We start from the raw sequence: 72,089 nt of genomic DNA on the forward strand, positions 1-72,089 counted from the left end.
GATCTCCCAACGTTTGTGGATGATTTTCTTTATTTGTGAGGTTTGTGCTGAATATTTTAAGACGAACACTTCACGTTGTTTAGTTTGTTTCTGTGAAGGTTGAAGAAGCTCCTTTCGTTTTTTAAGTGTCACTGTCTTTTGGGCTTGTAAAAGCACTTCATCTGTGTATCCCCGTTCGATGTATCTCATTTTTTTGTGCCTCTATTAGTTTAGTGCATTGTGTATCCTCCGAAGTTATCCTCTTAATCCTTATGAATTGGGACAACGGAAGATGTTTTTTCAGGGAATACGGATGTGCGCTGTAAAAATGCAGCGCATTGTTGACATCTGTAGGTTTCTTGTATACTCTTGTTTGAAGACCTGTGGGTGTTTTGGAAATTTCAATGTCTAAGAAATGTATTTCATTTGTTTGGATTTCTGAGGTAAACTGTATCCGGGGATTGTAGTGATTCAGATTTTGAATGCAATCTTCTAACACATGTATTGGTCCCTTCCAAATGACCAATAGGTCGTCTATATACCGTAGCAGTAGAATTGCATGCTTCCGCCATGTGGGATTTAAAAGAATATGTTGATATTCAAAGTGTGCCATAAAGGTATTGGCATACGCCGGTGCCCCGGGAAATCCCATTGATGTTCCTGTTTTTTGTAAGTAGTGGTGCTTTTTCCAACTGAAGTAACTGTGATAGAGTGAAAAGTGTAAGAGGAACACACTCATGTCCTGTTCTAACGTGGATTCCAAGACTCGCCATTCCACCGCTTCGAGACCCTCATTGTGAGCTATGGATGTGTATAAGGCTACCACATCTATTGTGCATAGTATGATTTCTTCTTCAATTTGGTATTTTACGGTCTCTAGTTTAAGTAAGCAGTCGGTTGTGTCCTTAACGTAGGTCTCCCATGATTGTACTAATGGTTGTAGATGAAAGTCCAAGAACTGTCCAATTGGCTCATGTAAAGATCCACATCCTGCCACAATGGGGCGAAAGGGTGGTTTGGTAGCATTCTTATGTATCTTAGGTAACATGTATATGTGAGGTGTTTTAGGCGTTTCAACCAGTAGGAAATTTCTGGTGTTCTCAGTAATCAAACTTTTCTCCATGGCTTTTGTTAATAGGGTACCTAAGAGATCTTTGAATTGTTTGGTGGGATCACTGTCCAATTGTACATATGTGTCTCCATCATGTACATGTGTGTTCACACTTTCTTCGTAGAAATCTGTGTCCAGGACAACTATAGCTCCCCCTTTGTCTGCTGGTTGAATGGTTATTTCCGTGTTTTGCTGTAATGCATTAAGGATCCTAAGTTCCTTTTTAGATAGGTTGCTATATTTCGGCCTGACGTATTTGATCTGTTGCAAATCTTTTTTCACCAGTAGTTCGAAACTGTCTAAAGTTTTGTGTGAGATTGGAGGCATGAATTTGCTCTTTGGTCGAAAACGGTCTGGAGGTCTCTCCTCTGGAGTATTGTGAGAAAAGAACCACCTCAATCTCAGCTTACGCATGAACTTAAATAGTGATATTTCGGTCTCCAGTGGGTTTGACGTGTAAGTGGGCACAAAGGACATGCCTTTATTGAGTACTCGTAGTTCTTCTGTACTCAAACTTTTTTGGGAAATATTTCTCACGAGGGAGTTTGCTTTTTCAGGTTCCTCTGTGGTCTGCCTGTTTCCACTGTTCTTTTTGTTTTGTCCCCTCCGGATACGGTATCTGGTTGTTGAATGTTCCTGTCTGGAGGTAGATTGGATGACTGTCCCTCGGCTAAAAAAGACGGTTTTACCCCTGAGGTTGAGGCTGTTTCTATGTTTGGTGTATCCTTCTGAGTGCTTTGTTTCGCCGGTGGTCTCCGTGTAGAAAGTTCTTGATCTTCTACTACACTCTCTTCTGAGGAAGTGTGGTCTGGTTTCCGAAAGAACCGTTTTTGTGCGTAAGTTTCAGCCCATGTATACACCTCGTCTAATTTGTAGTCGATAGTGTCTCGTCTGAATTTTCGAATCTTGCGTTCGTGAACTTCTCTAGCATAGTTGTCCAGTCTCCCATTAATTTCTTCCAAAACTTTAGACCAATTTTCTTGTTCCATCTTCTCTTGTATGTCATCCTTGAGTTGATTAATGTCTTGCGTTAGTTCTGTAAGTATAGCTGATAATTCTTCAATGATTAGTAAAATGAGGTCTAAGGAACATTTATTCAAAATGGCATACCATCTTGCCATGAATGTTTTATTGAATTTAAATAGCATCGGTTTTAAGGCAATTCTTAGTCCCCTAGGAATACGCTTGACTTTATGGTACTCGATAAGAGTGGTGGCGTGGAGGCGTTGGTTAATCTCTTTTTTCATGGTGTATTCCAATTATTTTAGTAACTGGGTTGTAGTTCCAGTGGTGGTACCAAAAGTTTGTGCTTCATGTATTAGAGAGTAGATTGTTTCAGCTTCATCTGTAGAATATGCTTTGGTGTCCGCCTGATTGGTTGTCAGGTCTGCTATGTCTTTGAATGACATGTTCAATTGGTGGGTGCTGGTTCAAGGGAGGGCTTCGGGTATGAATAATAAGAAGAAGGTTGAACCTGCACACCAGTAAAGCAAAAGTTCTTCCGTTCTCCATTGAATTTAAGGAGGTTCACAAACCGTGAAGTGTGCTGTCATGTGCAGGGGTATAGCCCTAACCCCTTAGTAAAAAATGTCAAAAGTGGAGGAGTGGAGTGACCCAAACCTACATGACGCACTACAAAAGACTGTATAAGTCTATATCCTTGATTTAATGTTCTTTTAAATAATTAAAGCATCAAAATAACTAAATTCTTTTACATGTGCCAACTTGTCAAAACATATTATGGTCAAAACATATAATGGTCAATGTGAGCACAGAACTCTGCTGTACAAAATCCTGAGAGTATAGAGAATCATAAACAAATTCGATCCATCAAAGTTTATGACTCTAAAAACAACATAAATGTTATTCTCTTTATTACAATGAAAGTTCCCAATGCATTTCGGGTTAACGAAACCCTTCTTCAGGGGAAACGCATTGTAGAGGAGAAATCAATTTTCAACATGGTCCACCATTCTGAGAGCTACAACGAAACAGAAAGTCTAATTGACTAGGTATAAGAAATTACAGCATTCTAAAATAGGATTTGCACTCGTGAAAACACTCGTGAAAGCAAGCTGTAAAAAAGTGCATTTGACTTTTAGAGAAAGGGAGGGAAACATAGGAGAAAGTAGGGAAAAGCTCTACTTGTGGGAAAGTCACCCAAATGTGCCAAGAATATACGCGTGTAGTTACGCGATTAAAACCAAATAACGGGTGTTATGAAGAAACGAAAGAGAAAGAAACTACGTGAAGCTAGTGTACTGAGCAATCCAGTGCACAAAATATACTGTCTCTGAGTGATATACTCACAGCGAGGTCTATTGTAGTTGAGTGTCACTAAAGAATACGTCGCTTTCATAAGAAGTAGATATCTGTGAAGTATAAATGTAAAATATAAATTATAGTCTCTCTTGAGTTTTATACCGTGTGTTGCCCTTTAACAAACACCCGGGTGTCTAAACTGAAGTCTTACCCAAAGGGCCGTCACGTTCCACACGTTCACAAAGTAGGCTGTAAAGAGTATAATATTAAATGCAATGAAACTCGAGAAGAAATTTAGAAGCTAAAAACCGGAATTGTGGTGCATAACAAAACGCCGCTTACCAGCTGATCTGGATGGGCTCCGGCCGAACACAGATTCCGTCGTCTCCAGAGAACGTGCGTGATGACGCATGTGTTCCCGAGACTTTTTTAAAGGGGCCTCCCTTTCAATTGGGTAACTCGAGTTGAAAAACTTTATGAAGCATTGACAAAATTACGAGAGATAAGAAAAATAGATGGAAATTAAATGAAGGGAAAATGAGTTAAAGAAAAGGTAAGGGATTAAAAGAATATAAAGGAGTGCAAATCCTTTACAACTGATGGGTGCATCTTCTGTGCTGAGTTTGTATAAGAACAAAACTCTTGATTAATGATGTATATGATAGAAGAGCTGTTTACAGAAAACATAACAATTCCACATGGTCATTGAGGCCGCCCGGGGTTAGGGTGCCAAGTTTTTTTATCCAAACAGTTTCTTTTCGTGCTAGGGTCGTGTTAAAATCAGTGCCTGGCATTGATTGTATTTTTTCTAACACTGTGAAGCGTAGTTGTGGTATTGTGTGTGAGGTGTTTACCCAGTGTGTTGCTAGGCATGATTTGAAATTTTTATTGCGTATAGTGCTTTTGTGTTCTACTATTCTCGTTTTTATTTTCCTAGAAGTTCTCCCCACGTACACTAATCCACAAGGGCATTGAATTGCGTAAATGAAGCCTTCGGTGTTACAATCCGAGGAGTGTCTTAAAGTGATCTTTTGTCCTGATTGTGGATGTGAGAATGAGTTGCCCACGATGACATTGCCACATTGGCCACAGTTGTGACACTTTTGCATACCTTTGTAGGTTTGTCTTCTGGATGAATCTTTCGGTTTCAATAATTCTCGAATGTTCTTAGATCGAGTGTGGGCGAATAAGGTAGGGCCTTTGTACAAGTCCTTGAAATCCGTTTCCTGTGAGATGATCTCCCAACGTTTGTGGATGATTTTCTTTATTTGTGAGGTTTGTGCTGAATATTTTAAGACGAACACTTCACGTTGTTTAGTTTGTTTCTGTGAAGGTTGAAGAAGCTCCTTTCGTTTTTTAAGTGTCACTGTCTTTTGGGCTTGTAAAAGCACTTCCTCTGTGTATCCCCGTTCGATGTATCTCATTTTTTGTGCCTCTATTAGTTTAGTGCATTGTGTATCCTCCGAAGTTATCCTCTTAATCCTTATGAATTGGGACACCGGAAGATGTTTTTTCAGGGAATACGGATGTGCGCTGTAAAAATGCAGCGCATTGTTGACATTCTTCTCGAGTTTCATTGCATTTAATATTATACTCTTTACAGCCTACTTTGTGAACGTGTGGAACGTGACGGCCCTTTGGGTAAGACTTCAGTTTAGACACCCGGGTGTTTGTTAAAGGGCAACACACGGTATAAAACTCAAGAGAGACTATAATTTATATTTTACATTTATACTTCACAGATATCTACTTCTTATGAAAGCGACGTATTCTTTAGTGACACTCACCTACAATAGACCTCGCTGTGAGTATATCACTCAGAGACAGTATATTTTGTGCACTGGATTGCTCAGTACACTAGCTTCACGTAGTTTCTTTCTCTTTCGTTTCTTCATAACACCCGTTATTTGGTTTTAATCGCGTAACTACACGCGTATATTCTTGGCACATTTGGGTGACTTTCCCACAAGTAGAGCTTTTCCCTACTTTCTCCTATGTTTCCCTCCCTTTCTCTAAAAGTCAAATGCACTTTTTTACAGCTTGCCTTCACGAGTGTTTTCACGAGTGCAGATCCTATTTTAGAATGCTGTAATTTCGTATACCTCGTCAATTAGACTTTCTGTTTCGTTGTAGCTCTCAGAATGGTGGACCATGTTGAAAATTGATTTCTCCTCTACAATGCGTTTCCCCTGAAGAAGGGTTTCGTTAACCCGAAATGCATTGGGAACTTTCATTGTAATAAAGAGAATAACATTTATGTTGTTTTTAGAGTCATAAACTTTGATGGATCGAATTTGTTTATGATTCTCTATACTCTCAGGATTTTGTACAGCAGAGTTTTGTGCTCACATTGACCATTATATGTTTTGACCATAATATGTTTTGACAAGTTGGCACATGTAAAAGAATTTAGTTATTTTGATGCTTTAATTATTTAAAAGAACATTAAATCAAGGATATAGACTTATACAGTCTTTTGTAGTGCATCATGTAGGTTTGGGTCACTCCACTCCTCCACTTTTGACATTTGTCAAGGAGTCACCAGATCAATATATAAAAAGCCGATCCCTACCTTAATAAAATAGTAATCACATGTTAAGACTTAACATTGAAACCAATAGAATCCAAAACCTTATTCACATAGGGCCCGATTCACAGAACTAACTTAAGACAAAATTCTAAACTTACTACCATTTTGGTATTCACAGAAGGCACTTACTCATTTTGGTATTCACAGAAGGCACTTACTCATTTCGGTATTCACAGATGTTAGGAGTCCTAACTTTAGGACTCCTAAATGCCTTCTGTGAATACCGAAAGTCTTAAAATTAGGATTGTTAGTTTAGTAGTAGTAAAGTTAGGACTCCTAACGTTAGGACTCCTAAATGCCTTCTGTGAATACCGAAAGTCTTAAAATTAGGGTTTATTTCAATTTAGTAGTAGTAAAGTTCGGACTCCTAACTTTAGGACTCCTAAATGCCTTCTGTGAATACCGAAAGTCTTAATATTAGGATTTTTCTCAGTTTTGTAGTAGTAAAGTTAGGAGTCCTAACTTTAGGACTCCTAAACTGAGAAAAATCCCAACTTTAAGACTTTCGGTATTCACAGAAGGCATTTAGGTACTGTGCCTGAAATTATCACTCTGTCCTAGGTGATGGGGTCCCCAAGACAGTTCATCATCAGTCCCTGGGGTGAGATCCCTGTGGGCAAAGTTGCAATGAGTTGGCCATTGACCACCTCTGGAAATAAAAAAAAAAACATTACACTAACTCCCAGACTACTCAAGAAGCAATTTAACAAAAAATGGGGTCCTGCCTTTTTTAAAGTTGTTTGCCACTTCTGTGGTACACTTGCAAGGGACCACTAAACAATAAAAAGAAAAAATGGACCAGGTGGAATCCCTCTTGGAATCCCACTGCAAGGTGTAATGTTCAGGATACCCCTACCCTGTCCCCTTCTGTCCTTTTTGAAAAAAAAATTCAGAACAGGGTATCAAGTCCCCTAGTCCTGTAATGGCTGCTGCATTATTTCTTGTTATCTTGCAGCTGGTCAATCAGTGTGCTGGAACCTCCTTTAATCATAAAGCTTGAATTTTGGAGTTTCAGTGTATCAGCAAATATATGTTAAAACTTTAAACCTTAAATTCGTAATTTTTGTGATTACCTATTTTGCAAATGCAGATAGGAAATCACAAATTGGGAATCCCTAATTGCGATGCATTATGCATTCGCAAGTTGCATTTTCACAAAAATTAATTGCAAATTACCATCAAGTTAAAGTTGATGGTAAGTTGCGCTTCCTTTGAAAAACGCACAAAAATGCATTTTTCAAAGTCAATGTGGTGCACACACATGCCCTTAGGGCATGTATGTTCACCACATGTGCATACTTACCTTTGTTGGGGGTGCATTAGGGTGGCCTTTTGGCACCCTTGCACCCTTGAGATTGTATGCGCATTTTGCGATTTGGTAATCGCAAATTGTGAATGCTCTCCCATTCATTCCTATGGGCCTCTGGGCCGATAGGAATGAATGGGAAGGCATTCCTTTAATGCGAATCACAATTTGTGATTCGCAATTAAGGATTGTGTAGGAATCTCAATTTTGTTTTGCGAAACCTACATGCATGAGGAATAGCGATTCCTAAATAGCAATTTCTTCAGAATGGCTATTAAGGAATTGCTATTCCTTAGCTTAATGCATGTGGCCTCTAGTTCCCTGCCAAATTTGGTTTAATTTTGCTCATGTGTTTTGGATGTACTGCTGTTGAAAGGTCCCCACATATTCCATGGAGAAGAAATGTTTTGGGAAGAAGCTGAGATGGATGATGTGAAGATTCATTAAATGTGACAATGTTTTTAGCAAAACAAAAAAATGCACTTTACATTGAAAGTCTAACTTAATTTTAACTTCATAGTGGTGACTGCCACTGTGTAATCTCTCTCTTTCTCTCTCTCTCTCTCTTAAACTGACATCATTGTTAGGTATGGTAAAAATACTGAGAAACACACTTAAAAAAACAAAGGTTAAAGATAGATAAAAGTGTAATTTAAAACATACCTTAAGTTTTTTTTTTAATGTAAAGTAAGTTATTATGACCATGGCTAACTATATAGCCACTTCAAACTTTGGCTTTCCAGAGTATGCTTCTTTTTTAGTGTAATGTAGGATATTTGTATACATGATGTAATATAAAAGGGTAGAAGCAGTGCATGGTGGTTTGGTGAATTATAGTTGTTGTGTGGTTAGAGAGCTGAAAACAGTGTGTATGGAGGAGCTCTAGTTATAATAAAGAAAAGGTGGTATAGAATTGTAAATGTAAGGTATAAATACAACTTTTAAATTTTTTAAATTTGTGTGTACTTTAAGTTTGGTTTGTATACAAGGAAGAAATAAAGTTATTTTTATTTAAATTTGGTGTGTACATTGTAAACTTAAGGAATAACTATAACTTTAAATTACAAATGGTTGTGCAGTTCAAGTTTGGGTTGTATCGGTGATCAGGGCAGTGGCAGTACCCTGAGCCGCTTGGTGTTTACGCCGACTGCCTGAGGAGCGATCAGCTGAGTCTCGTTTTATTCATTTTAAATTGTGGTTGCCGTGTTTTTAAAACAACACGCTTTTACTACGTGGAGAGTAGTAGCTCACCTGGGGGGACTTGGGAGAATTGCTTTTGTCTTGGCTCCTTCTTCCTTCCTTCCCGCCCCAGTCCGACGTGGTAACTAGTACCGTTGCGCGGAGGGCAGAGAAGGTCAGAGCAAGGCACTTCCGGGGGCAGGCAGGAAGCGGGGAGACATAAAAGTGCATGCTCCGGCGGCCGCGCAGCGGTGATCAGGGCAGTGGCAGTGCCCTGAGCCGCTTGGTGTTTACGCCGACTGCCTGAGGAGCGAACAGCTGAGTCTCGTTTTATTCATTTTAAATTGTGGTTGCTGTGTTTTTAAAACAAAACGCTTTTACTACGTGGAGAGTGGTAGCTCACCTGGGGGGACTTGGGAGAATTGCTTTTGTCTTGGCTCCTTCTTCCTTCCTTCCCACCCCGGTCTGACGCGGTAACTAGTACCGTTGCGCGGAGGGCGGAGAAGGTCAGAGCAAGGCACTTCCGGGGGCAGGCAGGAAGCGGGGAGACATAAAAGCGCATGCTCCGGCGGCCGTGCAGCGGACGCGCGCAGCGGGCGAGCCGCTGGCGCGCCAAAGGCACGCCTAAGGTAAGCCCGTCTGCGTCCATCCGCGGCCGTCCGGGGCCTGGGGCCATTCCCCCTGGTGGTTTCAGTACGAAATTACGGTACACTATCCAAGATCTTCTTGCCTTTCGCCCCCAAGCTGCTGACACTTGCGCACACAATATGCAAGTCAAAGGCCCCACCAGAACTTGTAGGCATTGTACCTTTAAGTTTAACTCTGAGAACGAGGGAAAGGAGGGAATGCTCGCTCTGAGTTGCTGCCTGCTGAATTGCCGCTCTCTTAGAAAGCACAGACTAGAGATCTATGATCTCCTGACCGACAAACAGGTGGATATTATGTTTCTTACTGAAACCTGGCTGGATGAGGACTCTGCTCCTGAGCTCCTTGAGGCACTACCACGTGGTTACACAATTAGTCGAATTGATAGGGACTCTGGTTGGGGAGGTGGCATGGCTATTATCTTTAAACACGCCATCCAATGTCAACTTGAACCCATCTCTATCACTGACAGTGAGGCCGGTCTCTTTACCATCACGGTTGATAGCAACTGTATTGTGAAAGGCCTCCTGGTTTATCGTCCTCCGGGCTATCCTTCCCGCTTTACCTCAAGCTTGGTCGAATATCTTACTCAACCAGCCCTGCGCTAGAGCAAGTTTCTTGTGCTAGGCGATCTTAACTTGCATCTGGAAGATACTGGATGTATGGCGGCAGAAGCGCTGCGCCAGGAACTTGCGACACCACAACTAAAACTTAGTGCTATATGTCCCACGCATCAGAAGGGTCATTTGCTTGATCCTATTTTTACTAATTGGAAGGAGGTAGTGGTTGGTCTGCCTCAGCCTTTGATCTGGACGGACCATCATCTAGTCCCTTTCATTATGCGGGTCCCTAGGCCGAAGGCGCAGGAGAACTTGAAGGAAGGAATAGCCTACCGTAAATGGGCAGGCTTTTCCACGGGCATGTTTAAGAGTGCCCTCCTGCTGGGGGGTCCTCCGGGGGGTGAGGATGCTGATAGTGCTTGCCTAGAGCTGGATAGGAGGATAGGAGAAGCACTTAACAGTACAGCACCTTGGTCATGGAAAATATTATCTAGAGCAAAATAATCTGCCCCATGGTTTAATACTATGTTGAGAAAAGCCAAGGCAGAGAGTAAACGAGCAGAAAGGCAATGGAGGAAGGACTTTTCTGTGCAAGGGAGGAATGGGTATAAAGCAGTGCTGAAGTCCTACCATAGGCTCATCAGGAAAACGAAGGCGGAATATTATCTAGAAAGAATCGGGTCCGCTGAAAACTCGACTAGGGAATTATTCAGGGTTTATAAAGAGATCTCTTCCATGGATACAGTGACAGCACCTGCTGTAGGCTCAGTTGAACGCTGCAACCAAATAGCTGATTTCTTCTCTGACAAGTTGGTGACGATCTACTCCTCCTTCCCTGATTCGGCCCTCGTGGACCAGGACACTCGGGATATGTCAGGCCCTGTAGCTGAGGACGAGAGACTTGAGAGTTTTCTGATCCCCCCCCCCCCCCCGAAATCCTGAACAAAATCTGCCTGAGTGTTAAGTCAGGTTCCCCTAAAGATCAGGCCTCCCCAAGAAGACTTAGAGGGTGCTCAGAAACCTTGGAACCCTTTATTAAACATCTCTTGGAGGTCTCATTTAGGACCAGTACAGTCCCTAGTTGTTGGAAGGAGGCAGTAGTCCTTCCCCTCCCAAAAAAACGCACCTAGGCCTTAAGCGTTTAGATAATTTGCGACCTATCTCTCTTTTACCCTATTTTGCTAAGATCGCAGAGAAAGTGGTAAATCAGCAACTCACGGCACACATTGGGAAATGTCATCTCCTACACCCCACTCAATCGGGCTTCTGTGAATGTCATTCGACTGAGTCGGCCCTTCTTCTGGCTACAGAGACCATTCAGCAATTTGTGGATGCGGGTCAGACAGCTGCCTTGATCCTGCTGGATCTTAGTGCGGCCTTTGATACGGTAGCCCACCACACTTTAGTTTACCATTTGAAGAAGGGAGGTGTGTCAGGTAGGGCTTTAGGCTGGCTAATTTCTTTTTTGGCTAAACGCAGCTTCCAGGTGAGGCAGGGCGAGTTCTACTCTAAGGTCATGGGATTGCAGCAGGGGGTTCCCCAGGGCTCAATTTTGAGCCTGACCCTATTCAACCTGTATGTGGCTCCCTTAGCGGAGATTGCTGTCGGCTTTGGGATCAGAGTTGTATCCTATGCCGACGATACCCAGTTGGTTGTGTCTTTGACTCAGGAACAGCAGTCGGCTGCTCCCAATTTGGTGGCATGTCTACAAGAATTAGCTTCTTGGATGGACAAAAACTGTCTGAAACTTAATGGCGATAAGACCGAGGTGCTGGTGGTGGGAAGAGCACCATCTGTGTGGTCGTCTGCTTGGTGGCCACAGAATCTGTGCCCCACTCCTGTGCCCTGTGCCCAGGCAAAAAACCTGGGGGTTTGGATGGACTCTGACCTTTCCTTTGAATACCACACCAGACGGGTTGCGGGAGCCTGCTTCGGAGTTCTAAAGGGACTTAGGAAAACATTGGACATACTGCCTATTGCAGCCAGGATGACCCTAGTTCATGCACTTGTGACATCCCATCTCGATTATGGGAATGTCCTTTATTTGGGTGTTACATGGAGATGTATGCAGAGACTCCAATGCGTGCAGAACGCAGCAGCCCGATTGGTCTTGATGCGTCCGAGGAGAGCCCCCTCCAAAACCTGCTCTTGCCTCCCTTCACTGGTTACCGATTTGTGAACGAGTCCGGTTCAAGGCGCTATGTGTGTGCCACCGCATTATACATGGGACCTCGCCGGACTATTTGTTGAACCTCCTCACCCCTTATGTCCCTACGCGTCGCTTGAGGTCTGAGGGGAGGGGGTTGGTTTGAGTCTCGGCAGTAAAGAGAGCCAGGATGGGTGGTCGCTCTTTCCGATTTTTGGCGGCCCAACTATGGAACAAACTTCCAGTGAGTCTCTGGCTGGAGCCCTCAGAGGGCATGTTTAGGAAGAAACTGAAGACTCACCTGTTTCCTCCTGGATAGGTCTCAGTGGATTGCCATAGCTGCACGCACCGTAGCGCGGGGACACACTGTTTTAGTGTAACCAGGCGCTTTATAAGCCCAATTAATAATAATAATAATAGACAGAATAAAGAAAGTTTTCATAATATAAATATATATTAAAGTGACGTTACACCTCTGATAACTGTCTTTCTGCATTGATTTTCAACCATGTCACCCCTCATATTGAGCTATTTGTTGACTACTCATCAAGACAGGAGAGTTAAGGAGACTTTGGCAGCAAACATTCTATGCCACATCAAGCATCCTGCTTCTTAATAAACACTTTCAACTCACTTTAGATTATAATCGTGGTGTGTACCTCCACCTTCTTCGATATGTGGAATGCCTGATATTACATCTGAAGCCTCTGCCATAACACATATCAGGGTGCTGTTCACCAAGGAGCTACATAACTCCTTCCCTTTCAGATGTGTCACTCCTCTATACATCCTTGAATAACTGTAAATAAATAGCCTCTCCTGTCCTACAGCTGTGTATGCTTTGGAGGAAACCAAGCAAGACCTTGTCCGGGAGCCTCACTGCTTTGTCTAACACAGAGCTTGTCAGTTTGAAGACCAGTCATGAACATTCAGGTATCCATTACACACAATCAAGACTGCTGAGCTCTACCCAAGATAATGGCCAGTATGGAATGTAAACACAAAAGAAAAACTTACAGGACCTAATCTACCTGCTGTCCTGAGAACTGTGCATCAACAAGGGGAGCCTTCAATTACCAGGACACATCATGCTAATTGTGTTTAAAAAAATACGTTTTGCAGTTGTAGATCTGGCCCTTGTAGCTCTAGCGACTGTGTCTCTGAAGAGCTCCCTGCAGGGTGAATGCTTTCTCCAGCTTCATATTAGCAGGTGAGAGAAGAAAGGAGAGAAAAGCACAAACAGAGGATGGAAAACACATCATGGTGAATGTCATGGATTCTGTCGACTCTCTTCTGTAGTTTGCAAGTTTAAATGTATTGTGGACTAAAAGGAATATGCTCCTTCTCCACTTCCTCTTCTTTGCATGACTCCTCATCCTCGGAAGATGTACGACTTACCAATTCTTAGATGACAGTGTTCGCACAGTAAGTGCTGGGAATCTATTTCAGATGCTAACTTTTTACAACGTGCATTATTAATGGATTATTTACAAGTGGTATTAACTGTAGTGTTCAGGGAGCAGTGTCAAAGGCTATTCTGAAATGCTCATTATTAAGTGTCTACCCACACATGTATACACATTAGGCAAATGACCTTCCAACAGCTGTAGGACATCCAATGTGCTAGTTATCAAGCCCACTTCCTGACATTCACTTGACCTCTTCAACAAGCTGTAGCGCTCAACAGGTAATGGTTATCAGCTAGGGCCAAGAGGATGTGCTGCATGTTCCATCCAGTGCTGTGATGTAAGTGACTTCTAAGCCTTGAGACATTGTAATCTTTGTACAAGTGACACAGAATGTGAAAAGGGTGTTGGTAGTCTGTGAACCAAGGCACTTGCAGCTGCTGGTGTGACAGTGGCACACCAATAGAACATGCAAAGAAAAGGCTGGCATGGAAGTTGATCTCTCTGGCACATGTCTTCACATTACATACAACAATGATCTGGGGTCATGTGCACCACAGGGTTCATCCTTGTGCCCCAAGGCTTAAGCAAAAATCAGGGTAATACCATTCTTGGGGGTCAAAGCACCTTTTCGGGAATCACTACTCTTCATCTCCATTCCAATGGTCCATCCATGCAGACTTTCTGTAGGAAAGAATGTGCGCCGGGGAACAGTGTGCAGCAGCCCTAGCCCCTACTGCTGGGATTTTTAACATTCAAGATCAAGGTAAATACATATGCTGTTATGAACATGTAGTCAATGCTTTGACGCCTTCTCTGAATAACACAAGTTACAGCAAAACAATAAAATATATCCGAGTGCAGTTCTTACATGAATATAATGCACCCTTACAAATTTAAGAGAGCTGAGCGCTCTATGATGGAGAATAACCACCTCGATCTATAATTTCCAGGTTCTTTAAGGCAAGGATTCCTTGACATTGGGTAGTTTATCAGAGACATGTGTTGAGTAGGTGGTGCATATCTATTGTAGAGCTGCTGCTGTTCTGGTGTATTTGACCTGAGGAGAAAGTCTGTCAGGCTTCTGGTTGGTGAGGGCATGGGTCAGGCTCACACCTTTGCCACCAGCCCCGTCCTTCTCTACCTCAGGTTTTACCATGTGTGTATCCACACCAGCTTAAATAGGGTTTGGTGTTTCCAGAACTGGGCATTTTGGGTATGGACCACCTAAGCACTTGCAGCTGCACAGACCAATATTCCCGTCCTGACACAACTCCGGTCACTTTGTTATCAGACAGTTGACACTATACCACCTAGCAAAAACCTATGAGAAAGAGGGTCCTGCCAGCTTTTCTGAGCAGAGCAGTCATAATCTGTATTCTTTGATGTGACACTACTAACAACCATAATGTGAACTACATGCTATCCTGGAACATTTTTGTTTTTGCAGTTTTGTATAGCCCAAACTCGACTGGAAGGTATTGGAGTACTTTAGATGAGCACCAGTTGTGATACACAATAAAACATTAATTTTGATAGGCACAAGGAGATTAGGTGATTGTCCAGAATCACAGGAAGATTAGACTCAATCCTGATTCCCAAATTGCATAGTCAGCAGCTCTTGCCTAATTCTGTTTTGACTGTCATGCCTTAAAGTACTAGATACTTATCTGCAGACAAGATATTGTCACCAAACGAATGTAGTAGCATTGGTCAAAGCAGTGCTATCATCTGGCCTGCAAGAACTTCTTCTGGTGGGTACTGACTTCAGGAAAGGACCTGCAGATGTGAGGTACACATACAGTATCTTCAACTGCGCTAACATTCGATCATTTGAGGAAAGTGGTAATATTCTCCCGCATTTCCATTTCACCCATGTTGGTTTCTCCTCACCAAGAGTTAGAGTTAGTCATTCCACTCCCTTCAACGGTGATGGTGGCATTGCCATCCATGGACTATTCTGATCCAGGTTGTAGTGTTCACACAAGCGACCTGCTTCAGTAGCAATCTTTTGTTTCTCAGAGAAGCTGAGACTATCCAGGATTTCAATATTTTTGCGAACTGGAATCTGAAAATTATTGAGTCCTGTGACAGGTACAGTTAGACATTGCTACCACTCTTGTATGTGTAGGATAGACTATATCAGGGTGTTGTGCTAGGTGGATGAGCACTGAATATCGTCATACCCTTACATTTCCAAAATGACTTTCAAAATATGAAGAAGGTAAGTGTATGTTATTAAAAATGCATTTACTTTGTATGTTAACCCTAACCAATAATACATTTTCAAAATATGTAGATAGGAATAGTAAATGTATATTGAGCAACACACACTTACTACCCTCAATATTTTGTTTACTGATATTTGTGTGACTGTAGTATCGTATCACATTTACTAGTTAATAATTTAACATGCACCCCATTGCACCACACAGTGTGGACCAGATTTTTCAAAGCTTTGCACCGGTACAGTGTCACCAAAAGTGATTCTAACGCGCTCTAGTGCTGAATCTGGATTTACTTTCCAGTACGAATATTGTTTTGTGGTGGAAAGCAGTCCTAAAGTGATGCAAAGTAGCCCTGTGCATCTATTTGTGCACACTATTTTTCATCAAGGGGCGTCCAATGGGTGGTATATGATTTATCCCATGAAGTCCCCCCTGCTTTTTTAAGCAAAGCCTTATAAACACAATATGCAGACAGAACTTTGGTCCAAAAATGTAAACCTTCTTGAGGCATGCCTTAAGTTGGAGAACACTTTTTCTTTCCATTTTTTTCAAACATCGCTTGTGTGCTGTAGGATAAACACACATGCAATGTTGGATTTCTTTTTAAACTATGTCCAAGCATACTTAAGATTTTCATTGCGTGGAAGGCACCAATGGGCCCCAATTTAAATACATGGATGCTTGATCTTCATAGGGCACTGGTGTCTGAGTGCACAAACCAACAAGAGATTGTGACACGTGTGTCAGCCCTCCCGTGACAAACCCCTATACAATGGCAATAATATTTGTCCTTGATCGAAACTAAATTGTCCACAGTTCCTATGCCGTCTCAGACTCGCTCATTGGCGTGGGACCCTGGTCTCCTGAGATCTCTCTGAAGCCCACACTGATAAACGAGTATGTCTGCCCATGGCTGCCAGATACTTTGGCTTCCTGTTCCCTGACTCTCTCTTCCTGCATCTTGCCTGCCTCTCATCCTGTCACTGTCCTTTCCCTTACCCCCCACACCAAATCCCCCTCACCCTTGACACATTCACTAATACACAGCCTACTACACCCTTGTAACTATACAAATGCTGACCATTGATACATCAGGCTGTCAGACACACTCACTATGGCAATTCCACGAAGAGATTGGTTCGTATTTTCTTCTTTATTTATTCTTTTCTCTCTGCTTCTTTCCATTATTCCTTTGTTCCTCTTGTTCAAGTTAAATTCATTTTGCAATGTATGTGACTCAATGGAGAAATGGTTTTGAGAAACAATGGCTGGTTCTCCCTTTGGTACTCCTGTTTTAATTTGACTGTTTACAGATGTGAAGCGCTGCAGAGTGAAGCAGCAGGCCAGCCAACAAAGTGGACTTTAATGTTTCCTAGATGAGTTTTCCCTTATACCCCCACATATGCCATTCAAATTTATTGTTACCTTCAATCAATCAATCAATCAATCAATCAAGAAATTTGTGAAGCGCACTACTGACCCGTGAGGGTCTCAAGGCTCTGGGGGGGAGGGGTGCTGCTGCTGCTCAAATAGCCAGGTCTTGAGTAGTCTCCCGAGGGTTAGTAGGTCCTGGGTCTGCCGTAGGAGGATGGGGAGGGTGTTCCAGGTCTTGGTGGTGAGGTGGCAGAACGATCTGCCACCAGTGTTCGCCCTTCGGATGCGGGGGACTGTGGCGAGGGTGAGGTCGGTGGAGCAGAGCTGACGGTTCGGGGTGTAGAAGGTGAGTCGTCTGTTGAGGTATGCTGGTCCGGTGTTGTGGAGTGCCTTGTGTGCATGGGTGAGGAGCTTGAAGGTGATCCTCTTGTTGACAGGAAGCCAGTGCAGGTCTCTCAGGTGGGGTGTGATGTGGCTGTGGCGAGGGATGTCGAGGATCAGGCGTGCAGAGGCGTTCTGTATGCGTTGTAATCATTTCAGGAGTTTGGCCGAGGCTCCTGCGTAGAGGGCATTTCCGTAGTCCAGCCTGCTCCTGCCGAGAGCCTGGGTGACCATTCATCTTGTTTTGGTGGGGATCCACCTGTAGATCTTGCGGAGCATGCGAAGGGTGTTGAAGCAGGATGATGAGACGGCGTTGACTTGCTTGGTCATGGAGAGTGTTGAGTCGAGGATAAACCCCAGGTTCTGTGCATGGTCCGTGGGTGTTGGTGCTTCTCCCAGTGCGGTCGGCCACCAGGAGTCGTCCCAGGGTGAGGGGGTGGGACAGAGGATGAGGACCTCCATTTTGTCCGAGTTCAGCTTCATCCACTCGGCCACAGCTTTCATTTCTTTGTGGAGGTTGGTTTTGGCAGTGAGTGGGTCCTTGGTGAGGGAGAGCATCAGCTGGGTGTCTTCAGCATAAGAGATGATGTAGAGGTAGTGCAGTCAGGCGACGTTTGCGAGCAGTGCCATGTAGATGTTGAACAATGTTGGGCTGAGGGATTATCCTTGGGGTATGCCGCAGATGATTTTGAAAACTTTGGAACGGAAAAGGGAAGGCGGACGCTCTGGGTTCTGCCGGAGAGGAAGTAGGTGGTCCATTTTAGAGCCTTGTCTCAGATCCCCGCGTTGTGGAGACGTGTGCGTAGGGTGCGGTGGCAGACGGTGTCGAAGGCGTCTGATAGGTCCAGGAGGATGAGGGCCGCGGTTTCGCCGTTGTCCAGCAGAGCCCAGATGTCATCGGTGGCGGCGATGAGGGCAGTTTCGGTACTGTGGTTGCTGCGGAACCCGGACTGGGATGGGTCCAGGATGTTGTTCTCCTCGAGGTAGCAGGTCAGCTGTCTGTTGACGGCTTTCTCGATGACCTTCGCCGGGAACGGGAGCATGGAGATGGGCCGGAAGTTCTTGAGGTCCCTCGGATCCGCCTTGGGTTTCTTGAGTAAGGCGTTGATCTCGGCGTTCTTCCAGCTCTCCGGGAAGGTCGCGGTCTCAAAGGAGATGTTGATGGCCTTGCGGAGATGAGGTGCAATGGTGGCGCTAGCTTTGTTGAAGATGTAGTGCGGGCATGGGTCTGACGGAGAGTCGGAGTGGATGGTGTACATGATTTTGATGGTTTCGTTGTCGTTTATGTTGGTCCAGGTGAGCAGGGGGTTGATGTGGGGTGTGTCCATTGGGTCTGGGGTGTCGGTGGCTGTCAAAGCAGTCAGGTTGTTGAAGCTGTCATGGATGTCTGTGATCTTGCAATGGAAAAAGGTGGCAAGGGAGTCACACAGGTCTTGCGATGGTTGGATGTCGTTGGTGTTGGAGCTAGGGTTGGAGAGTTCCTTCACGATGTTGAAGAGCTCTTTGCTGTTGTGTGCATTGTTGTCGAGGTGGTCCTTGAAGGAGGCTCTTTTGGCAGATCTGATGAGGCGATGGTGTCTGCGGATGGCGTTCTTGTGGGCTGCGTAGCTGTCCGGTGTCTGTTCTCGGTGCCATTTCTTCTCTAGTTTTCGGCAGGTTTGCTTGGAGGCCTGGAGATCCACGGTGAAGCAGCTGGCTTTCTTGTTAGTGAATCTGTTGGAGGGTTTCTTGATCGGGGCAAGAGTGTTGGTGCAGTCGTCGATCCAGTGCCTGAGGTTGCAGGCGGCTGTGTCGGCGTCGGTGGGGTCAGCGGGTGGGCTTCTGGCGAGGGTGGTGTTTAGCTGGTCTTTGGTGATTTTGCTCCAGCTGCAGAAGGAGATCGGTTGAATGCGGTGGTGCGTGATGGGTTTCCGGAAGGTGAAGTGGATGCAGCAATGGTCGGTCCAGTGGAGTTCGGTGGTGTGGCTGAAGGGGATGTGGGAACTTGCGGAGAAGATGGGGTCAAGCGTGTGGCCGGTGGAGTGGGTGGGTGTTGTGACGAGCTGTCTGAGACCGAGGAATTCGGCAATGGAGTCGCTGAACTGAGGCTGGGGTCCAGGGGGTCTGTAGATGAGAGTTTCTCTGAGGGTGGTGTTGGGATCAGTGTGGATCTGGAAGTGCAGGTGTTCGGTGGTGCTGAGGGTGTCGTCGGTGCTGGTCGTGACCCTGAGGGTGTTCTTGTGGATGATGGCGATTCCACCTCCTACTCCGTTGGTGCAGTCCCTGCGGGTGATCTTGTAGCCATCCTGGATGGCTAGGGCAATGTCGGGTGCCGAGGAGGCGTTCATCCATTTCTCTGTCAGGAAGGCGTCGTCCGGGGAGGATGTGTCGAGCAGGTCCCAGAGTTCGACGGCGTGTTTGCGTGTGGAGCTGGTGTTCAGTAGTATGCATCTGAGGTGGTTGCGTCCTGTCGCAGTGGGCAGTTTGGTGGCTCGGAGGCTAGTGAAGCTGCAGCTCCATCAGGAGAAGGGTCCTTTGGTGTGCTTCGGGGCTGCCAGGAAGCAGGTGTGCGGTCGTCCGGTGTTGGGTGCTGGCGGTGTAGTGGCGTTGTTCAGTGTGGCATTCATAGGGCCAGGGGATCTGGTGCTGGGCATGGTCCAGTCGCGTACGGGTGCAGACGGGCTTGCCTTAGGCACGACTTTGGTGCGCCAGCGGTGCGCCCGCTGAGCATGGCCGCCATTTTAGTGGACGTGGGAGGGAGGAGCAACTGGGAGTCGGGAGTGGGGCGGCGAATGGGCGAGCAGGGGAGCGGGGACGCAGGGGACGCAGTGGTGGGAAAGCGAGAGGGTAATGTGGGCGGAGGATAAAGGAGGCAAAAAAGGGCACAATAACAGTACAACAGTGTAAAAAGGAATAAAAGGCGAAGTACAACTTGTAACAATACGAGGGCAACTAATGACAATACAAGGGCAGAATCACAGTCACGACAGGGAAAAAAAGGGCAGAGCGAGCACAAAGAGCTTACGGCCTACCACTGGCCACCAGGGATGAGGTGTAGGTGGTAGCCTGGGGGTGGAGGAGGGCCTTGAACTTACAGCAAGTGGCAGCAGCGGGGACAGGGACAGGGACACACAGGTGGTGCTGTGTGGCGTGGGGAGCAACCTGCCTGTAAACAGGGTCAAGGGTCGCTCTCCTTACCACGCACCGGCCATCATATAAGGGGAGGTGGGAGGGAGGAGCAGCTGGGAGGTGGAAGCAGGGCGGTGAATGGGCGAGCACGGGGGCGGGACTGCAGGGGACACAGCGGCAGGAAAGTGAGAGGGTAGAGTGGGCAGAGGATACAGAAGGCAAAAAGGGCACAATAAAAGTACAAGAGTGTAAAAAAGAGTAAAAGGCGAAATACAACTAATAACAATACGAGGGCAACTAATGGCAATACGAGGGCAGAAGCACAGTCACGTCAGGGAAAAAAGGGACAGAGTGAGCGCAAAGAGCTTATGTCCTACCACTGGCCACCAGGAATGAAGCGCAGGTGGTAGCCTGCAGGTGGAGGAGGGCCTCAAACTTACAGCAAGAGGCAGCAGCAAGCTCAGGGACACGGACGCACAGGTGGTGCTGTGCGGCGTACGAAGTGACCTGCCTGTAAACAGGGTCCAGGTTCGCTCTCCTCACCGCGCAGCGACCGCCATATAAGGGGAGGTAGGAGGGAGGAGCAGCTGCGAGGTGGGAGCGGGGTGACGAATGGGCGAGCAGGGCGGCGGGGCCACAGGAGAAACAGCGGCGGGAGAGCGAGAGGGTAGATCGGGCAGAGGATACAGAAAGGCAAAAAAGGGCAATATAATAGTACAACAGTGTAAAAAGGAACAAAAGGCAAAATACAACTAATAACAATATGAGGGCAATGAATGACAATACGAGGGCAGAAGCACAGTCACGACAGGGAAAAAAGGGGCAGACCGAGCGCAAAGAGCGAGAATGTCAATGCCAGATTGAATCATCATACAGATGTTACTGATGTTACCTTATTGAAACTAATAAAAATGATTTAAAGCATTCCAAGCATAGTATTTTATATTGGAAGGGTACCATAAAGTTCACCTGAACTGGGGTAGACAGCAACAGTGCTATAGTTTAGTAGATATGGCACTGTCCCAGCTCTCTTTTTCACGCAATGCAGCAACTATCGTTGCTGCACTGCATTGCATGACTTTTTAGAAAATTTTCTCCGTGATGTCAATGGTCATTGTCCTGGAATTTAGGGCATGATTTCCAGATTGGCAGATGGGTTACTCCATCACAAATGTGAAAGGTTCTCGTCCACGATATTACAAATGAATTATATCTATATATATTCCATGGCACTTGTAATACTGCAGGCAGGATATCCATCTTGCTTGTGATTGAGTAACCCATCTGTTGAACTCTAGATCAAGCCCTTAGTCTTGATTCACCACAGTATGCAGAAGGTTGTGTGAATTGATAACCAAACAACCAGTTCACCACTCGCTCAATCCGTGGATAGTTTAATAGATGGGGACATTTTATTAGTAATTGTTTCAGTTGCAGATCCATCTCATAGGTTCTGTCATGCCAGTCTTGTCAATTTCTCAGGCATTATAGTTATGGTACATTTAGGTATTGTCTTTATGCTTAATCTCAGGCCCTTTACTTTTCAGTTAAAAGCTTTTGTGAGAAGAAATCCCACAGCAGTAAAATGAGGGACTGCTAAACAGCCCTCACTGCATGTGCTTTCCCCTAACCTATTTAAGCTGTTGGAAGAATTACCTGGCATGACAGACATATTTGCAAGTGAGCTATACATGAGTACAAATTGCCCAGTCTGCATACAAATCCAATATCACACATGAGCAGTATTGATGTCTTTCTCCACTCACATGTGGAGCTAACCTTAGCACATGGGGCCTCTGTGTTGAAAGGCAAAGAGACCTATTTTTTTATTTAAATTATTATGCTTGGTGGTATATACAGCCTAGTAGGTGGGGCCAGTCCCCAATCGAAAGCAATGGACTCGAACAACCTAATTATACTGCACTAGCATATCACCGACTGAGTCCAAAATGTGAGATGATCACAATTTCTGATGCTGCTAATATAACATGCACCAGCACTTTATGTTTTGGGCCAGATTGTTATTCCTCCATCTCTTCACACACTGATATTTAGTGGGAATGATGCCCAAAGAGGGAGTTAGCTCATTAGTTCCCTATAAGCCAATATGGACCCTATTGTTTGTTTTTAATATTGTATTTAGGCATATGCAAAATGTCATTATTTTAATTGATCAAGCAATAAAGATCACAAAGTCATGTGACAATGCATTGTTAAATGAAGTCCTAAATTAAGATGATCACATTTAAAATATGGTAGCTGAACTGATGTGCATGTTTAAAAGAATACATTGGACAAACAATAACATGTTTTCAGTAATCCTGCAGCAGTGCACATATTGATAAATGTGTGCCGGTTCACAATTCTATTTTGTCAATACCTTGGCTTAGAGAAAGATAGAAATGGCATCTTACAATAGCTAATTATCAATAATAAAAGTAAGTCAGCATTTGTTTTGATACAAGAATGATGTGTTTGAGGTTGCTGTATTCCTCGTTTGTAATTGCTTTATCACCTACCCCCAGTTGCATCCACTGTAGTTAAAATTTGGTTCTACTGCAGTTTTTTGCTTTTTTTAACAATATTTGTATTTCACACAGTTTTCAAACCATGAATAGTATGGATCTGTAATAGATCTGATGTGTTAATGACTCTACCCCCCCCCCCCCCAGCTTGACAGGCATTTGTCAACTGTAGCTTGCCTTATCAAATCCTGCTTAGAAGAAGAACTATCAGACTTGTCAGTGCCTTCCGCCTCAGCTGTCCTCTGGTAAAGGAAGGGTTGGCAGCTTTCAAGGCACAGCTCTCATGAAGGTATCTGTTCGAGCAGCTTGTAGTAAAATGGAGGCCACACCACTGTCCCATTTAATCTCACTGTGCTCATAGACCAAATTCTTTGCGAGAGGATGAGGTGCCTTGCGGGTGAGTTTGACTTTTAGCTGGGAAGGGCAAGAGGAGACCGACATTTGGGCTAGTCAAAGAGTGAGAGTAACAGAGGAAAGACTTCAGTCCTCCATCTGGCAAAACTGGACAACAGGGAATTTTTTGATTATTTGTTACCATAGTTCAGCATCAGAATCCAGGAAATTGGTCATTCTGCTTAAAAATTAGATTAGGATATGTAGGGATATTGTTGATGTGCTATGGAATTATTTTAATCAATGCTTTTTAACATTATAAAATGCATTCCAACAACTCTCAAATCAGAGGACTGCTTGGAACATAGGAGGCATCAAGAAGACTGCCTGTTAGAGAATACCCGCCCACCTTCAGAAGAAGCAAGGAATCCCTGACTCTGACAAACTAAATTCAATATCAAAGTAGCTGTACTTTTATTGGGTCCAAGGAGAAAAATCTGAAGATCTATTAACGTGGAAAACCAGTTGGAAGTGGCCTTTGACTGGAACCGGGGAAAATCCTTTTGTCATTTGAAGACATGGCCTTGTATTGAAGGAACATGTCCTGGAATTTCCTGAAAGTTTGGGGACCAGTGGGCAACCTGTGAAAAACGTATGTACATTTTGATACTAATTTTGAAAGCTTTCACTGTTGCCATTCACCATTTTGCTCCCATTTTGTGATAATTTGTGATTTAAGCAAATGAAGAACTGGAACACAGCTATTTGAGTGTGGTAAATGATTGCTTGTCAAATGAAGTTTGCAAAGCATGCACAGCCTTTGCTTGGAAACAGGAGCATTTGCTGGATTTTCTAATGTAAACAACTCAACATAACACAATAAAATAAACAAAACAGTAAAACATATGAGGGCACATCACAATAAAATAGTCAAAACTGAACACAACACAGCAACCACTCTGCAAACGTGCCTCCTAGCACACTGCTGGTGGGGCAATGAGGTCCTCTTGTGTCCTGGGGACCTCAGGACACAAGTGTACTTCATCCTCTGAGCAGCAGTGCCCCAGGAGGCACATTTGCAAAGTGGTGTGAAAAGGGGGTGTAGCCTCAGACCACCTCTCTGCAATCCAGCTGTGTGGTGCTTATTGGAAGTACCTGGTGGGCTAGTTGGCCCCCACAGACCCTCAGGAGGCAAGAGGACTTCCTCCCCCAACCAAGAGCATGCCAGGAGGTGCATTTGCTGAGTGGTGGAGAAAGGGGGTGTGGCCTGTGTCCACTCTCAACAATCCCACTATCTGGGACTTACTGGAGGTGTCAGGTAGGCTAGTCAGCCCCTAATGACCCCCAGCAGCGAAGGGGACCTCAATCCCCAATGAGCGCCCCAGGGAGTGCATTTGCTGACTGGTGGGCAAAGGGGGCATGGCATGCTGTGAGAATATACCATTGCTGCTGTATGGGACTTACTGGAGGTAATAGGAGGAGTAGTAGGCCTCTCAGGTTGTCTTTGGTGGCCAACTACCACTCCTATTACCTCCAGTAAGTCCCACACAGAGGCATTGCTAAGAGGTCTTTAGGGGCCACGGCCCTTTCCCCAGCACTCTGCAAATGCACCTCCTGGCACACTATGGGTTGGGGTATGAAGTCCACTTTACTCCTGAGGGACTTTAGGGGCCAAAAAGCCCTCCTGGGACCTCCTGGGACCTCCTGTATGTCCTTCACAGTGGAATTCCTGAGCGCTGGTCAGAGGCCCAGCCCCCTTTCTCCACCACTCTGCAAACACAACTAGTAGTCAAAGAAGCATTTGCAATGTAATAGGTTTCGCATTTGTGAGAGTTAGAGCACTTCCAGACCTAGTCAGAGGTATGAGCAAGGCCACTTGAATTATGCAACTGTTTGACTGCACTGATTTTCGCATAATTATCCATTTTCCGTATTTGCCGCATAATCCATCATCTGCTGTATAATTTGCAGACTTGAACAAAAAAATATTGTTTCTAGCTTAAAGGTTTCAAACGTTAACAAAAATGCAGCGACAAATGTTACAATGTGGTTGAAGGTCCTTTGCAAAGCTGCAATGCTCAACTGTTACTTATTACTAAATGTGGGTGTTCAATTGGTACTAATGGTGAGCAAATCACTCTTGCTTCTTTCTGTGCCTCTCTTGCCTCTTTCTGCGCTTCTGTTAACTCTGTCTGCACCTCACTTCTCTCTGTCGGTACCTCTCATGCCTCTTTCTGCACCTCACGTGCCTCTTTCTGTACTTCTCTTGCCTCTTTGTGCACCTCTCTTGCCTCTTTCTGCATCTCACTTGCCTCTTTTGTCCCTCTCGTGCCTCTTTCTGCACATCGCTTACCTCTTTATGTACCTTTCTTACCTCTTTTTGCACCTCACTTACCTCTTTCTTCACTTCTATTGCCTCTTTCTGCACTTCTCTCGCCTCTTTCTGCACTTCTCTTCCATCTTTCTGCACTTCACTTGCTTCTTTCTGCACTTCTCTTGTATCTTTCTGTGCTTCTCTTACCTCTTTCTGTACTTCTTTTGCATCTTTCTAAACTTCTCTTGCTTCTTTCTGCACTTCTCTTGGCTCTTTATGCACTTCTGTTTCCTCGTTCTGCACTTCCTTCTTTCTGCACTTCTCTTGCCTTTTTGTGTGCAATTCTTGCCACTTTATGCACTTCTCTTGCCTCTTCCTGCACTTCTCTGGCCTCTTTTTGCACATTTCTTACTCTTTCTGCACTTTTCTTGTTTTTTTCTGCAGTTCTCTTGCCTCTTTCTGTACTTTTCTTGCCTCTTTCTGCACCTCACGTGCCTCTTTCTGTAGTTCTCTTGCCTCTATCTACACCCCACTCTCTTCTTTTTGCTCCTCACGTGCCTCTTTCTGCATTTCTCTTTCTCTTTTCTGCTCTTTTCATGCTTCTTTCTGTACCTCTCTTGCCTCTTTCTACAGTTCACTTGCTTCTTTATGCACTTCTCTTTCGGTGCTTCTTTTGCCTCTATTTGCACTTCTCTTGCTTCTATCTATACATCTCTTGCCTTTTTCTGCACCTTTCTTGTCTCTTTCTTTACCTCTGTTGCCTCTTTCTGTACCTCGCTTGCCTCTCTCTGCACTTCTTTTGCCTCCTCTTTCTGTACTTCTCTTGCCTCTTTCTGCACTTCTCTTGCCTCTTCCTGTAACTCTTTTGCCTCTTTCTGCACCTCACTTATCTTTTTCTGTAGATCTCTTACCTCTATTTCCACCTCACTCTCTTGTTTCTGCACCTCTCTTGCCTCTTTCTGCACTTCTATTTCTCTTCTCTGCACCCCACTCTCTTCTTTCTTCCCCTCTCTGGCCTCTTTCTGCCCTTCTCTTTCTTCTTTATGCACGTCTCTTCGTTCTTTCTGCACAACACTTGCCTCTTTTTGCACTTCTCTTGCTTCTTTCTCCATCTCTCTTGCCTATTTCTGTACCTTACTTGCCTCTTTCTGTACCTCTCTTGCATCTTTCTGCACCTCACTTGCCTCTTTCTGCACTTCTTTTTCCTCTTTCTGCACTTCTCTTGCCTCTTTCTGCAATTCTCTGGCTTCTTCCTGCACTTCTCTTGACTCTTTCTGTACTTCTCTTCCCTCTTTTTGTGCTTCTCTCCCCCCTTTCTGCACTTCACTTTCCTCTTTCTGTACCTCACTTGCCTCTTTCTGCCCTTCTTTTGCCGCTTTTTGCACTTCTCTTGCTTCTTTCTGCACTTCTCTTGACTCTTTCTGTACTTCTATTTCCTCGTTCTTCACTTCCCTTGCTTCTTTCTGCACATCTCTTGCCTCTTTCTGCACTTCTCTTCCCTCTTTTTGGGCTTCTCTTCCCTCTTCCTGCACTTCTCTTTCCTCTTTCTGCACTTCTATTGCCTCTTTCTGCACTTCTCTTTCTTCTTTCTGCACTTCTCTTGCCTCTTTCTATACTTCTCTTCTCTCTTTTTGTGCTTCTCTTCCCCCTTTCTGCACATCACTTGCCTCTTTCTGTACCACTTGTAGGAAGGTGGAATCTGACTATATGGTTGCCCCCACTTTCTTCCTGGTATTTTGCTGGTTTATGACTTAGTTGGACTGGGATCCTGCTATTTAGGGCCCCAGTCTATCTGCTTTCTCTGTAAAATGGTTTCCATGTACATTAGGTACATTTCTAATTGGATTCTGGAGTGCCTTATAAGCCCCTGGTATATGGTATACTATGTACCAAGGGCATATGTACCTCTGAGGCCTACCAGGGGCTGAAGCATGTATTATGCCACCCCTGGGAAGCACTCCAAAATGACACCACAGGTCTGCTGCTGCAGCCTGGGTAAGGTGGAGCTTGCACCCCTTACAGTGGTATAGGCTACCTATATCCACATATATATACCGACAATTATAAACCTATAAGTCACTCCTATGGCAGGCCTTGACAATCCTGAAGGCAGAGTGCTTGGTTTTTGTGTGAGAGGGTGCCCAAGCATGAACTGAGCCCCTCTTTGGTGTGAAACTGGACAAAGGGGAAGAGGTGTAACCACCCCTTCCCCAGGTCCACCCATAGGTGGGGCCTTAGAGTTAGTCCATCCCCTAAACTTGGTATACGTATAGGAACCCAGTCCCTAGGACTTCAGATTACCCTGGACGAAACTCTGCAACATAAATCATGGATCTTTGACATTCTATCCTGACTAGAAGACTGAAGAAATCTCCCTTGGGGTTAAGGAGTGACTCCACTGCTTAGCAGGCACCAAAGAAGCAACTGACCGGTCTGCATCGCTGAAGCTCCCACCGGACGCCGAAGTCTTTACATAACCAGAGGTGGATTTCCAGACTTCCCCTAGGCTTCCCTGAGTCCACAGCAAAGCTGATGCCTGTGGCTATCGTGGGTGACATGGAACCTTGACCCCTGGACACCGTGATCCTTTGCAGCATCAGCATCAGCATCTTCCTGGGGTTCCTCAAAGTTGTGCTTTGGGCTTCGAGTAGTTCCAGCCTTGAGCACCTCCTGTGCCAAAGATTGCTGGCCTCCACTCCACGAGTGACCCGTAGACCAGTTTCAAGTGTGACTGCTCGAGGCTCTTTCGCGATCGCTAGCCCATTGTCTAGTAGTTCCCCACGAAGGCAATTTGTGCTTCTTTGGTTGATCCAGACGTGCCCTGACTTACCCTCACTGGGTGAGTCCCTCAGACCTTACTGGTCTGATCCGCAGTCCTTTCTCTATTTCCAAGAGACTTGCTGTTGCCAAGGCTTGTTGGGTCCAATCTGGTCGCTGACACTGCAGCTCTCGACAGACTTTGTGGGACAGCTTTAATCCAGCTCCTGGTTGTCATCGGCACCTCCTGAACCTCGTGGCTGAAGAGTCAAGACACCCGTCAACTCACCTGAAGCACCCGACATCTGTGGGCATTGGTCCATCGTGCCCCTGGTCACTGGCAAGTGACCCAGACTATGTCCACTCTGTTTTCAGGTTCCTTCCATCTTCGAGCCAGGCTTGGATCCATTCGGACACTTCTCCTCTTCACGGCAGCAGCACTTCCTGAGCAGCTTCCATTGAAATCGACGACGCGACCCGACACCAAAAGACACCTATGCACCCGATTTCCTTGGGTGAGGTAACTCGAGTACTCCGGTGCTCCCGTGGGTGCTAGTCCTAAAACTGTCTAAGTCCAAAAGGGTTTAGTCCTGAGTCCTTTCTAAGTATCCTTAATCTTTAAATTTCCAACCGCAACATTGCCCATAGAAGTTAATGGGAACCCACAGCTGTGTTCTCACACTGCACACGGCCCCCGTGGGTCCCCTGTGTCACTATCTTGGGTGGTTCGTTGGGGTCCCAGCAATTTTACAGGCTCTAGGCCTTGTGTCTAGTTCAGTCGTGGTTCTTATACTACTGTTTTGGTATATGGTTTGGTATGCCCCTAGGGCCCACACGTGTATTTGTGCTATTACTGTTGATTACTGACTTGTAACTTAAGTACTTCAAACTGTAGCCTCATAAAGAGACTACAGGGGCGTGTTTAATCTTAAATACAAACATTTTAAATATATACCTGGTGTGGTTGTCCTTTCATTTGATCATTCAAGAGATTATAGTCTGGTAAAACAAGCTGCTTTACATTCCTTCAAGACTTAGCCTGAAGACTGCTCTCCATAGCTACCATTAGGAAAGCTTTCTATAAAGGTTTTCTTTAACCTATACCAATAAGGGGTTGTTTGGACTGATACAGTGTGCCCAATAGAACTAGTGGACAGCATATATCAGGCTAAATTCTCACACTACTTGTGCCTCTTTCCGCACCTCACTTCCCTATTTCTGCATTTCTCTTGCCCCTTTCTGCATTTCTTGTGCCTCTTTCTGCACTTCTCTTGCCTCTTTCTGCACAAGTCTTGCTTTTTTCTTCATATCTCTTGCCTTTTTGTGCACATCTCTTGCCTGTTTCTGCATTTCATTTGCCTCATTCTCCACTTCTCTTGCATGTTTCTTCACAATTCTAACTCTTTCTGCACATCTGTTGCTTCTTTTGGCACTTCCCTTGACTCTTTCTGCACCCAATTGCTTCATTCTGCACTTTCCATGCTTCTTTCTGCATCTGTCTGGCTTCTTTCTGCACCCCTATTGTCTCTTTCTACACTTGTCTTCCCTCTTTCTCTACCTTTCTCGCCGGTTTGTGCGTCTCACTTGCCTCTTTCTGTATCCATCTTCCCTCTTTGTGCAACTCTCTTCCCTCTTTCTGAACCTATCTTGCTTTTTTCAGCACCTCTGTTGCTTCTTTCTACACTTCTCTGTCTTCATTCTGTACCCCTCCTGTCTCTTTCTGCACCCCTCTTGCCTCTTTTAGCACCTCTGTTGGTTCTTTCTGAACTTCTCTTGCTTCTTCCTGCACCTCTTTTGCAAATTTCTGCATCCCTCATGCCTCTTTCTACACCCTTCTTCCCTATTTATATACCTCTCTTCCTTCTTTCTGCACTTTTCTTGCTTCTTTCTGCACTGTTCTTGCTTCTTTCTGCACCTCTTGTGCACATTATTGTATCTCTCCTACCTATTTCTGCACCCCGTTCCCTCTTTCTGAACCTTTCTTGCCTGTTTGTGTACCTCTTTTACCTCTTTTGGCACCTCTGTTGCTTCTTTCTGCACTTCTCGTGCCTCTCTCTGTACCCCTCTTGCCTCTTTCTGTATCCCTTTTGCCTCTGTGTGCACCTCTCTTGAGTCTTTCTGCACCTCTCTTGCCATTTTCTGTAGTTCTCTTGCTTCTTTCTGCACCTCTGTTGGTTCCTTCTGCACTGCTTTTGCTTCTTTTTGCACCTCTGTTGCAAATGTCTGCATCCCTCTTGCCTCTTTCTGTACTCCTCTTCCCTCTTTCTGTACCTCTCTTGCATCTGCCTGCATACCTGTTCCCTCTTTCTGTACCCCTTTTACCTGTTGCTGCAACTCTCTTGTCTCTTTCTGCAGTTCTCTTGCTTCCTTCTGCACCTCACTTGCCTCTTTCTGTACTTCTCGAGTTTCTTTCTGCACCCTTCTTCCCTTTTCTGCACATCTATTGACCATTCTGCACATCTCTTGCCTCAGTCTGAACATTTCTTGGTTCTTTCTGCACTGTTCTTGCCGCTTTCTGGCGTGTCTCTTTCTGCACCTCTTTTGCTTCTTCCTGCACTTCTCTCTCCTCTTTCTGCACCCCTCTTGATTCTTTCTGTACCTCGGTTGCTTTTTGCTGCACTTGTATTGCCTCTTTCTGCACCTCTGATGCTTCTTTCTGAACTTGTATTGCCTCTATCTGCACCTCTCTTGCTTCTTTCTGCATCCCTGTTGTCTCTTTCTGTACTCGTCTTCCCCCTTTCTGTACCTCTCTTGCTTCTTTCTGCACTCCTCTTGCCTCTTACTACACCTCTCTTGCTTCTTTCTGCACCCTTATTCCTTTTTCTGCACAACTCTTGCCTCTTTCTGCAAGTCTCTTGCCTCATTCTGCACATTTCTTGGTTCTTTCTGCACTGCTCTTTCCTCTTTCTGTACCCCTCTTGCCTTTTTGTGCACCTGTTTTGCTTCTTTCTGCAGTTCTCTCTCCTCTTTCTGTACCCCTGTTGCCTCTTTTTGCTCCTCTGTTGGTTCTTTCTGCACTTCCCTTGCTTCTTTCTACACCTCTGTTACATCTTTCAGCAATTCTCTTGCCTCTTTCTGCACTTCTCTTGCTTGTTTCTGCACCTCAAGTGCATATTTCTGTATCTCTGTTGCCTCTTTCTCCACTTCACTTGCTTCCTTCTGCACCTCTCTTGTCTCGTTCGGCACCTCTGTTGCTTTTTTCAGTAGTTCTCTTTCTGTACCATTTGTGCCTCTTTCAGCACCTCTGTTACATCTTTCTGTACTACTCTTTCTTCTTTCTGCACTCCTCCTGCCCCTTTCTGTTCCTCTCTTGTCTCTTTGTGGACACCCCCTACCTTTTTATGTACCCCTCATGCCTCTTTTTACACCTCTGTGGGTTCATTCTGCAATGCTCTTGCTTCTTTCTGTACCTCTCTTGCCTCTTTAGGCACCTCTTTTGCTTCTTTGTGCAAAAGGAAAGTTCATGCCAATCACAGGGGTATCCCAACCCATAGTGTACCCTAGTGTATGTAGGTGGTTTCACTGTATTCTAAGTGTCTTTCAGCATAGCACTGGCTCCGGACCTGGTTAGTCGGAGTCAGTTACCCCCAGTATCAGTCAGCAAAAAGTTGGGGGCACAGGATGACTTTGCAACAAGGCCTCATTCTGCACCTCTGTTGGTTCGATCTACATATCTCTTGCTTCTTTCTGCAACTTTCTTAGTCTTTCTGGACTTTTGTTGCCTCTTTCTGCATTTCTCTTGCTTCTTTCTGCACTTTTCTTCCTCTATCTGCACATGTTCTCCCTCTGTAGGAATAGTTAGAAATTAGCATTTAAAAATCTTTCAAAATTCACTGAAAAAACCATGGGTTTCAGGGAGGTTATAGTTAGAAATTATCACTTAGAAAACCTTTGAAATTAACTGAAAAAAACATAGGTTTCAAGGATGTTAGAGTAAGAAATGAGCCTTCAAAAAATCATTGAAAATTCACTGAAAAAACCCCAGGTTTCAGGGACATTATCGATAGTTAGATATTTCACTTGTGCAAAACCAGAGAAATCCGGCTGTTATAGTTAGTTCAGCTATCTATAACTCGCGCCCCTCCGCAATGCACTGCTGATGACGTCACATATTAAATGATTCATCACATGGTTAGTGACATCACTGATGACATCACTGGTGACATTTCAAATGACATCACTGATGACATCATCCATGTGATAATCTGATGCACCTCCTCATACCCTAATATAACCTTTGACACACCCACTCTAAAATACAGTACCATTTTTGAAACCACAGACACACCAATACCAGTTACTATATACCCACTCACTGATTCCTAGGTCTACACACACATCCACTCATTCACCCATACAGTCACTCATACATGCAGTCACTCTTCAATACGGCACTATCAAATGCACTCATATACCTATACAGACACTCACGTACCGTTACTAATCCACAGCCACTCTCACAAGCATTCACTCTCACATACAGTTATTTCTATACTCCAACACTCACATGTAATGCCTTTTACATATGTAGTTACTCACACATGTACAACTGAGACATCCATTCACCTTTTAAATTCTTGCCTGATATTTTAGTAGATTTTTTAGGAGCAAGGCTGGTGGTAAGGAACCCTGCTGTAGAATGACAAAGAGAGGTAACACGGGGACCGTCCAGACACTCCAGCCAGTTGTAAATTTTATTATGAAGGGTATATCTATTAGGATATTCTAGATTGCTTGGCCCTTCCTCTGTGACCACTTGAGAGGACTGACTCTCCCGAACTCCCTGTAAATCAGCTGGATTAGGCAGGAGTACCTCCGATGAGGACTCTTTACTTGCACTCACACTTACACTTACACAATCTGTAGTGTGTGCTTGAGGGGGTATCACAGACGGAACCCTTGTTTTAACTTTTTTTCCTCTCTTAACTGGGAGGTTTGAAGAGGAGCTCACATCATCATCCCCCATATTTATTTTTTTGGATCGTTTAACTCGTCCGGGGGGTCATATGTTGAAACCGGTAATAACACTCCTTTGAACTCCTGCCGTAAAAGCTATTAAGGGGCGAGGACGGTTGTAGCACGGTTCTCTGCTCTTGAAAGTGTTGAACGTAATCCTGTAAGTGTAATTTTTATAATCTTCCTGTTGTAGATCAGAAAAGGGAACAAGCAAACAAAAACTTCTACTGCTAAAACCTAGGTTTGAATTTACTCCAGTAACCCCCCCAGTAATGCCGTAATTACTACAAGGTGGATTCCACATAAATAAAATCCTACCTGGTGTTCCTCGCAAGGAGATCCTGGCAGTTGCGTGCCTATCAGAGCAAACCCCAGATGCAGCCTGCAGCAGTCTCCCCCCTCCACAGGCAACCGCAGGGCTCCCACACAGCCTCACCAACTCTCGCTCCAGATTGCATCCGAAAACTCCATTCACCAGGGACCAAAACCTGGCAACGCCCCCTCAACGGCAAAGCAGCAGCAAAGCAGGGGAAGCAGGGGAAAGCAACCGGAGACAGCAGGGCTCAACAAGACCCAGCAACCGGCGCCACAGGCCACAGCACTGCCGGACACCCCCTCTACACCAACCCACACAAGGCAGCAGCCAGAAGCAGCGAGGCAGCGAGGCAGCAGGAGGCAGAGGCGGGGGGCAGCAACTGGCAACCGGCACCGCGGAACACCGACAGGAGGAAACAGAGCCCGCACTCGCGTACGCCGACACCCAACAGCCGACAGCGCACAGGACGGAAGTCGTGAGGCTCAAACAGTCAACATCGAGAGGGCACCAGCTCCATAAGTGAATATTAAGATTTTCAGCATAATTTCAGCATAGTTTTCTGCAGGAATAAAGCTCCGGGATCATTCAAAGGTGCCGAGAGGTGGAGACAAGCTCGCGGCGTGATCTAGTCAGCCGCCATGTTCCCAGTCAAAAAAAAAAAAGGATAGGTAATAACAGTTGCTTTACAAAACTATCGCCTCTCGGTCCTTGCGACAGCTAAAAGAATCTTCAAATCTTAAAATTAAGCCATCCTTAAGATCGTTTTTCAAGATACAGGAGAAGACGTACTTAACGCCACCACTGCCACTGGAGGAGTCCCGGCCTATCACAAGTGAGAGAAGTGGGAAAATAACATCAACTAAGTTATTTAAGGTAGCTGAGGCCAAGATGGGCACAAGGGAAATCTTCTCGGCTTCTGCGGGGGTGGATCTCCCTAACATCACAACAGAAAATATGTTCGAGGCACTAAGTGAAAATGGCCTGGAGCCCATATCTGTTTTTGGAAATGGCAACACTACACCGACTCCTCTGGTATTTCCAGTTTTGCCATCTACTTCTGACCAGTCTGACTTGGTGCAATTGCTAAACTCCCTCTCTTTGGAAATTCGTAGCAAGTTCGCCATTTCGGAGGTGAATCAGGTTAAGATCCAAGACTCACGTGAGTCTTTAGAAGTTAAAATGTCGGCTATCATCGAAAGAATATGTATAATGGAGGCCTCAATTGAAGCTATAAATAAGCAAGTGGAGCTGAACTGTTCTGAAATCCAGACATTAAAAATGGGAGAAAAGGACATGCTAGAAAAACTGGAAACTTTGGAGAATAATGCCAGGCGCAATAATATTAAAATCATGAATATCCCAGAGGGTTCAGAAGGGGGGGACATTAAAACCTATGTTATAAGTCTTTTAAAAGAGTTTATCCCTGTACTAGATGTTAAGGATCTAGAAGCTGACATCCAGAGAATCCACAGAGACCCTTTCTCCAAGAACCCAAACAGGAAAAATCCCAGGCGAATCTTGGTTAATTTTAAATCATGCGCTCTAAAAGAACGGGTTCTCTCGGAAGCCTTAAAAGCCGGGACTTTTACAAAGGGGGATTGGGTCTTTCGGATAAGATCAGATCTCTCCAGAATCATACAAGACAGACAATGGGAACTGGGGAAATTTATACCAGCTTTATGATCACTTGGCGCCACAGCACAGCTGAGGTTCCCTGCATTACTCAGAGTGATGTGGAGAAACAAAATGCATAATTTCAGAGATCATAAGGAGGTAGGGATCTTTGTTGATCAAATTAAAGCTCAGGGTTAAGGTTGCAAAGAAAAGGTAGGACATGTACCGGTTGCCGGGTTGGTAATGAGCTCAAAGGGGTTATTCTATATCAAACCCCATGTGGTATAGGGGGGTTCCCAGGGGAGGGGGGGTTGGTGATTCACGGGAAGTCTATACATTTAATGAATTTAATTTTTCACTGGGTGGGGAGAAAAGTAGGGAAAAACAAAGAAAAAGTCCTCATTTAAATAGTTTTTTTAAGGAAGTTGCTAATCAGATAGGAAAGGATGACAAAAAAAAGTGCATCCTGCTTGAGCGGAGTTGAGGATCGCTGGGTTGGTACAAATGATTGAAATTAGAATCTGTTCTTGGAATATTAATGGTTTAAGGGTCCCAAGTAGGTGAAGGAGAATATTGCAGTATTTAAGGCAAGCAGATTTCGATATTATTATTCTACAAGAGACCCATCTTACATCGGATGAATGGGAACTGGTCTGTGCTAAACAAAGATGGATAGGGGGGTCACTTAACACCACAAAACCCTTTTATACTAAGGGAGTGTCTATTGTCTGGAAAAAATCTGCAAATGTGGTTCTAGGGTCCTATAAGGTAGACAACAAGGGGCGCTGGATCATAACGGATTTAAAAATACAAAATAACTGGGTGACCTAGGTGGGTTATTATGGCCCGAACACTGATGATGAGTCCTCTCTTAACATGAATTATAATCATCTACTTGATTCAACTTACTCCATCATCATGGGTGGAGACTTCAACGTTCTTTTAAACCCATCATTGGAGAAATCTAAAGGGGGTAAACTATTATATATGAAATGAGCTCATTGATCAAAACACTGATGGAGGATCTAACTCTGATAGACATCTGGAGAGTGAAAAATAAGTCCATAACTGGTCCTCAAAATTTCACCTTTCATAATAAAAAACATAAACACCATTCTAGAATAGATTTTTTTTTGATAGATCATAGATTAATAGATTTAGTTGGTGCAATCTCTCACATTCCAGAACATCTATCTGATTATTCATCTGTTCAGATGGGTTTAAAATTCCCTCATCAATCAGAAACCAAAAGATGGACGTTCGTTAGGTCCATTCTTAACGATAAGTCAGTGGTTGCTCAGTTAAAAATTGACACCCTATTTTTCTTTGAGGTACATGATAGGTCTGCCCCATTAGAGACAATTTGGGATGCCTACAAGGCTTTCATTAGAGGCAGAATTATTGGCATACCAGCTAATATCAATAAGGTAAATAAAGAAAGATTGAAGCTATTGGAAGCCGAAATTCATAAAGCCTCGCTTGCCCAATCAACTAACCGGAATAGTGCAGATCAGAGGGAGGATAGTCCTAAGCTGTTGGCTAAAAGACAGGATATGGCAGATTATTTAGATAGCATTATTAAGAGAAGATGGGATACCAGTAAATTGGCCAAGTATGAATATGGAGAAGGTAGTGGGAAACTCCTGGCCTGGAAATTTCGAGCCAATCTAACGAGAAATCTCATTAAAGAGATCTACAATATAGAAACAGGGGAGATATTTTCAGATAGGGCTAAGATGGAAAGAGCGTTTGAAAGTTTTTTTAAGGATCTGTATACTGAAGATCTAGTTGTCACGGACTCTCAAATTAAAAATTACTTAGATAACATCTCCCTACAGTCGCTATCTGAAGAGCAGGCTCAAAAGCTTAATAGGAAGATCTCACTATCTGATATCAGGGCTGCAATTAAAAATTTAAAGAGGGGGAGTGCTGCAGGTCTAGACGCAATCCCTAATGAGTTTTATATTGCATTAAATGAGACGCTTGCCCCGATTATGGAGGTACTTTTTGATAGTATCTTTACAAATAACACCAATTCCTAGTTCCTGGAATGAGGCAGCTATCACCTTGATACTGAAACCCAACAAAGATAAAAAAAATGTGAGTCTTACAGACCCATTTCCCTGCTCAACTGCAATTATAAAATCTTTGTACAAATCATAGCAGGAAGATTAAACAACATAATGGGTAATTTAATCCATGTTGATCAAAAGGGGTTCATTAGAGGGCGCCATCTGCATGATTTAACTCATGAGTTAATCGGTGCCATTGATATTGCTTCTACGAATAATATGCCACTTACGATCTTTGCATTTGACGCGGCCAAAGCTTTCGATCGGGTCAATTGGTCTTGCCTACACCAGTTGGTCCATGCGTTTGGCTTAGGAGAAAATATTGCAAGAACTCTTAGGAAGATCTACAAATCTCCAACTGCCAGATTGGTATGTGCTCCTGAGTGTTTTCCCAGTCGATGTTTTGCTTGGAAGCTTATTTGGCTATGGATTGGTCTTGTTGTGTCACATGTCCATTGTGAGAGTGGGTAAATCTGTAGCCTGCCCCGGGGGTGTGTGCTTGTGTGAGGCGGGGTGTGACCGGGCCTGCTGTTGGGTGTAGTGTGATTTGTCATTGGGTCTCCCAGGTGATGTTTCTGTCCCCTCATGGTGCATGCTGGCATGACAGTGTGTGTGAGTTCCTGTGCTAGGTATGTGAGCTTGTGGAGTTGTTGTTTGAGTGTACAGTGGTCACAGGAGGGCCTTGTGCTGCCTACAGCAGGGCCAAGTGTCAGCTACATTGTCAGTACTTTGCCAGTCCCTGTGCATTGGGCATGGTGCATGGGTATGTACCTAGGCCATATGGGCTGTGGGCATTGGTGTCTGCTTCTGAGTTGCACAATGTGTTGTGTGAGCCCCACCCTCCCAGCATCCCGGACATCCAGTCTTGGGTTTGTGGTTGTTGTGGCCTGGGACATGGCATTGCCTTTATTTGTGAATGGGGCATGAAGACGTTAGTGGCATGTGCGTGGTTTTTGAGTGTGGTTTTGTGCGGTGAGGGCTTTGGGTAAGTTGCGTGCATTTGGTGTATTTGTGGTGTGGATGCCATTCCCCCCATGTTACGTGAGTTGTTTGTGTACTCATCAGGCTCTGCGACTCCTTCGACTCCGTGTACTCCCACCGGCGGAAGCGTGGCCATCACCTTCTCCTCCCAGGGATGGTAATGTATGGGTCTGCGGGGCAGCACACCTCCAGTGATGTTACTCTGGGCGTATTCCTCGTTCATTTTCCTCTTGACTGCCCTGCGCAGATCGTACCACCTGGCTTGGCATTCATGCCTGGTCCTTCGGATAGGCGCAACTGCATTCACCTTATCGACGATCCTCTGCCACAGGCTTGTTTTTTGGGCTATGCTGGTCTGTCTGACCAATGTTCCAAACAGCTGTGGCTCGACTCTGATGACTTCGTTCACAAGGAGCTCCAGCTCCGCCATTGTGAACTTTGGATTCTTGTCCATGGGCATGGTGTAGGGTGTGGGTGTGGATGGTTGTGGGTGTGTGGGTGTGAATGTGACAGTGTGTGTGTGAATGTGAAGAGGGGGTGTTTGTGAAGGAGGTTGTGTGAAGGTGTGTGAGTTAAGGTGTAGTTGAGGTGTAAGTAAGGTGCAGTTGTTTGTCTGTGGGGTCTGTAATCAGTGGGTCTGTTGCAAAGGCTCATGGGTTGTGTGTGGGTGCCCTTTTTATTGGTCCTTTTGTGGGTGTGGCTGGGTTTGAATTTGTGGTGGGTGTGTTATAAGAGGTGGTTGTGGTGTAGGGCCTCTGTTTGCCTGTTTGGATGTGCCAGGTCAGTCATAGAGATGTATTTTGTCATGTAGACGTGTTTTGTGGTGTTGTGCGAGTCGAATTGACCCTCCTTGTTCTGTTTTACAGTGTCCTGGTTCTGTACGAGTATTTTTCGCGTAGGTAAGGTCCGTACATACGCGACGCTGGGTGAGGGTGCTGTGCTACGGTGTTGGGGTATGGTGCGTACAGGTGCAGGGCTGTGCTACAGTATTGGGATACGGTGCTTACAGGTGCGGGACTGTGCTACGGTGTTGGGGTACGGTGCGTACAGGTGCGGGGCTGTACTACGGTGTTGGGGTACGGTGCGTACAGGTGTGGGGCTGTGCTATGGTGTTTGAGTACGGTGCGTACGGGTGTGGGGCTGTGCTACGGTGTTGGGGTATGGTGCGTACAGGTGCGGGGCTGTGCTACAGTGTTGGGGTACAGTGCGTACGGGTGCAGGCTGTGCTACGGTGTTGGGGTACGGTGCCTACAGGTGCGGGGCTGTCCTACGGTGTTGTGGTACGGTGCGTACAGGTGCGGGGCTGTGCTACGGTGTTGGGGTACGGTGTGTACGGGTGCGGGGCTGTGCTACAGTGTTGGGGTACGGTGCATGCAGGTGCAGGGCTGGGGTACGGTGTTGGGGTACGGTGCGGAGGGGCGGTACGGTGCTGTCATATGGGGGTACGGTGCTGACATATGCGGGGTCAGGGGGGGCTGTACGGCTCGTCTCCGGGCACAAGTTTACCCGTGTACATGTGTGCTACAGCGTTCGCTCCGTACGGGGTCTTTTACATGCGGTTGGGTATTCGGACGGGCGGTACGGATCGTACTTGCGCGCTCGGACTTGTGTTTTACGATTTGCACGTAAAAATTTCCGGCTCCCTATCGTCCACTTTTCCCAACGCTATTCGGACGTGAAAATTTCCGGCTCCCTCTCGTACCCTCTTCCCGACGCTATTCGTACGTATTTTTCACGTACGAATCGTACTTCGCTGTTTGTAAGGTACTTTTACGATTCGTACGTGAAAATATACGGATACGAGTCGTACGCAATTTTTTTTTACCGGATCGGAATCGCCACCAAAATATTTAGATAAATTCATAACATAGGGCCTGAATATGATGGCGGGAAGACTGCCACCGACAGCCGGTCTTCCCGCCCTCTGATAGATGTTTCTCGCCTGCCATATTACAATGGTGGGCGGCGGAGATGGTGTTCGGAAAGTGAATAAGAATTATAAGGATGTAGAAAAAAAACTTAAAAATATCTCTGTTGTGTAACGTAACATCAACCAACTTATCTGCTTTAAAGAAAGACTTTAAAAGGAACAAGGCTCTAGGTAAACAATATTTAGTTAGTAATAAAGGATCACATATGAGGTTAAAATCTTCTTCAAATAATGAGTGGAACATTACCTAACTTGAGATCCTCAGTAGTAAAAAGAGATGAAAATTAGGAACATCATTAGTACCACCATATTTTCATTAATAACTGAGTCGTTAATTTTTCATTTTCACTATAATGTAACGACCTTCTGTAAGTAAACATTTGATCAATATATTTCAATCTAATCTTTTTGCGAAAATATAGATACACGATTTATCTTATTAGCTGCGGGGGAATATTTAACAGTACTAACCTATTTTTCTGCATGAAAGCTAAAACTGTGTCATCAATATGTTTCTCCTGTAATATCTGCTTCAAGATACAACTTTAATATTATTAAAATTAGCCACATATAAAGAAGGTACAGAGGAAAGAAAGAGAATGAACATAAAAGTGTAGAAGAATAAAATGTAGTTTTAGAAATAAATGAAAGGAAGGACAAAGATAAACATAAATAGGACAACAGAGATACATCAATAATACTGTTGAATTGCACGCACACATATGCAAGAATGACCTGCCCGAGAAGGCCCTCATAGCTAATCTTAGAAAAAAGGGAAGTTAAAATGAAAAATTAAGGCAGAATTATCAGTCCCATTCGTTTCTATGGACATTGGAGATTGTTGATCCAAGAAAGTACATAGATGTTCTGGACATTGAAATTATTTAGAAAAGCCATCTTTCCAGATTTGCATCATAAATGGGTCAAAGAGTTCAAACAAAACGGAACTTCGTAGTTGTGGTCTCAGCACATTAAATTCTTTGCGTATTTTAAGTTTCCTTAGAAAAGTGTTGATTAATATAGATTTATTACCATTAAACATTAAAGACGGGGGAATGTCTCTTGCTGCCGTCCTTATCAACACTAAGGGCATGATTATGATTATGAGCTCTGGCAGACTCACGACGGCCCGACACCAATCTTTGATCAGTGGTCACAACAACGCAATTACAGTGTGACCTCACATGGTGTAGTTTTATACTCTCATTTCTCTATGGGAGCCTGAGCCATGGCCATAAACAGGCCGCAGCACAAGCTCCCATAGAGAAATGGGAGTCTGTGTACATCCCTACACCATGTGGTAGGCACCTCATTGTGTCTGCGACAAGGCTAAGGGATTTACAGGGGGGCACCATAGGTTACGCCCAAGCTCCCAACAGAGGGCCAGGGAAGAAGGGGGCCCTGCTAGGGTTCCCTAAAGGCACTTACTGACAGCAAATCCATGTGGTAAAGGCTGACATGGATGTGCTCTCGAAAGTGCCATCGTAATTCCGAAGGCGAAAATGCCTTTGTCACAGGATTATTCTGCCCTTCCGACTGGCAGATGGACTCCTCAAGCCCGTCAGAAGTCAGCCGGATTGACAGGCGGGTTGGAAATCCGACCGCCATAATTGAACTACAGCGGTCAGAAGTCAAACAAGGGATGTCAGTCGGAAAGCCTCCAACTTGCAAACAGAGGCATCCTAGTAGGGCCCTAAACGGTTATAGCGCAAAACTTTAAAAATCATTTGCCGCGGCTTGTCATGAACCGGGTTGCGGTGAGAGGGAATTCCATGTGTCTTGACAAATTATAATTATTCTGAAAATTTTAAATGCAAAAGAGCAGGCAATAATTTCTCTAAATACTGCCTGCAGACATTTCCTTCTACGTCTTCTGTTAAATTAAAGATACGTAAATTGCTCATTAGCAACATTTCTGCTTTATTTATCAATTTTGGATTCATATTCTTGAATTTTAGTTTAGTTATCAGAATCTTTTGTAGAAAGACTAGCCATGTCTTTGCGAATATTTTAAATCTCTTATGGAATAGAATCTGTGTTTAAACGCACAGCCAGTATTTCCTCCAGCAATGTAGATAATTAAGGTTCATTAGGTTCATTAGAATCCACAATTTTAGATTTTACAGCTGGCGGAGAAATAGTTTGTTTAAGCTTTCCAGTAGAACATTTTCCCCTTCCATTTTGGCTTAACTAATTATGCTCAAATGGAGCAAAATTGGAATTAGAAATAAATAAGCAAAAATAACTGATAGTCACCACAGAAGATGAAAGTACAGCATCTAAAACCAGTTGTAGGAGTGGTTGATGCCTCAGATGAGCCCTTTCCTTGAAGCAAACTCCAACTTCCTGACTGAAACTGAGCAGAGCAGGAGCAGAGAAACCAGAGATGAGCTCCAGAAGAGAAGGAGGCTCACAATTGCCTCTGGAAGCGCATGCAAACAAAGTGCTGGAGTTGGCAAGCTGTCCCAGGGCAAAAAGGGAGATAAAAACAAGTCCTGGTCATTAAACTAAATCCTAGTCAAAACAGGCTATAACAAGCGTCAACGGGAGGTGCCATCTTGCACTTTTGCGATCCCCCGTTTTGTTTATTTATAGGGCGTTTTTAAAGTTCTGATCAATGTGGTACATGTTCTTAATTGTTTTTTAATATAATAAATCATTCTTGAATATAATACATGCAAGTTAAGAGGCCTAGGGAGAGGTATTTACCACATGTGGTAAAGAACATTACCCTGAATTGAGGTATGTAGCACATGTGGTAAATAACATTACCCTGAAATGAGATATTTAGCACATGTGGTAAATAACATTACCGTGAAGTGAAGTATTTAGCACATGTGGTAAATAACATTACCGTGAAGTGAGATATTTAGCACATGTGGTAAATAACATTACCCTGAAGTGAGATATTTAGCACATGTGGTAAATAACATTACCGTGAAGTGAGGTATTTAGCACATATGGTAAATAACATTACCGTGAAGTGAGATATTTAGCACATGTGGTAAATAACATTACCGTGAAGTGAGGTATTTAGCACATGTGGTAAATAACATTACCGTGAAGTGAGATATTTAGCACATGTGGTAAATAACATTACAGTGAAGTGAGGTATTTAGCACATGTGCACATGTTCAGATGCTTTAGCTTGCAGATGTATAATCAGTATTTATCACACCAAATCTCGCATATGTGGCATGTTTACTGGACTTTGACCTGCGTGAATGTATCAAGAAAAACTGTAAGGATGCAATACTTATTGCACATCTCCTACATAAGGTTTTGCTCAGCGACATTAATGTATCTCTGAACTTGCAATAAGGACCATAGAATATAATAGTGAAGGAACGTCTTCTGAGGTTTTCATTTGCCTCAACTCTCTTATATTTGAGCCAGCGTAGATTACATGTTAGGTATTGTCTTTATGTTTTATATCAGCCCCTCCCCCATTGCAAAGATGCAAATGGGAACACATTAAAAAGGTAAACAGTTAAATACTTTTATGAAATGAAATCCGACAACAAAAGCCTGAATTATTGCAGAAGGGCTAAAAGGTAGAATTGCTAATTTGACCTCCTATTTCAAGGAGCCTGTGTTAGCAAGGTTGTCATTGGCCAAACAAAAAACAAAGGACAACAGACCCTTCTATCCCCCCAGTTGTCTGGCTGAACCCACCAGCCACCCCAACATCCTTTCCCAACCTGATAAGCAAGAGGTTCATTGTAATATTTAGCACATTTACCAATGGGGTTTTTACTATAGCCTTATAACCCGCGGTAGCGGGCTACACCGGCTATTAAAGGCCCGCTGCAGCGTTAAAGGCCCGAGCCGAAGGCGAGGGACTTTAACAAAGCAGAGGGACTTTAAAAGCCGGTATAGCCCTGCTACGAAGGGCTATAAGGCAATTAGAACATTCTGCCACTAGAGGGCAGAATGTTCTAACAAATAAAACAAAGCCTTCAGGGAGAGCGAGGGGATTGAAATCCCCTAAGGCTCCCTGAAGCCTTTGTTCACAGCCAGAGCTGTGAACAAAGACACATTGGAATGTTGGAGCTCCGGGCTTATACCAGCCATTATAAGCCCGGAGCACTCCATTGTTTTCAATGGAGCTACCAACATTCCAATGTTCTAATATAGAACAACACTGTGCATTATGGGATTTGTATTTTTATTTGTATTTAGGCATTAGCTTCAGAACCCAGCCTGCTGTGTGCTGAAGATAAAAAGCGAGGTTTGACTGAAGGTGCTGAACATAGCAAGGGTAAAAATGACAGCTGTGAAATGTGCATCCTGGTCTATTTAAACCCAGATATATGAAGAAAGAAGTGGGGACAAAAGTCCAAGGATGCTACTTGGTGTTAGTTAAACCAAAACTAACTGGATTAAGGTACAACGGTGCACCACTTGGCAGCCATGGAAGTGTGGTAAGGAGTTCTGCAAGTTAAAGATGGCTGCAAGTAATTGCACTGTTACCCACCCGCCTCCAGCATTCTAGTCATGAAGACAGAATAAGCAATAGGCAGCAGCAGGTCTAGCAGGCAACAGCGCACAGGGCCACTGCCATACAGCGGAAGTCCCTGCTGGGTAGAGGCTGTGATGGCTGCTTTCAGGGCTGGAAGGCCTGTCCTCCAAGCCGGAGGTTTCCAACCAGTAGTAGCTCATGAGATACCCTAGCTATCCAGCCGCCTCTAAGTAGCTCACCTTTGTGCAGCCCAGCTTTTTACATTAGAAAGATTTTTCTTTGTTTAAATGATATACATATAGAAAGGATGACTATACAACACTAATAATATTAGTAGCTCTCAATGTGTTTCATTGAACATAAGTACCTCTCAGTGCAGAAAAGGCAGCAGCAGTAGTTCCAACAGGCTACAGCGCCCGGAGCCACTATCATACTGTGGACTTTCCTGTTCGGTAGAGCCTAAGGTGGCTGTTCTCAGAGCTGGAAGTGCTGTCCTCTAAGCCCTGTCAAGAACCCTACCGAAGATTTGTTCTACCAGCCTGTGCCCAACATACATGGATTACACTCATTAAAGGCCTGAACATTGTCAGTCTTTCTCTCCCAGATCACTGGAGCTCCAGATCATGGACTCTCTCACCATATTTTTTGTTTGCTTGCTCTGACACAAGGAACAGAGAAAGGACACAGCACAATACCACAGGTGACAAGTGACATACATGCATGAGAGAAGAGTGTAGGTAAAGACTGGAGAAGAGGTGGGATAGTAAGAGAAATGGAAGAGGGAAAAAGAGATGCTATAAGGACAGAGAATGACTATTGCAGGATGAAAGGAAGGTATTGTCAACATAACAAGGGGTGAAAGCAAGAGACGTGACAAGATGTAAGGAACAAATAATGATAGAGAAACTGAGTCACAAGAGAATGGGAAGGAGAAGGTGTGAAAGGAGACAGAATAAAGACACGAAGGTGTGAAAGGAGGCAGAATAAAGACAAAGTTACAGAAAGTAACAGAGAAAAGAACAGAGGGAAAAGACTGGAAGTGTAAAGTTAAGTAAAACATGGGTGAGAGTGAAAGGAGAAGGTGGTATAGTGTAAAATGAAAGGCAAGATAGAGTGACAAAAGGGAGAAACAAGAGAAGTAAAACAGGAGTAAAGATAAAGGCAGCCAGATGCACCTTGAGACTAGACAGCTACATATCTTCTTTTGCAGGAGGAGCTAAAGGAGCCCATCAAAGGAGTCGGACAAGACAAAAAACTGTGGGGGACTTGGGGGTGTTTATGGACACTGACCTGAGGGTTTATTGACAGAATATCGACCTCAAAAACATAGATGTCAAAAATATCGAGGTCAAATTATAGAATGCAAAAATATCGACTACCTATACTTTACAGATAAGAACAAAAATTTTGGGAAAAAAGCTGATGTAAAAAAAAATAATAATATATATATATATTTATTAAATAATAAAATGTATTAAAAATAATTAGATTTAATATGCATTTTAACAAATATATTACTTTAAACAATTGATAAACTATTCATTTTAATTTATTTTAGAATTGTAAAATTATGTAAAAATATACAAATAAAACTTACATTTCCCACTCCAGTCAGTGCAAAAGCAAGGAAAGTGATCGATTGCGGAGAGGTAAAAATTACAATTCCCACTTCAATGAGTGCAACACTAGGGAAAGTGATGGATAGCGGAGGGGTAAAAAATACTATTCCCACTCCAATGAGTGCAACAGTAGGGAAAGTGTTGGATAGCGGAGGGATGAAATGTACTATTCCCTCTCCAGTCACTGCACAGTAGGGAAAGTGTTGGATAGCGGAAGGGTAAAAATGACTATTCCCACTCCAGTCAGTGTAACAGTAGGGAAAGGGGTGGATAGAGGAAGGGTAACAATTACTACTTCCACTCCAGTGAGAGCAACAGTAGGGAAAGTCATGGATAGAGTTGGGATACAATTTATTATTCCCACTCCAGTTAGTGCAATAGTAGTGAAAGTGTTGGATAGCGGAGGGGTAACAATTAATATTCCCATTCCAGTTAGTTCAAAATTAAAAACAAACTAAATATTAACAGCAACAAAAAATATTTAAAAAATAAAATACATGATAAATATATAAATATGTTAAATATTAAAATACACATATACTTAATAACAATTAAAAAAAAGAATAACAAATACCTACAAATATTACACTAAATAAAATAAAAACATCATTTTCAAACAAATAAATATTTTTAATTGGAAATTATTTAGGATTAAAAACATTAATTATTACATAAATTCAGTTTTTTATTTTCTACCCTATAACACCACAGAATTCACAGCCCATATGTAAGTAAAAACATGTACTTCCATAATTAACATACTTAATTAGCAATTAAAGAAATATTATTAACTAAATACAATTTAAAACGCATATGAATTAATTAACTTCCAACACATTACCTCTATATTGCCCACAACCCACAGCTAAAAATAAACTGTAAAAAATGTATTACACAATAAAATTTATTTTAGAATAAAAAACTAATAGTATTGAGCAGATAATTATAAAGTAAGTAAAATTAATTTGCTCCCCCACCCTTTACTTCTGTAAAAGTAAAACCCACACACAAAAAAATAAAGATTTACCCTAATTAATATCAATTAAATAATTGATATTAATGATCAACTAATTATTAATTATTTAAACATAAATTACTTCCCACCCTTAACCCCTATAAATCCCACAACCCACACCTAACATTAATTACACAATTTCAATATTTAATTTTCAACTAATTAATTAACAACTTATTATTAATTAATTGAAAATAAATTACTTCCCACCCTCTACCCCTATAAAAGCCACAATCCACAAATAAAAAAAGTACACAATTACCATAACTAATCACCAATTAATTAATTAATATTAATTGATAACCAATTAATAATTAATTAATAATAAATGACTTCCCACAATTACAACTATAACATCTCAATTAAATAAATATTGATAAATAAAAAATGATTAAATGACTTCCCAACCTATTCCCCTATAAACCCCCAACCTGCTACGGAACTAAAAAAAATGCTAAACTTTATTAAAATTGATAACTACTAAAAATATAACACATATTTTGAAAAACATAAACAAATTCTTATACAAAAAAATCACTTACATTTAAAATATATAATAAATACATAAAAAAACAATATTTTAAATAGCAATATTTCTGCAAACGATGTCACTGACTTCAATCATTTTTTTAAATGATATTTCTTACCTTAAAATCAATAATCTTGACCACGGTATTCTTGCTGTCAATATTTCTGTGTCACGATATTTACAGCTCAATATTTTTGTAAGTTAACATTTCTGACTCAATATTTTGTCTGAATCCCAACCTGAGAATACTTGTTAACACACTCACACACTTCACATACTGGTGGGGGAGTAGTGCATCACATATTGTGGCATTACACATGGAAGGACTTAGTAGCCTAATTGTGTGGCTTTTGCATGCTGAGGTATTATTTTGACTTTCTTGAACATTACATACAAGGACATGAGGCACAGGGCCTCGGACCATACAATACATACTGGCCTTGCTTTGTTGTTGCCTTATATGCAGAAGAGTTTAGAATACTGGTTCTATATACTGAAAGAGAAACCCACAAAAGGATGGAGAAAAAACAGTTGCCAAACAAAGATGCACCCCCAGACAGTGCCCATAAGTGTAAGGAAAAAAAGTGATACAGTATTCAAAGTAGGATGCTGGCTGCTCAAACCATGCTGCCCCCAGGTGCATTTGGGGCACTTGTAAACAGTACTGGAGCAGTTGTGGATAAGGTAATGATAGTGAATTAAATATGGGGGCATATCAGAAACTGACATGGGAATAGTGCATGCCATAGTGCCTTCTTGCAGATACTGGCTTGGCAAAGTGGTTTACTTTGGGCACTGTAGATTCTATACCGATGCAATAGAAGTATTGACATGGTGGGGGAGCCTTACGTATTTGGGTACTGAAGCTATTCGATAATTGTGTTGTGTTAAATGTTAAGGGATCATGGATTCCAGCATGAGAAAAGTGCATCAGTGCATTATGATCTAGGGCATGTTGGATATTGCATACTGACCGGGGGATATTACTCTACATAGGGGCCAATTCCGAGCCGGGTTGGACAGCCCTCCGAGAGCCGTCCGTAGCCTCACCTTACGACCCACTCAGTCCCGGAGCCGAATCGTCCGGACAATGAAGTACGATGCACAAATGTGTCCGATTGCCAACCAAGCCGTAGGCTCTGAAACCAGTAACATTTTCCGTACGAGCTGGAACAATAACTGCTGAAATAGACTCGTCCGGAGGCATTTAAACAGCAGTTTCTGGCCGGGCAAGTGCGATGCGCACTTCCTACGTGTCGAACGGTGCGCCACTGACGGCATCCAGAACAGGAGTCTCTTTGCGTCGATTTGTGCCACAACACGGACCGCGGGTATGAGACGAATCAAGCATGTATCCGATCGCGCATGTCATCCCTGCACTGTACGTCTATGACCGAATGAACAAAAGGAATTGACGCGGACCCCGCAGAAGGCAAGTTCAAAACCCATATGGGGTAGATAGCCATAATTACCAGCAGGCACAACCAATATGGGTGGGGGGTGCCCATCATTACCAGCAGTGTTCAGCCCATAGGGGGTGGATGCCTATCACTAGCAGCAGTTCCAAACTACATGGGGGGATGCCTATCACTACCAGCATACTCTACATGCATGGGGGACGCCTAGTACTTAACCCATAGGTGGATGCCTATCACTACCAGCAGTCCCAACCTACATGGGGGGATGCCTATCACCACCAGCATACTCTACATGCATGGGGGAGTGCCTATCACTACCAGCATACTTTACATGCATGGGGATGCCTATCACTACCAGAATACTCTTCATGCATGGGGTGGATGCCTAGTACTTAACCCATAGGGGGGGATGCCCATCACTACCAGCATTGTCCAGCCCATATGGGTTGGATGACTAGTATTTAACCCATAGGGTGGAAGCCTATCACTACCAGCAGTCCCAACCTACATGGGGGATGCCTATCACTACCAGCATTGTCCAGCCCATAGAGTGTGGATGCCTAGTACTTAACCCATAGGGGGGATGCCTATCACTACCAGCAGCCCCAACGTACATGGGGAGATGCCTATCACTACCAGCATAGTCCAGCCCATAGGGGTTGGATGCCTAGTACTTAACCTATAGGGGGATGCCTATCACCACCAGCATACTCTACATGCATGGGGGGATGCCTAGTACTTAACCCATAGGGGGGATGCCTATCACTACCAGCAGTCCCAACCTACATGGGGGATGCTTATCACTACCAGCATTGTCCAGCCCATAGGGTGTGGATGCCTAGTACTTAACCCATAGGGGGGACGCCTATCACTACCGGAATCAGGAGTGAGCTCAAACTACACCAGCGGGCGTAGTCCGTGAAGTTCAGGAGTGAGCGCGTACAGCGCAGCAGGGTCTCTGAGCAGGCAGGGTCTTGGAGCTCCGGAGAGTCAGCAGTGAACGCGCACCGCGCGACTGGGGTTCTAAGCAGGCGGGGTCCGGTAAGCTCCAGATATTTTGGAGTGAGCGCGCACCGCGCGACAGGGAATTCAGTGGAGGCGGAGTCCAGGAAGCTCCGGGGAAGGACAGGGAGACCTTCGGTAACTTCCTTCAATGAAGAGACGCGAAGCAACAAAAACAGGACGGTATTCAGGTGAAATAGGTTCCCAACATGAAACGGAGAGCTCAGATTATTCCAGGGTTCCAATAACACAGCGTGGTCCACCACAGTTCAGTAAGCCAAGCACCGGCCATAGACAAGAGCGTCCAGTTTAAACCTTCGTCGCAAGGCAGCATGGGAAAGCACACAACCCCTCCCCCAGAAACAGAGCTTTATGGGAGTTGTAGTGCACTCATAGGGGAAAGATTCAGGGAGCAGGAAATTAGACGGGTAACAGTTCTCCCCCAATGGTCTATTCACTGGTCTGGGTTTGGAGGGGTCTAGGGCATGAAACCTCCTTACTAACAAAGGAGCGTGTATGTGTTCAGCGGGTTCCCAAAATCTGTCCTCAGGAGCGTAACCCACCCAGTCTACCAGATACTGTAGTTTTCCCATGTATCTGCAAGAATCCATTATTCGTTTGACCTCGAATTCTAGTTCTCCATCTATAGTAAAGGGGGGAGGTGGAGGTGTTGTAAATTGAAACAACGATGTGATTAAGCATTTACTAAAGACATGAATTCTCTTTCCTTAAACATGTCTCTTACGTTATGTTGACTAAAGTCTGGACTCCATTTTGTATTGTCCTGTCTCCACGTGCTCAACACGAGAGAAGTCCTATCTTCGTGTTAGTTGCTCTTGCAATCTGCCTAGTAACAGTCTATAAATAGCTCCTTTGTCCGTCTGGCGCATGCCCAGACTTGACCACATCTGTTATCAGTTAGTCCTTGCTTGGCCATGTTTTCGCGGGCTCAAGGAGTATGTCAGCTCCGCCCATATATTGATTCTGTATCGAAAATGACCATAAAAGGTAATATTCTTTGCCTCATGTTGTATCCACCCACTTATGAGCCCCTCTGTTGTGTATAAAAGGGGACCGTGTACGCAAGTTCTGTGTGCTACTCTATGCAATACTGAAGAGTGTTGTATGGATTGTAGGACCACCCTTAAGGGTTAATAAACTTTGTCTTTGTACTTTGCAGTTTCCGTGCCAACTTCCTTGTAGATTCCATTTGCAGGAGAGCGAACCCTTGTGTCCTGCAGGCCTAGCTGGGGCCTGTATTCATCAATTGGCGCCCGTCACGTGGGGCTCATCGGCGACTCGGATGCTTGAAGGATTGGTCGTGACGAAGGTGAGGAATTTGGCCGGGGATGTGATCACTGCCAGCGGCACTTTAGTCCTGGCATCCCGAGGTTTTCTTCCTTCCCTTCCGAGCTGACCATCTGGGTGGCGCCGGTCCTCGACTGAGACCTCTTCTGTCGGTCCTGCCGTGACAGCCGTTTGGGCGAATTTTGGAGCTTGGCAGTTGGAATCTGGACTCTTGATTGGTAAGAACCGTTGTACGGTACTTGCTCCGAGTTTTTGAAGCCTGGTTTGGCTATTTGAGTTTGATTTGTGATGACCGGTCATATCTTGTATTGGTTATTGTGAGAATATATGCGTTGCAACACATATAGGCAGGTAATGTGGAGATATTTCTCCGGAGCTGTGTGACTTTGAACGGCACAACGTTTAAGTGCCATTTTTGATAATACTGCATATTTTGCATTATTCTAGAGCATGCCTGCTTTTAGCGCACTCCGTAAGTGGTGCTGCTGTTTTGGGAACCGGTTAAACCTCGAGGAATCTGCTCCAGCTCCCCCAGAGGGGACTCCTAATAGGGATATGTATGTGAATCACGGTCTTTCCTCTATCATGTACAGCACTGTATGGAGGAAATATACCAGAAAGGATCCTGAGTTACGATGGCCTTTGTATGGATCATTTGATATGCGTAAGATTGAGTATGTGGAACAGTGTATGTGTAAACGGCGTGCTCGTCAAGACATGTTTGAATGTGTGCGATTATGGGTGAAGGAAGTGCGTGAGCGAGAGAAACGTGAGAAAGCGCTGTTTGATAAAGAGCAACGGAAGAATGATCATGTGCGAGCACAGGAAGCGAAGCGTCGGGAGGAAAGAGAACAAACGGAGAGGCAGGAGAAAGAGCGCAGGTTGCAAGTCTCGGGTCAATATGCTGTTCGTCAACCACTTTATCCTGTCCTTAATAACCCTGACGATGATTTTTATTTATTAGATCGTTCTCCGCCTCCTTATGTTGGCGCGTCCGCCCCGAGATCGCAGGATTCTGGATCGGCGTCGGGTAAGGTAGACACGCGGTCCATGTTACCGGCTGACCGAATGGGTGAGCTTCGGCAAGTTTCCTATCGGGCACTTAAGGGCAAGTTATCCCTCGCTGACTTGTTGGACTCTTGGGAAACGTGGCAGGATAGAGAGAAGTTGTACTTTTTGGGCCACTTTTCAGAAGAAGTGATTACTGCCTTTCGGAAATATTCCAACGTTTTTGAGCCTGATGATGTGGTATCAGATGCTAAAGCATTGCGTAATGGTGTTTTTTCTCCTTCTAAGGCGCCTGATGCGGCTCGACGGCTGTTTGCATTACGAGACGAAGCGAATGACCTTAAAAAGAGGGCGCGCCAAAGAGCGGAGGAGGAAAAGCAGTCGGATTCGCGTACTGGTGATGGCCACTCACCCACCTCCCACTCAGATAAGAGCGAACTAGTGCATGCTAAACCAATGCGAGAGGCGGCACCCTTGTATGTTCCCCCTAAGGGAGCGGGAACTAGTGCGGACATTACCTCCGCTGATGCTAAGGGATATTTTGTGTACAATTGGGTTTATACTCCTTGGCATAGGGCTGATGTCATGGCATTAAAAAATGCATTGCCTGATCCCCGCAAGAATCCAGCGGCTTTTTATGATGAAGTCGAGGGGGCCTTGAATTCTTGTACTATGACCTTAGCGGATATAGATCTGTTCTTTGGGCTTATTTTACCACCGGATATGTGGCGATCCGTGCAGAAGGTGGACGATGTTGCCGCTTTTAAGGCTCAGTGGTCTCAACTTGAGGATGAGGATAGGGAGAGGAAGCCCGCGCAGAAGCCACCTAAGATTATCTTAGATCTCCCTGCTGCTATTCTGACTAAGTTGAAAACACTCATTCCCCCTAAAAAGATTGACTGGAATATGTTAGCATCGTGTAAGCAGAAAGTCGATGAATCAGTTGCAGATTTCTTTACGCGCTTTGAGGTGACGTTTCATGATTTTAGTGGTCAGTCACTTACGGATGATACGGGGCGACACCTCTTTGCTGATAAATATGTGGCGAATTTATTACCGGCAATAGCAGCCCGCCTAAAAGCGAGTGAAAGTTCTTGGTCCACCGCGTCCCCGACAGCCCTCCTGACTATAGCTCAGTATTATGAGCGTTAGGAGCAAGAGGCGAAGGGGCAGGAGGAGAAGAAATCGAAAGATTTAAAAACGAAGGTGATGTTAGCGCAAGTGTATGGTCCGCCCCGTCGGGGTGTCAATAGAGGTAGGGGAGGATTTTATGGTCCTCCCTCGGGCCGATCTGATTTGAATAGGAATCAATGTGCGTATTGTAAACAATCGGGACACTGGGCCAGAGATTGCCCGGCGTTGCATGCTTCGCGTCAGGGACACAATCAGGGTGGCCCGAGAGGTAGAGGAGGTTTCTCGAATTTTCGAGGGAATTCTAACGATCACGCTCGTTTTGACCCTGCCGGGCAGCAACGAGATAGGTCTAATGTTTTCGATCGACAAAACCAGTATCAAGTGTTGGGGATTGACCGCTCTGGGTACCATGATTCCCAGCATGCATAGGAATGCGTTGGATGGGGGTTAGAATCAGTTGAGGTGCCGGTTGACCAGAAGGGTCCTTACGTATCAGCTGAGGTTTTGGGTTCTACTGATCAGTTCCTAGTGGATACAGGAGCGACTCGTAGTGCGCTGTCTAAACAATTGGTTCCGAGGGCTCCCCCATCTGGCTTAATGGTTACATCGGTAGGGTTTGACGGTACACTCTCCCGAAGCCCTCTTTCGCGGCCCCTTACATTTCAGGTTGATTCTTTTTCTGCACCCTGTCCGTTTTTGCTTGCCCCGAACACGCCGGACAACATTATGGGTCTTGATATGCTAAAGCACTTCAGAGCTACGATCCGCTGCTCCCCCGCTGGTGTACGTGTGATATTAAATGATAATCACCCTCGGTCTGAACGGATGTGTGTGGTTGTAGAGGATGCTGTGTTAGCGACCCTCCCTCGTACTTTGTGGGCGACTTCGGATACTGATGTGGGACAGATGGTGATTCCGCCTGTTCACATTAGTGTCCAGGAGGGGGCGGTGTTACCACGCCTCCCACAGTATCGTATTTCCCAGGAGGGGGAGGAAGCTCTTACACAGATTGTACAGGATTTGATTAAGGTGGGAGTAGTGGAGGAAGTTCCCTACAACGTTTGTAACAGTCCGATTCTACCCATTTTGAAAAAGGATACGGATGCCAAAATTTATCGGTTTATTATTGATTTGAGAGAAGTGAACAAGATCGTGATACCTCAATATCCAGTGGTTTCTGATATCACGACGTTGCTTACTTTGGTCCCGCCTACGGCGACCACGTTTTCGGTCATTGATTTGAAAAATGCCTTCTTTTCGATTCCTATTCATCCCGACAGCCGATACCTTTTTGGTTTCACTCTGAATAATAGGTCTTATCGATTTTGTAGAATTCCTCAGGGCTACACAGAAAGCCCTAGCATTTACAGTCAAGCTTTGAAAAGACAATTGGACTCCTTTGTTCTGCCCGAGGGTGTCGCCCTCATTCAATATGTCGATGACATCTTGTTGGCGGCTGACACTCCGGAGTTGTGTGAGAAGAGTACGTTGGCCTTGCTCTCCTTTTTGGCATCCCACAATCACAAAGTCTCTCGGAAGAAATTGCATTTCTGTAGACCAAAGGTGACTTATCTAGGTCTCCTTTTGTCTAAGGAGGGGCGTGCACTCACACCAGATCGTATTCAAGTAATTTTGGACACGCCAGTGCCTTCCACGCAGAAGGACGTGCGTGCATTTTTGGGGCTTGTTTCTTTTTGTAGGCAATGGATATTAGGGTTTTCGCACATAGCTAAGCCATTATTAGCCCTTTTGACAAAAGACACACCTATTCCGATTCCTTGGTCAAATGAGTGTGAAGCTGCCTTCCAGCAATTACGACAGGCCCTTTGTTCAGCACCAGTGTTAGGGACCCCTGATTATACAAAACCTTTTTCGCTGTATGTGCATGAGAAAGATGGATGTGCATTATCAGTTTTAGTGCAGATGCACGGCGATAAGCAGCGCCCTTGTGCATATTTTTCGGCTGTACTTGATCCTGTTGCCCGAGCATTGCCTGGTTGTTTTCGCTCGGTTGCGGCGACAGCTGTGTCAATACGCCAAAGCGAGGGAATTGTGTTATCTCATAAGCTGTTGGTATTAGTCCCCCATGCTGTTGATGCCCTGCTTAATCAGACAAAGACGCAGCATTTGACCAGTGCCCGTTTAACGGGATATGAGCTGATGCTTTTGGCTCCTCATATTACGTTAAAGAGGTGTGTAACGTTAAATCCGGCCACATTGTTGCCATACCCCGAGACTCAGTCTGAAGCACGGAAAGCACATGATTGTATTCTTGTGACTGAGGAACAAACAAAGGGTCGTATTGATCTCCAGGATACGCCCTTTCCAGATGTAGATGGGGAACTGTGGGTGGACGGATCATGCCTGAAGCTACCAGATGGTACGACTTCAGCAGCGTATGCAATTACCACACTACAAACAATAGTGGAGACAGCACGCATACCACAGAAATCAGCTCAAGCAGCGGAACTGATAGCATTAACACGAGCATGTGAGCTCAGTACAGGATTGTGTGTGAATGTTTATACAGATAGCCGCTATGCTTTCGGAGTAGCGCACGATTTCGGCCTACTCTGGAAGGAGAGAGGGTTTCTGACGTCGCATGGAGTACAAATAATGCATGGAGAGTTAGTTCACAACCTTTTAACTGCATTGACATATCCGAGGAAAATTGCTATCATTAAATGTAGCGCCCATAGGAGAGTAATCGATAAAGTTGGAGAAGGGAATGCGTTAGCAGACCGGGTGGCACGGGAGACTGCGATGCAGCCCGGTGCTACTGCCATGTATGTGGTGAAGTCGCAGGTAGAAAGATGGCACGATGCGAAGGAAGAAGTGCGAGAAATACAGAGGACCGCTTCTGACAAAGAACGGGAGCAATGGTCCAGTGATGGAGAATTGGATGATGAGGGTTGTTGGAGAAATAAGCAGATGGATAGATGGAAGCTACCCACGGCGTTTGTACAACCTATGGTTCAGATGGCACATGGGCTAGCACATGTTGGAGCTTCCGCAATTGTAAAATTGCTTACCCAAGTCTGGGAGCATCCAGAGATTGCTAGCACGGCAAAGAGGGTGGTGCAGACCTGTATGATCTGCCTGAGGTACAACCCAGGAAAGGGTACTCGAACTCCAGCAGGAGGATTTGCGACACCTACTGCACCCTTTGAGGTTTTGCAGATGGATTATATCCAGCTTGAGCGCTGTAACAATTTGAAGTATGTTCTAGTAGTGGTTTGTGCCTTTAGCAAATGGGTTGAGGCATACCCTACGAAAGACAATACTGCAATGACTACCGCCAAGATGCTGTTGAAGGAGTTCTTCCCTCGGTATGGCGTTTGTAGACTTCTGTGGAGTGATAACGGACCCCACTTTATAGCGGATGTTATAAAGTGTGTTCTGAAGGGTCTGGGCATCACCCAGAAGTTTCACGCAGTGTTTCACCCTCAGTCTGCAGGACTAGTCGAGAAGTATAATGGTACACTGAAGCTCAAGATTGCTAAAATCCAAGCTTCGACATCTTTGACTTGGCCAGATGCTTTACCGCTGGCGTTATTGTCAATTAGATCGGTACCGCACTCTCGAACCGGTCTTACACCGTACGAGATTGTCTTTGGACGCCCAATGAATATTTGGGGTCTACCAAAACCTCAGACTGTGTATGATGTACCTTGTGTAATGATGAATGATTATCTGGCGCAGTTAACGGATAACTTGGTTTCTATTCATCAACAGGTCCGGGAGGCGCTCCCTGATCGGTCCACCGGTGAAGGACATAGTCTCCGGCCTGGCGACTATGTCATGGTGAAGATTTTCGACAGAACGAACAGCTTGGAGCCGAGATGGGTTGGTCCTGAGCAGGTCCTACTTGCAACGAGGACGGCTGTGCGAGTTTCCAACAGAAAGAATTGGATCCATTCTCTGCACTGTCGCAAAGTACCGCCCGGATTGGTGGAGCTTGCTGTGTTGACCGACCATCGAGAACTTCTGACTGCAGAGAAAGGCCGTGCTGGGGAACCGAATGATGCTGAGGAGCTCTTTCCGGACCACGCGACTTATGGAGGAAAGCGATATCATCTGAGGCCAAGGAAGTGAATTCTTCAGTTTCAGGACATGTTGCCAGAACGGCCCTTGGGTTAGTGAAACGGAGAGCCAATGAGGCAAGGGGGGGGATCAGCCCTGCATTAGTGTAGCGACACCCGTCTTGGCCCGTTGGTGAAGAAATCGACCGCTGCCCAAGGGGAAGAGTTCTGACAACCCTTTTAGTTTCAGGAAGATATTGATTTTTTATTCTGGCATGGAGAAAAAGAAAATCCTTTGTGCAACAGGTTTTATGCTTACAGTAGCTATTGTTGGGATAGCCACATGGTTTGTGGAGGATGTGACTCCTGCTCGAAAGTTACTTGTGTCGACTACTCCAGTGCCTGAGGAGCACTATTTTTATACACCACCGTACCAGGAGTTGAAGCATCGTCAGTCTTATTTGAATAACACTTTCATCCAGATGTTGCATCACACCCACGTTGCCACGAATGCTACGAACTGTTGGATATGTGGTATGATGCCCGCTCATCAGAAGAAAGGAGGAACGCCATTTATACCTCTTCCTTTCTCTCATAATGGCTCTTGTAGAGCATGGTACACTTTGCTTTTTGCCACCCGGAAACCTACAGTAGGACGATTACTCTTCAGACTCAATAAAGAATGCCATCAGGATAAAGATGGATATCCGCAAGCGAATGGGACAATTTGGGAATGGGAAGAGTATCGACCAGACAATGAATCGATTCCTTATATTTTCACGAACACTAGAGACACTGTGGGAAAAGACCGATTTGTGATTCAAGTGGCACAAGCTCAAGCGGACCTGTGTGTCCAGAGTGTGGGTTATATTCCTGTTGGTGTTAGTGATTGCATCACTATTCTGAATATCGATGGATTGAATAACAGTACTTTCTTAGCATCTCATAATACCTACTTCGTATGTGGAAATAAAGGTTATTACCGTTTGCCAGCCGGTTGGTCCGGAGTATGTTATGTGGCATTCCTATTACCTCCTGTATTCTTGGCACCTGCATCTTATCATAAAGATTTGAAGTTGTTAAATAATGTGACTGTAAATAGGTATAAACGCACTCTATCAATTGATGACGTGGATCAGACTGACACTAGTCTGCAACAGTATATTGATTTTAATTTAGGATTGTTTTTCTTTGTTGGAGCTGCCCTAAATAGTAGGAAAGTTCGAAGGTTAACAAGAGTGGTAGAGGCTGTGACAAATCAAACCGCTGCTGCCCTTGGGAATCTTACGGAAGAATTACAAATCACTAGAATTGTTGCATTGCAGAATCGTATGGTGTTAGATGTTATGTTGGCTGACGGAGGTGGAGCATGTAAAATTATCGGAAGTAGTTGTTGTGTGTTTATCCCTGACCACACGCCGTCGGTCTATAAAGCAATCAACAGGTTGCATAAAATTGCAGCCGAAATCCATACAGAAAACGGCACTTGGTCCTTTTCTGGATGGTTTTGGGCATTGATCACTGCTTGGGGGTGGAAGGTCTTAACTGGTCTCTGCATTATTGTAGCAGTTCTGTTTTCTTGTTGCATTTGTGTTCAATGTGGTCCCTTGCTCTGTTCCTTATGTGTATCATTCTGTATTCCTGATAAGAAAGCTATTGCCAATGTCACTTATCAGAAACATTTAACTAAAGAAATAGAAGAAATGATGAAAATTGACATATATGATGATTATTCTAACAAACCGGATGTCTTCAGTAAATGCTGAAAGGGTCGTCTGTTGTAAATTGAAACAACGATGTGATTAAGCATTTACTAAAGACATGAATTCTCTTTCCTTAAACATGTCTCTTACGTTATGTTGACTAAAGTCTGGACTCCATTTTGTATTGTCCTGTCTCCACGTGCTCAACACGAGAGAAGTCCTATCTTCGTGTTAGTTGCTCTTGCAATCTGCCTAGTAACAGTCTATAAATAGCTCCTTTGTCCGTCTGGCGCATGCCCAGACTAGACCACATCTGTTATCAGTTAGTCCTTGCTTGACCATGTTTTCGCGGGCTCAAGGAGTATGTCAGCTCCGCCCATATATTGATTCTGTATCGAAAATGACCATAAAAGGTAATATTCTTTGCCTCATGTTGTATCCACCCACTTATGAGCCCCTCTGTTGTGTATAAAAGGGGACCGTGTACGCAAGTTCTGTGTGCTACTCTATGCAATACTGAAGAGTGTTGTATGGATTGTAGGACCACCCTTAAGGGTTAATAAACTTTGTCTTTGTACTTTGCAGTTTCCGTGCCAACTTCCTTGTAGATTCCATTTGCAGGAGAGCGAACCCTTGTGTCCTGCGGGCCTAGCTGGGGCCTGTATTCATCAGAGGTTCAGGACAGGATGGGGGTTCATATTTCTTGAGTAAGGAGGTATGAAATACAGGATGTTTTTGGTATTCAGATGGTAATTCTAGTTTGATGGCGACAGGATTTATGAGTCGTTTAACCTTAAAAGGACCTATGTAACGAGGTTGAAGTTTTCTAGGTCCTTCTAACCTGAGATTCTTTGTGGCTAGCCATACTTGATCCCCCACAGCGTATACAGGCGCAGGGAGTCTATGTTTGTCGGCCTGTTTTTTCATGTGTTCCTTTGCCTCTTTTAGTTTCAGTTTAGCCTGATTCCATATAGCGTTGAGTTTTGTGTGATTTTCTGAAACTGCTGGGATTTGTGACAAAGAGAGAGGAAGGTGCAATGGTAACCAGTGAGGGTGATACCCATGGTGGCGTGAAAAAGACACTTATCTAACTTGGCAAAGAGATGGTTGTCCTGGAGACGTTGGAGAATCTTTATAACATGTTGCACATGTTCCTCTTCGGATTGTGAATAAATAAGAATATCGTCAATGTAGACGATAACAAAAAGGTCAAGATAGTCTCGCAAAATGTAATTAACAGAAAAGCAGCAAGGGCATTGCATAAACCAAAAGGCATTACACAGTATTCATAGAGCCCATATTTAGTGCCAAAGGCCGTCTTCCACTCATCTCCTTTCCTAACGCGAATCAGATGGTAAGCTCCCTGAAGTACTAACTTAGTGAATACGGTCGCTTTACACACCTGATCCAGAAGGTTAGAGATGAGTGGAAGAGGGTATTTGTTTTTGACAGTAACCTTATTGAGGGCACGATAATCCAGACAGGCTCGTAGCCCACCTTTGTGTTTAGGAATAAAAAAAATAGGCGAGTAGACCGGGGAAGTGGAGTGGCATATGAACCCTTTATTTAGCATTTCCTGCAGGTCCTCATAAAGGTACTTGGTTTCTGGCTCAGTGAGCGCGTATATTCTACTGACGGTAAGAACTGCCCCCGGGATTAAGTCAATTCTACAATCATATGTTCGATGCGGGGGCAATGCCACCGCCTTTGCTTCATCAAACACATCTGTGTAGTCACGATGTACTTGTGGTAGCTCGGACGCTACAGGAGTCTCTGTCACACAACAAAGTGGGTATAGCCCCGTAGAATTGTCCTGATAACAGTGTACTACGCAAAAATGGGAACGCAAGGTCACTCTTCGGGAGACCCAATCAATGTGGGGGTTATGTACCTGTAACCATGGTACCCCTAAGATGGCACCAAAATTTAAAGTGTCAATCAAGTCAAACTTGATGGCTTCTGAGTGCCCGTTGTCACATACCATCGTGAGAGCAGGGGTTTGGTAAGCAAGAAAGCCTGATGATAACTCCGTACCATCAACGTCTCTTATTTTTTCGGGCTGAGACTTAGGTAGGAAGGCTATTCCGAGAGCTCTAGCTAAAGAGATATCCAAAAAGTTACCCGTTGCACCGGAGTCCAAGAGTATGGGCAGAGCCTTTCTAAGTTGTGAAGGCAATATCAATACCACATTCAAGGTGAAGTGTTTAGGCACAGGACTCAGTGTATAAGCTAAAAGTGGTGAGATCTGCACTGAAGAAGGACTCGGAAGAGCGATTTCTTTTTCTTCCAAGTCTATTAGTTTTCCGCTTGTGTAGCATACCCAGTCTTTACAGTAGGGGCTTTCAAGACTGTCTTAGGTTTTATGGAACACTCTCTGTCAAAATGGCCCCCTTTCCCACAATAAAGACATAGATTGAGTTTTCGCCTTCTTTCACGTTCCTCATTTGTTAAAGGACCTCTAATTCCCCCTATTTGCATGGGTTGACTAGTGTCCTTCGCCTCTTTCTTCTCTACTTTAGGCAACAGAAACCAAGAATAGTCTCTTTTCACCTCTTCTTTCATTGAGACGGTGATCCAATTTCACTACCTAATCTATAATTGAAGCGCAATCTTCAGGGGGGTTGACTATCTGGGACAAAATATCCTTCAACTCGTCCTTGAGGCCTCTGTAGAAGAGAGAAGTTCTCTAGTCTTCAGGCCACTGTGTCTCAGCGATGAGTCTATTAAAAGTGGTAATGTATGTCAAAAGGTCTTTGGAACCTTGTTTTAGTCCCAGTAGCTCGTTACCACTTGCCTGCATATAAGAATGACGGGCAAAAAGACTTTTCATTCTTGCTTTGAATTATGACAAGTCATATAAGACAGGGTCGTCATTCTAAACCAAAGGCACCGCCCAAAGGGCGGCATTGCCGGTCAGATAAGAGATAATGAAAGCCACCTTAGCTGCGTCGTCGGGAAAGGATGCTGCTCTACACAGGAATTGTAAATGACATTGATTCATGAAAACCCCATACTTACTGCTATCACCATTGAATCTTTCTGGCATAGCTAATGGGGTTGGGGTCGGAGACATAACAGTCACATTAACAGGAGGAGTCCCACCCCCACAGAAGAAGGAACAGAAGAAGAAGAAGGAGGGACCTGAAAGTGTGCAGGTTGTATATAACTCCTTTTGTATTTAGGTGTAGCTTCTACCTGCCTTTGTGTTTTCAAAACGTCTAATTCTGTTACTAATCGTTGGTTCTCTGTTCTGAGGATTCTAAGCTCGGACTGTAAAGTCACTACAGCTGCCGCTAGTTCGTTCATAGTCGTTTCGGACGTTTCAATAGACAGGGACCCATCCATGAGCACATCAAACGCGGTTCCCTTATCCATCCTGCTCGGGGGATATAAGTATATGTGGGCTTGGCTTTCTGTCGAGTCTTGATCCCAGAGCAGTAGCAAGACCAGTATCCTCAGGAGCGAAGACAGTGTCCCGACTCTCCCAAAAGGTACAGTCACCAGTCTGTACAGTCAAAACCCCAGACTAGAAACTGATACCCCCGAGGAGAGAGGAGACCACCACAGGACCACGATATCTTGAAAATATCAGGTGTGTTAGTATCTCAGAAAAAGGGAGTAGGAGACGGCAGTATTAAGCATAGGTGATTTAAATACGGTTGCAGGTTATAACACCAGTAAAAGGTTGTGTACTCTCTCATACTTACACAAGCGCGATATATGAGATTTGATTTTTTTAAGGTCTCGTGAAATTAACTTCCTAAGAAATAATAAAAGGCTCCTGTAGTACCAGGCTAGAAGAATTACTCAGGAAACCAACGCATACATCTGCCTATCACAAAAACAATGCAGCAACAAAAGTGAATCCAACTTCAGAGGAATGTTTTTTGTTTCTTCCAAAAGGGATCGATAAAGTTTTTTATGATGAGCACAAGAGGTTTTCCAAAACTAACACAGGGCAGGCACTAGTCTCTGTTATTACCATAGGCTTCTACAGTCCTTTCACATGAGCGGGCGCTGCGCCAGTATACGAAAGGTATTTCCAGAACTCAAGAAGGTCGCGCGTGTCCCAATGCCTGCTAGCCTTATCGAATGTAAATAGTGTCAGTCCCAAGCAGAGTGTTTGCAATAACAAATCAAATCCCTGAGGCAGGTAATGCAGTTGTGACCTCGCGTCGCGGAGGAAACGTTGGTAAACAAAAGAAAAATACTCGCTTACATTTTTTTGTTGATATGCCCGACAAGAATCAGGAGTGAGCTCAAACTATACCAGCGGGCAAGGTCTGTGAAGTTCAGGAGTGAGCGCGTACAGTGCAGCGGGGTCTCTGAGCAGGCAGAGTCCGGGAGCTCTGGAGAGTCAGGAGTGAACGCCACCGCTCGACAGGGGTTCTAAGCAGACGGGGTACGGGAAGCTCTGGAGATTGTGGAGTGAGCGCGCACCGCGCGGCAGGGAATTCAGTGGAGGCAGAGTCTGGTAAGCTCCGGGGAAGGACAGGGAGACCTTCGGTAACTTCCTTCAATGAAGAGATGCGAAGCAACAAAAACAGGAAGGTATTCATGTGAAATAAGTTCCCAACATGAGCAGAGAGCTCAGATTATTCCAGGGTTCCAATAACACAGCGTGGTTCACCACAGTTCAGTAAGCCAAGCACCGGCCATAGAGGAGAGCATCCAGTTTGCACCTTCGTCGCAAGGCAGCATGGGAAGGCACACAACCCCTACCCCAGAAACAGAGCTTTATGGGAGTTGTAGTGTACTCATAGGGGAAAGAGACAGGGAGCAGGAAGCTAGACGGGTAACACTCCCATATGAGCTGTATTCACCATGCTCCTACATCCCAGGAAACCTAGTCCTCACACCTATGATAAACACAGGACAACTCAGCAAGCATCACAATCCAGAACATCTGCAGTCAATCTAGGCTGTGTGGAAAAAAGCAAAATAACCCACAGAGACATGCACACAGAACACAACACATGGCCCCAGTCAATGACAAGGAATTACACACTGCCATGAGGTGACTCCACTCATGTGTAACCTCAGCTGTGCCAACAGTCATCTGTGCAGGGCCAAGGCATGTCAGACCAAAACTCCAGTGAGCCATCTAGTAATTCACCCTGAAGGTTCTGGTCACATCAGCCTGTGTCCTGGAGAGTCACCAGCACATACTCAAAATATATGTATGGCAAGTTGCACTGATGACATAGATCACTTGCTCATCATCCAAGCTTCAAAATGCATGTCAGGTGCAGACGGCCCGAGTCAGTAAGAAGAAAGATATGCACACATGTCAGCACCAAAGCTGTGCACCAGCGGAAAACAAAGATGTGAAGTACTTCAAAGGCTGTCCAACTCCCTGTGCAAAAGCAGTTGTGAACATGAGAATCTGAATTGAGACCCAATGATGATTTGGAGACATACTGCAATAGGACTCATGTACCATGACCCACATGAGGCACATCACAACATCATATCACATTTTGGAAAATGACAACAGCACTATAGCAACTTCAGCACACTCCTTAGCAACATCATGAACATGAGATGCAATGAAAAGAAATAACAAAAATTAGCTTTTTTCAGCAACGTAAAGAGAAAAAGTCCAGTCCCGAATGCAAAAAGGCCAATGGGTAGTCCATGAAAGTAGTCCATGATGGTGGACAACTGACAACATGTCAGCCATATCTTGCCTGTACTGACACACAGTAGGGGACATCACCCCTTGGAGGGGCATCTATAGTGGCATGCCAGGCACCGCAGGGACCGGATCAGGGGGCACAAGAATCGGGCAGGTGAGTGGTGGTGGGCACCGGGGTCACAGGAGCAACTGCAGTGGATGGGTCAGGATTAGTGTGTGTGGTCTCCACTGCAGTGAGCATGTCCACTGGAGTGGGCTGGGGCTCCACTGCAGTGGCCAGGACAGTTGGGGGGGACACGGGCTCCACTGTAGTTGCAGGAACAGACTGAGGGACGGGTGTTGTGAAAGTGTCTGTGGAAGGGGGGAGGGCCTAATTACTTTGGGGATGTGCCACCGGTGGGTGAGTGAACCTGGGGCAAGGTGTGGTGGGGGAATACAAGGAGTGGTGGCATGGGAGCTTGAAGACAGAGTGTGTGTGGTGGGAGTGTGTGAATGTGATGGGGTCTTCCTGGTCCTGGGGGCTTTCTGGGTGGGGGCCTCAGTGTCCATGGTCTTGGGTGAGGGTGTGCGGAGGTGGGGCGGCCTACCCTCCCATAAAGGTGACTTACTTTTCCCCTTGCAAGTTGACACAGGTGTATCTGAGGAGAAGAGGCCAAGCTCACAGAGGAAAAGCGTCTGGGAAGTGGGGGGTGCAGGGGAGTCACGGGAAGACGTTTTGGTGGGAGAGGTGTCTGAGGACTGCGGAGTGATTGTGGATGCTTGTCTGTGCGTCTCTACCCTATCCCCTGAGTGTGTGCCATCAGTCCCCTGTGAGTGCGTGCTGGTGCATTTAGAATTAATTTCCCTGTGCGTGTGCTGCTCGGGTCTGTTGTTGTGCGTGACGGTGCAGGTGTGAGTGTGGTTGGGTCAGGGAGGGTAGTGGGGATTGTGGATGGGGCAGAGGTAGGTGGGGTGAGGGATTGCTGGAGGAGGGACACTGCTGCCATCAGTGAGGAGGCCATGGACTGACTGATCCACTGTTGGGCAGACATGGTTGCTGACATGCCTTCCATGAATGACACCAATTGTGTCAAGAGATTAGTGTGAGCATGGAGGACACTCAGCATTGATATCTGCCCCACATGGATCTGCTTCAGCAGGTCCACAGACTCCACACTCAGGGAAGCAGGGGAGACAGATGCAGGGGATGTGGTGCCTGGACTGAAGGAGACTCTCGACCTAACACGGGGGGGTCCACGGACATCTGTGATGGGAGCAACTGGGAGGGTGGAGATGGTGGAGGCGGCGGGGACAAACTTGCTGTCAGTGTTCTCTGGTGTTGGTACACCCGCATCCTCCAGGGAATCAAAACTTGAGCCTTCGTCGTCCGCAGCAGATGTAGTGGCTGTTGACTCACCCCCAGTGTGGCTCCCCTCACCCTCCGTGCCACTAGCTCCCTCCCACTCCTCCACTGCGGAACCAGTCTGGCTGCGCCCCTCATCACGGTCTGTGGAGCTGTCCCCGCCAGTGTCTGCCGATGATGCTGTGAACAAGGAGGAGAAACAGATTCACATCAGTCACCTGTATTAACTGGACACATGACCTTAAATACAACACATCACTGTGCAAGCCCTGGGATCATTTAAAAACAGCATCAAAATTTACCATACATAGGTCAAAATGGCACCTATCAGTCTGCCAGTGAACCATGCCTTCTGTACCCATGATGACAATGGACCCATCAGCCCATAGTATGTATGATGTTGGTCAGCACATGTGCAGGCATCACCAGAACAACCAGTACTCTGATCTGCTATGATCGTTACTGTCATGTGTTCTGACACACATGTCACATTTCAGGCCACAGACTCATGTTTTGGCTCAGCATTTGTGACGGCATGACCTCATTGTTGATATGAACAACATACTTCCATTACCAGACCCCATTACGGGCCATGTCTTAAAACGTAAATCTAGCACACTGTTGCTGCAGTACAAGACACACGTCACAATACAGCATGCCCAAGATATTAGTGTGTAACATAAGGCCACAGTCCTGTCTTGCCCATCTGTCAGTACTGACTACTGTCACAGGGGCAGTGCATGCCGACTCCACAATCAGCAACGTGTTACACTCATGTTTGCACTGTGAATGGAACTCCGGTAATTTTCATGTATACATGGTCACCACATGCTATACACATTTGATAGGATATGATAAAGCCACATAAGCAACATGACACATAACAGTTTGTGAGTCTGAAACCCTATATACCTGATCACAGAGGACATCACAAGTACATAGTAAAACTGCTGACACAAATCTGTTGAATACACCATTATGCACATTATAGTGACTACACACATATGTATTGCCCTGTGTGCAGAACCAATAGTCACATGTCAGATGTCTGTCCATGTCAAACATATAGCAGACCTCTGAAATACAAAAATATAAGGCAGGCCAGTTTGACACAGAGTCATACACCTGATAATAAACGTTCACAATGGTCAAAGTGTTGGCTGACACCCAAGATTAGGAGGCCAGAGTGTCTCAGATGATTGGAGAAGGCAGACCTGCCCATGGGCCATGTGATACATGGGATTAACAGGGGCACAATGCAGGTGACCATGCATTTTCTGGAACTCATACACATCAAATGCTTGAGGAGTCACGATTGGGCATGCCGGCTGCATGTTTGTGTGTTCAATAACTCACACTCCTATGCTGACCCACAACAGCAATTATGTAGAGATGTGGAGCAGACACAGAGCACAGGTCAATAATCCATAACTGAGCTGACACATGTCCAAGATCAGCAACACCCATGTAGCTCAAGTCAATGTCCATTTTGCTGATGTTGCTGTCAACATTACTTTGTACAACAGTAAATACACACAACCCAAGTGACACATGTGTAAGAGTGGAAGGGACACACCTGGGCATCAGATGGGAATGGGGCAACACCAAATATAGCCACATGGAACTTGTCTGAGCAGACAGACTAACTGTGGGAGTCCAACTTGGCTGAAGGAGTGCAAACTGCAGGTTATACACAATACACCAACAAGGCATGGACTCACCCCCTCCTTGCTGCTGTCTGGCCTTCAACCGCCTATCCAGGTCTGGGAAGACCACCGGCAGGATCTGTCGCTTGTGGGGGGTCAGTTTCCGGTGTTCGCCCCTCCTGCGAGGAGGCGACAGCTTCAGCTGAACCCTTGCTATCCTCTGGGTCCAGCCATGAAGGTCCTGCCACCTCTTCTGGCAGTGGTGGATGCGGCGTCTGTAAACCCTCACCGATCTAACTTCCCGGAGGATGTTCTGCCATATGCCATTATTCTCATGAGCAGTGACCTGTGAGGATGACAATGTGTGACTCCATCACTACACATGCCCCATGTTACCAACCACACACTTGTACACACGTTGAACTTTGCAGTCCATATCATGTATACAGGTAATGCAAATATGGTAATGGGCAGTTATCCTCTGTGCAAGCCACAATTCGCGACATGCCAGTGCCGGCAGACCGATGGGCAAAGGCTGGACACCCACTCACTGCTCAGACCTGACACTGTGAGGTACAGAGTTGAGCAGGATGTTTACCAACACTGTGAGACCAATCCCATGGGCCACTCCACTTGCACCCCCTCCCCAGCCTCTCCATGGATTGCATGACCCACATTGATTAGTGAACACTGGCAACAACAACATATCAATTGGCTCAGAACATTTGCTACCTGGGGGGGTTAGAGGTGTTTGCTTAGCTTTCGCACATAGCTGATGAGGAGATCTGGGGTCTAGGGTCTGCAGCTGTGGTCCAACTTTTCACCAACTATCTCACTACAATGAACTGCCAATTTGTTATTCCCAAACCACTATGAGGCCCTCCTGCAAATTGTTACCCTTACATTTCTGGTGTATTGCAGCAGTTCATAGTTGCCCTTACAGTTCCTGGTTCTTGAAATGGCTGGAATGGCAGACATTCTCACATTTCTCTCTCCATTAATGCTAGATTTAGCATGTCACTATTAGTCATATATAAATAATTGAAAAAGGACAGTAGAGCAGAACCAATGGCAGCTGTGTACATGCATCAGCACACTAAGAAGCTTAAACTTACTCAGTGTGCATGCTTGCCCTTTGTGAGCACAATGCTAGTAGTGCCACTCAGATGACAAGTACAAATGCCAAAGAAGGTGACTCTAAACTCACCTGCTCCCCTGGTTTCCCATACAGCTTGCAGTACTGTGGGAGGAGGCTGTCCAGCAGGGCCTGGTTCTCCTCTTCAGTGAATGCTGGGGCCCTCTCCACAGTATATGCCGTTGCAGGATACAGAGGATGCAGAGACAGCAGCAGTGGTGTGATGAAATGCAGTCCTGTGGCATGTAGTGCAAGCAAGTGCTGTCTCTGGGGAACAGACAGCCTTATGTCTGTGCTACAGAGGCAGTACCTGTTCGATGCAGCCTAAGAGATAGGTCAGACTCGTTTGCATTATCTAAATTTGCCCAATCGATGACTTTGAATGCATCAGACACACCTTCCGCGTCGTTCAAACTTTCTGCATCATGACACCATTGAGTTTGCAACATTGTTGTAGGGGCCCAACTGAATCTGGCAGCACACGAGTCATACACGTAGAAAAACATAAGGCTCTTCTCCATGACAGCCAATAGCCAATGGGTGCGTAAGCCTTGGATCCTAGGCGTCCGATGCATCTTATCTAATTGCACACGCGTACATAGCCATTACAGTCTATGACCAAGGCATGCGTCCGCCTTGGTCCCTAAGTGTCCACACGTCTCATCAAATCGCACCCGCATATATAGCCATTACAGTCTATGAGCAAGGCGTGCGTACACCTTGGTCCCTAAGTGTCCGACATGTCTCATCAAATCGCACCCGCATATAAAGCCATTACAGTCTATGACCAAGGTGTGCATACGTCTTGGTCCCTAAGTGTCCGATGCATCTCATCAAATGGCACCCGCATATATAGCCATTACAGGCTATGACCAAGGCGTGAGTATGCCTTGGTCCCTAAGTGTTCGACGTGTCTCATCAAATCGCACCCGCATATATAGCCATTACAGGCTATGACCAAGGCTTGCCTACGCCTTGGTCCCTAAGTGTCTGACGCGTCATTCAGAATCACACAAGCCTGTGTGACCATTACATTAGATGGTCAGAATCTGCCAACCTAAATGTTTTGACATGGACTGAGGGGCTGGACAACACAGTGACAGCCTGTCACACAGTACAGGCAATCACTATTCATGCTTCATTACATGTGTGGGTACATATCTATACATGTCATAAATGATGGGCACAATGTGGTACACACTACCAGGATGTGCCGTGTTACATGGTAACAAAAAGGCATTGTGTGTGATGCACCTTCCTACTGTGCTTGAGGACTTTGCTGGTCAACACACGTGGCCCGGGCACAGTTACAGGGGAACATTGTGTATTGTCATGTAACATTTACCATACATTGCATATGATATGTCATGTGTGTCCCTGGGGTTGCTGTGTGTGTTACATCATGAGTATAGTGCTAGACACATGGAAATATTTGAATCTGGGAGTTGTTAATCCCCCCAACCTCCATCAGTTTGGCCATGTGATTTGGTGTTGTGTCTGTGTGTCACAGACATCCACGTTTGCCATGCAGAAAAGCCTGTTGCGTAATGGTTGTGTTGGAAAGTGTACATCAGACATTACATGGTGACTGTGTCCATGTTTCAATACATGTTCCCCGTGTGTGTGACTGCTAGTCCCCTGTCATTTTGACAACACAACTATCCTCTCTAGTTATTGAGGTGTGTGTTTGGTATGTGACATATGTTCCAATGTACTGTGACATGGCCCACAGTTTGTCGACAGCAAAGTATGGCACTTGTAGTGCCACCATGTGGAGCTGACATGTTAGTGGAGGGGCACATGGCTGGCATATGTGTCCATGCTGAATTGCACACAGTGTTCTGATGTGATGTAGCATGTGGTATTTGGCATGGTCATAGCCACAGATGTGAGGGAACTACAATGCTTTCTTTGATTCCCTATGTACTGCAGGAGACCTAATGACCAAAGACCCTTCCCAGACCTTGCAACCATGGCTGGACGTGACTACATCCGACGGTAGCGCTTCACAAGCCAGCTGATTGAGGATTTGGAGGAGCAGTTGTCCCCACATTTACAACCTGGGCGTGCATATCCAACGAGGCTGATCCCCAAGGTGAAGCTGATGGCAGCCCTTTATTGTTTTTGCCACCGGAACATTCCAATACACAGTGGCTGGTGCTGGTGGGATGTCACAGACAAAGTTCAGCCGTGTTCTCCGTGATGTTTTGGAAGCAATGTTAATGTATCTGGACTGACACATCTGATTTCCAAACCAACAACAAATGCCAGGCATAAAGGGAGATTTCTATGTACTGGGAGGGATGGCAAATGTCATCAGCTCAATTGATGGGACACATGTGGCTTTGGTACCACCACAGGCCCATGAGCAGACTTACAGCAACCGTAAACCTTTTCACTCTATTAATGCCCTAGTGGTATGTCTTGCAGACATGACAATTTCACATATCTGTGTCCGTTTCCCTGGTTCAGCACACAATGCCTACATCATGCGGAATAGCAGGATACCACATATGATGTTACAGTTGCAGAACCAGCGTGCCTGGCTTGTCGGTGTGTAATTGCACTTTACCTTGTGTGTTTTAATTATCTTGGGATTACACGCTCTTTCCTGACCCATGACATGTTTGTATGCAGGTAACTCAGGGTGCCTTAATATGCCGTGGTTGCTGACATCTCTTAGGAACCCTGTCACACCAGCGCAGATACGTTTCAATGAAGCACATGGGGGGACCAGGTGAGTGATTGAGTGGACAATTGGACTTGAAAAGCCGATTCCGCTGCCTGGACCGGACAGGAGGGGCCCTCCAATATGCACCTGCAAAGGTGTGCAAGATATTTATTGTGTGTTGCATGCTACACAACAGGGCAGTGAGGGAGGAGCCTCTCATCGTAGATGATGACGTCCATCAACCACCAGCAGGGGAGGATCCGGGCCTGGGACATGTTGAGAGTGTCAATGAGGGTGAGGGGGATGTCCGAACTCAGCTCATCAACAACTTCTTTTCCTAATTGTGAGTATACAGTGATGTATT

The sequence above is a fragment of the Triturus cristatus genome, chromosome 7, assembly GCF_964204655.1.
Source record: "Triturus cristatus chromosome 7, aTriCri1.1, whole genome shotgun sequence".
NCBI lineage: Eukaryota > Metazoa > Chordata > Amphibia > Caudata > Salamandridae > Triturus > Triturus cristatus.